This window comes from Cydia amplana, chromosome 12, assembly GCF_948474715.1.
Source record: "Cydia amplana chromosome 12, ilCydAmpl1.1, whole genome shotgun sequence".
Classification (NCBI taxonomy): Eukaryota; Metazoa; Arthropoda; class Insecta; order Lepidoptera; family Tortricidae; genus Cydia; species Cydia amplana.
The window spans coordinates 10,801,562-10,873,650 of record NC_086080.1 but is presented as its reverse complement, the minus strand read 5'-3'; the positions used below and the strand labels follow the sequence as shown (position 1 = coordinate 10,873,650).

The 72,089-nt window shown below is 38.1% G+C and overlaps 4 protein-coding genes and 1 non-coding gene across 7 annotated transcripts; 3 read left to right on the top strand and 2 right to left on the bottom strand.

Moving 5' to 3' along the window:
* Positions 1-27,779: 27,779 nt before the first annotated feature.
* Positions 27,780-29,502, bottom strand: LOC134652738 (uncharacterized). The gene is made up of 2 exons (XM_063507899.1): positions 28,305-29,502; positions 27,780-27,808 (listed from the first exon to the last, which is right to left on the bottom strand). The coding sequence occupies exons 1-2, from the start codon at positions 29,500-29,502 to the stop codon at positions 27,780-27,782; spliced, it is 1,227 nt and encodes a 408-aa protein (XP_063363969.1).
* A 6,037-nt stretch (positions 29,503-35,539) lies between these two features.
* Trnaq-cug (transfer RNA glutamine (anticodon CUG)) lies at positions 35,540-35,611 on the top strand. Its single transcript has one exon. It is a non-coding gene; the product is annotated as a tRNA-Gln (tRNA).
* Positions 35,612-36,537: 926 nt separating this feature from the next.
* LOC134652604 (intraflagellar transport protein 22 homolog) lies at positions 36,538-38,509 on the top strand. The gene is made up of 4 exons (XM_063507767.1): positions 36,538-36,692; positions 36,868-37,043; positions 37,411-37,613; positions 38,386-38,509. The coding sequence occupies exons 1-4, from the start codon at positions 36,648-36,650 to the stop codon at positions 38,505-38,507; spliced, it is 546 nt and encodes a 181-aa protein (XP_063363837.1). The 5' UTR covers positions 36,538-36,647; the 3' UTR covers positions 38,508-38,509.
* Positions 38,510-39,265: 756 nt separating this feature from the next.
* Positions 39,266-46,982, bottom strand: LOC134652943 (protein suppressor of sable). Of its 3 annotated transcripts, none has more exons than XM_063508180.1 (2): positions 46,841-46,982; positions 39,266-43,474 (listed from the first exon to the last, which is right to left on the bottom strand). In XM_063508180.1, exon 2 carries the CDS (start codon positions 43,459-43,461, stop codon positions 39,976-39,978), a length of 3,486 nt encoding a protein of 1,161 aa, XP_063364250.1. In that variant the 5' UTR covers positions 43,462-43,474; positions 46,841-46,982; the 3' UTR covers positions 39,266-39,975. The 3 variants fall into 3 exon arrangements, with proteins under 3 accessions (XP_063364250.1, XP_063364251.1, XP_063364249.1); XM_063508181.1 differs by lacking the exon at positions 46,841-46,982 and adding an exon at positions 46,563-46,815; XM_063508179.1 differs by lacking the exon at positions 46,841-46,982 and adding an exon at positions 45,871-46,171.
* A 670-nt stretch (positions 46,983-47,652) lies between these two features.
* LOC134652942 (ubiquitin conjugation factor E4 A) lies at positions 47,653-68,692 on the top strand. Its single transcript, XM_063508178.1, has 16 exons — positions 47,653-48,488; positions 48,709-48,840; positions 48,922-49,085; positions 49,568-49,747; positions 50,345-50,497; positions 51,652-51,820; positions 52,735-52,870; positions 53,611-53,805; positions 55,757-55,927; positions 57,189-57,312; positions 58,525-58,670; positions 59,885-60,034; positions 61,904-62,147; positions 65,397-65,559; positions 67,347-67,551; positions 68,483-68,692. Exons 1-16 carry the CDS (start codon positions 47,855-47,857, stop codon positions 68,631-68,633), a joined length of 3,117 nt encoding a protein of 1,038 aa, XP_063364248.1. The 5' UTR covers positions 47,653-47,854; the 3' UTR covers positions 68,634-68,692.
* Positions 68,693-72,089: the final 3,397 nt, after the last annotated feature.

Sequence of the window (72,089 nt, the reverse complement as noted above, 5' to 3'; positions counted from 1 at the left end):
AGCACACATCGGTAACTCGTGGCACTTAGGTAGCACTTGACAGTTTCTAACAGACTAGTGATGTGACAATGTTCTTCATATACGAGTCGAGAAAAAGAAACCACAAAAAAAAGGAATTAATTAAACTAATATTCTAAGTGCTACCTAAATGCCACGAGTTACCGATGTGTATTCATAACCACGGAATAATAAGCTTTTATTAACCTACATAATTGTGTCATCGTAGTTCATGGTTAGTTAATTATCACAACGTGTAATATTCATAACCACGGAATAATAAGCCTTTATTAATTGGTTAATCTAGGTACTCTTTACATCTTCTGTCGGCTTATCAAGCTAGCTGATGATGTCAATATTTCACAGGCCTAATCTAGTATTATTCTGGTCTACCAAGTCCACTATGGAGTGTGCTTGTTGTGTCTAGTCCAATCTATGGTCTGTGAGTATCCTGCACGCTCCCACACATCGCGACTGACCGATCCGGTGCCTATTATTTAATAACTGGCTTATGCGAGGAAATTACACTTCCATGTATTACGGACAAGACAGTCGGGAATTATTATCAGGTTCTGATGAGATCTTACATCGAAATAGACACAGCAATCAGGTAAGTTGACATCGCGTTCGTTCACCTTGACTCTCATGTTTTATTTGCAATGGCAGACTCCAACCAACATCTTAGGTACTGTAGACGTTAAAGTTGGCACGATAGAAAAAAAACACGTAAATATTTTCACAGTAATTGAGATGAAACCAGCGTTACGGTCACATCTTCCGTCGCAATTAAGTACTTATCGCGCGGCAAGCCATATCATTGTTTCCTTCTAATTTCCTAGCTTCATACCCCCTGTTAACTGACAATCCGTAAACCTTATAACACCTTAATTTCCTGCAGGGTCAGAAACTTTTTTAGACACAGTTTTTATTATAAGTTAAGATTACGCGACTTTCCTGAGGACATCACAAAATGTTTGAGCCTAATTTTCTTGCCGGACACCTATATAGACATATTCCAACCTTCTACTTCTTAAAAGGTGTATGATTATAAACTCTCAGTAAAATGTACTCAAATCGTTAACTTTCGTATTGACCACAGAAAAAACGCCAGTTTTGCCGAACGTTTTTGACCCAGCAATGACCAGTTAACAGTGCTCCTGTTAGTACAAAGAAAGATTGGAGGCAATTAGATACACACGCAGACATATATTGTCAGAAAATGACCGGTTTACAAAACCACAATGGAGAAGTAGCCTCATACTGATTAGGTTATTTATTTTAGACGCACAGAGACAATTTCATAACTTAACTGCAACATTGTAACTCATCTATCAACTGGCTTTCCATTCATTTTTATTTTTAACCTCATCCAAAGGCAAGTTTTTTATGTAAATTTTTAGGGTTCCGTTTTCAACAAGAAAAGGATATAATCTGTGCATCCGCGACTTGGCTTAGCTCAGGGACCCTTGACAATAAAAAGCTGTCATTTTGTATGGTTATACCATAAGCGACAAAGAGGTAAAATGTAATCCCGAAAATGAAGTGTAGAAATTATTTACTCTTTTTATTGAAAATCGAGTCTCCTGTAAATTTTGGAGCTATAAAAATCATGGCTATAATATTTATAACAAAGGTAAGCGGAAAACTATTACAAGTATAAAATTATGGAAAGTAAGCCACAAGAACCCTCTACTGAACATGGCCTGACATGTTTTTTTAGGTAATTTGCCAGGAACAAGCCGCAGAAGTCTTTCGTTCCATGTTTTCTGACCGTTAACCCTTCTGATCCTGACGGGCACGTCACTAACTGCAAATAACGCGGTCGTATCTGTCTCGCGGATTGCTTTTTACGTGCCCCGAGGACATTAACGCCACTTGCCCGGCAAATTGCTCCTCTACTGGGCTATTACCATGTTTATGCCGAGTCTGAGTCGTCAGAGATGAGATAGGACTTCAAAAAAGGAGTATGTAACATATGCGCAAAAGTAGAAAATGCAAGCACGATTTTTGCTAAATCAAAAGTTATGCCCATTTTAAAGGAGAGTATCCACCAGAATACATCTACCAATAGATAGCCTCTAAATATTACTATATTTAGACTTCTCTCATCTTTGGTGATTTTGTCTTTAATTCTGGAAAGCAAATAAGCCATATTTGGTCCGGCTTGTTCATCGCTGTATATGTATATTAAACGCCATGTCAGGTTAGGCACCCGAAAACTTTAATTAAGTAGGTAAGTAATTTTATCGGTGGTAAGTTTGCGTGAATTGACTTTCATTTATCGAAAATGCTTTAAAACACTTAATTAGTAATGCATTTCTTAATGCTATTGCATATTATAATTATTTTAAATAGGCACAGAAGATTTTATCCAAAAGATCCGGGTTATAAGAGTCAATTAGATTTCACTTTGCATACATTTGACTCTAAAGTGCGAGATTCACCTCGAAAACATATAACATTTGCATGTAACCGCAAATTGTTTACTTATCTTAATGCAGGCTGGGTAATAGTTGAGTCCTGCACAGATTTAAAATTAAAATCACATATACCTACACCAGACCTGCTAGTATCTAGCGCGACTTCAAGTATGGAATGAACTCGCGCGCGAGAACGCAACTTTGCTAGACCACCAAGGAATCAGTCGATCGGAATTAAAATTTTTGGTAAGTAGGTAGCCAGAACACAAGCTAAAACATAAATAAGACAGGTACCTAGTAGAATAGTCTACTACCTATAGAGGTTGGTAGATATTTATAAGGGTACCTGGGGATATAGAGTTTCGACGCAACCTGCCCTGATTCATTTACAACGACAGATAGCATCGCCTAGTTTATTGGACATTGTGTGCGTACGCGCCGATCTCAGATACCTTATCGACGCTCCGGCCGCAATCAATTATTGCTACCCACCCGCAATTCAATGGTGCCATTTTATTGCATTTGTCTACGATTGTTTGGAAGTGCTGACGAAAGGCAACTATAATTAATTACGTGCGCGCAGTGGCAGTTTGGTTAATTTGAGGGTTCTGTAGAGAATTCATTTTTTTTTTAATTTTGTGAGCTATATTTACATTTAAAGTAGATTCTACTACTCAGTACATTTCTCTTGGAGAGACAAAAATAACTGTATTATACTTTTTAGGTCGTAGGTAAGTTTTAGTACCTATACCACAAATTGTGTCATTTTTTTTAAATAATATTAATATCTAGAGAGGAAAGAGAGGAGGAAGCGCTGGTGGCCTAGCGGTAAGAGCGTGAGACTTGCAATCCGGAGGTCGCGGGTTCGAACCCCGGCTCGTACCAATGAGTTTTTCGGAACTTATGTACGAAATATCATTTGATATTTACCAGTCGCTTTTCGGTGATGGAAAACATCGCGAGGAAACCGGACCTACGGACCAATACGGGCCTAGTTTACCCTCGGGGTTAGAAGGTCAGATGGCAGTCGCTTTCGTAAAAACTAGTACCCACGCCAATTACTGGGATTAGTTGCCAAGCGGACCCCAGGCTTCCATGAGCTGTGGAAAAATGCCGGGACAACGCGAGATGATGATGGAATATCCAGAGAGGAAAATAAGGACTACGTTTGTATGAAAAGGTGATTTCGCCTCCACTTTCGTCTATTTTTTTAAGCATCACAGAGATTCGGAGAAAACCTTACAAAGCTAATTTGAATAATCGACACATTATTATATCCCGTTAAATTTCAATGAGCACGGTTCATTTATAATGGACGTTACCGGTAGTCATGGATAGCGCATTGTCCAAAGGGCAGATAGCATCAACCACTTTGTGCGATGCACCGATCTTCGATAAGACCCTGTATTCCAGCTAACTAACCAAGCATTAGTCTCTGGTTGAACAGAATAAGTGTAACCCTTGAATACACATAATAGTAACAAATCTGGAGGTCAAGTTTATACTGGTATGTCTGAAAGTTTGGTCGACAAGCTATAGAATAGCAGCAAAGGCGGCGTTGCGACGACGGGCCCATTACAATTACGATATATGCATATTTAAGTGGCGTCATTTCTTGCATTATAATATTCATAAAAGACGTAGCGTAAAGGTAGGTATTAGCGTTTCACTCTAGACTCCAATTTCAAACATCGAGTCGAATATTTGGCACAAAGGTAAGCATTACTTTGTAAGTTGTATTTACACGACAAATAATATGTATCTTTACCTGTTTAGGGGAAACTGGGGAGGGTTGATCACCCCTTTTGTTTTTAGCATATACATTTTCTTAACTATTTGTAGTATTGAAAAACTTTATAGACCATACGACTCAGAATTTATCTCTTCATTACTAGTTTGAATTAGAACAGATTTGTGCAATAAATTAGATCATTATTTAATGAAAACCCATACTGTTGACTTTTACCATGTGTCCCCTATGTAAGGGAGACTTGTTTACCCCTGGTCGGGAGCCTTGATCCTAGGGGGATCAAGTGACCCTGGTTCTTGGGACACATGGTAAACATATTTTTACCATGTCTCCCCATACCAGATTCTCATTGATTATATAACTCGGATCGCTATTAGCAATGCATCTATAATTTGTAAAATACACAGCAAACATATATATATATATATATATATATATTGCATCTTCCATGCTTTGAAGTTGTATTTCCGGTAATCAGATGTCTAAGCCGAAAGGATCAAGTCTTCCAGATTTGGGGACACTTGGTAAAAAGATTTTAAGTGGCAATGTCATATTTCGAGGGTAGTATCTACATTAATTTATTCACTTTATCTACAGAAAAATAATATATGAAGATATCAAACATATATTAATCCATAATCTTATACTTTTAAAAAACATTGTAATTGTATTATCCATAAAACAACATAAAATAGGGAATCAATTTTTGTACCAAAAAAAACAAAAATCTAAGTTATTAACATAAAATTTCTTGTAACAAGCTAATTTTTTTAAAGTTCTTATGAAGGTATTTTTAGCGTCAGATACCTACAGCAATTTTAATTTTTTTACCCATCACTGGTCGTTATTGTTTACTATAATAAATAAGTTTAGAAATTTGCTGCTCACGTTTCGAGGACGGTGTTTGAGCTGCATAATCCTAAAACAGATATGGCAACCCTAGCCTATCATATCGGCGATATTATAAAAACAAATATCGCCGGTTGAAAACCAAATATCATTATAAGTGTTTTTTGTCGACCGAGTAACATCCCCTGTGTGTAAAACGTTTAACTTGATAAAAAAGACCAAGTACGGGTAGTTAGTAAAATATTGATGTCAACTTCAGTCAGTCTTTTCAAAGGACACGGGGATAATTCCGTTTTCGGAGTCGGTTGTATAATTAAAAACTGAATTATACGCCATTAAATTCCGTTTTAATAAACAATAATGAGTCAAAAACCTTGAAAGTTTAAATCAGTGTTTCTCTGGTCGTACTTTCGCGGCATGATTTACTAAAGAAAAGAAAATATTTATGATAGCTCTATGAATCATTTTGTAAGTAAATTTATTACAATGTATACTTGATCGCTTTGGGGGTGACATGATCCCGGAATCATATCTCCCCTGAAGAAAAAGACAAAGTCTCCCCATACATAGTAAGATTATAATACGTGCCGTACTCGAAACATGTGTTCGCGTATATCTATGTAATCCAAGTTAATCATCACTTCAATAAACAACAAATAAAATAACCACACTCACTAACATCATTTCCATCTCATATTATAAAATAAATCCAGTTAAAGCTTACCGAAAATTGAATATAGTACGCAGAAAATCTTTCACCATCTGCCATTTTTGAACCACTGACTTTTCCGATACAGTGCCATGACAGAACATGAAGTTAGGAACGAATGAATGAGTGTTACCAGCGCAAAAAATTGTATCTCGTTTGGTTTGATTAAAAATGAAGTTTACCAAGTGTCCCCTAGGGATCGACCCTCCCCACCCTCACCTACCTAGAACTGTTGTATTTTTAAGTCCCATTAATTCCAATTAATTACCTTTTACTTGAGGTAACCAAAATTACTTGATGATGCTTGACAAAATTTGTTTATTTTATTTTTCAGTTTGTAACTTATAGGTAGGTATATGTTTATTGTAAATGTATTATTGTATTAGACATATTTTTAAGTATCGTTCGCCGGATAGATACATCATAGATGCTGCATGTACAACCCTATCATCTGTACTAAACGTATTTACACGTATGGTGACGAAAAAATGATTGATTGATTGATTGATGGAGTTGGTAATAAGTTCCTAATCGGTTTGTTGTTTATAGATACCTACTGACTCTCCTAAGTCTACACTACAACCAGCCTGTTAACCATTAATGAGACGTAGACCCATCAACCACAAGTATAAGCAAGCGTAATTATAATTAAAATACGTCGGGAACCCCATTACCACGACGTCGCGAGTCGCGACGTTGACGAGCAATACTCGGTCCGGGGTACCTACGTCAGAGCAGTTATTCCGATTTCTTCCTAAATATAGATGAGTCGAACTGGTCGAACACGGTTTTCTATTTGGCACTTACAGGAAGTTTTTGTTCACCTGTGGGGTGAATATGTAGATCATACTAAACATTTCTTTGAAGTGAAAACTTCTTTAGCGGCGCTGGACACTTTGTGAGGAAAAAATGATAAACTCGAGACAGCGTAAGGCGATCACGTGACCGTAACGTAACTAACGTAAGGTGGCCACTCATAATTTAGATGACATTTAAATCAATAAAGAAAAACTTAATGTTATTTGACATTTATGTTGCGGACTCCTTTTCAAAACCTATACTTACCTTTTTACACACTCTTTACCTATGTTCAAATAATTTGACGTTGTCATGGCAGTATGTAACTAAACATGTCAATGAAAAAGTGTGGTCTTATTTGAAAATGATAATAATATACAGGGTGCCCAGTAATTAATGGATAACCTTCTAACCACCGACTGGGCACCTTAGACTGGTCCAGAAAATGCACTTATAGGTCTAGTAAAAGTTTCGTGGTTTTCGAGATAATCGCACTTTTCTAAATTTGAAGTATGGTGCTAGCTATTAAAAAAGACAGAAAAGTTCGATTATCTCGAAAACCACGAAACTTTTACTAGACCTATAAGTGCATTTTCTGGACCAGCCTAAGGTGCCCTGTTGGTGGTTAGATGGTTATCCATTAATTACTGGGCACCCTGTATAATAAATAAATAGAATACCTCCGCTAAACGTATGTATCGTGTTACCGGGCGTCGGTAACATAGTGAGGTGAGTTTTCACTTCTATCGGCACTCCCGGAGTGCAACCGTTGTTTTTTTTTACTATGGGCCCGAATCCGAAATCACGGAAAAAAATCTGTTGGTCCATAAATCATTGACATATATGATTCGTCGAAATTTGGGTTGGCTCCATAGTAAAAGTTAATCAGTATGACCAACATACTAATCCGTCAGAGTATGGTCAGACATAACAAATACAATCTGTATATACAGGGTGGCCCATTTAGATCGGTCAGTATGGGAAAATCTGAAACTATAAGACATACGACGATATCTTCTTAGGAACCATGTCATCGATTTTAGTAATAAAAAAAAACTGCATTTAAAACATTTAAAAAAAATGTACATAACATGTATTGAAAAAAATGGTGGTCATTTCGAAAACTTACTAAAATAAATTAAAGGATATGAAAACAATGCATTTTTTTCATTTTAGACATCATGTTTCATAGTAACATTTACTGCTTAAGACCTACACAATCGATATCTAAATAGAATTTGCTTCCTCTTTTCTTATGCGCACTGCCAAGGAATGGAATTCCTTGCCGGCGTCTATATTTCCGAGCACATATCTTCAAATCAAGGGTGAACAGGCACCTTCTGGGCAGGCTCGCTCCATCGTAGGCCACGTCTTCGCCGGCTAGTCTGTGGCCATGAGTAAGCCCATTATTATAAAAAAAAAATAGTTTTATTTTTCAAAATGTCCGGGTTCGATTCCCGAGCTGAGTGCACATTTTTTTTAATGTATGAATGCAGTTTTTCTTGTTACTAAAATCGATGACATGGTTCCTAAGAAGAGATCGTCGTATATGTCTTATAGTTTCAGATTTTCCCATACTGACCGATCTAAATAGGCCACCCTGTATATTCCAAGGTTTGAAGTTCACGCTACGCTTTGATCATATGAGATATGAATGACGAGCATAACCGAAGAGCACACTTATACTGGTTAGCCAAAGTGCAAATCGCTTGCGTTCCTTAAGCTTTATGAATACAGGCCAGGCTTCACCTGGCTGACCCCATCTAGCTTATGATTAATACGCCGAAGACTTCATTGCTGTTCTGCACTTTGAAATGTAGGAAGTGAGATGCCTGATAAAAAGTTGATGAACGCTCGGAAGAGGCTTGTTGGACTTTAATAACATCTATAAAGTTTTCATTGACAGCTATCGCCTATCACCTTCGACCTTTTCTTACTTTCTATTTATAAATACTGGTTGATTCAGGAGTCAGGAGACGTGAGCAGGATCAACCTTACACATTCAGTAGATGATAAGCTACTGTTCCGTATTGTATTGTATTGTAGTACGGGCGATTTTCCGCAACTCGACGTCCTGCGCCTATTTTGCGTGATAGGGGCTAGTCCTGCCAGCCCAGCTCCTCGAGGAATCCTATCAAACCTTTGATGTTGAGTAGGACCTCGGGGAGATCTCTCGGGGATCCGAGATGTTTTGCCCTGTATGGGGCCACTCCGCTGCATTCCAGCACCACGTGAGAGGCTGTTTCTTCCTTCTCCATGCATCCACGGCATAGGGGACTGTCTGTGACACCTGTTATAAAAAGATGTTTGTTAAAAAGTCCATGACCTGTTATGACACTGGTTACCATACTCAGACGGACTTTTCCTAGTTGAAGGAGTGCCCTTGTGAGCTTACCGTTGATGCTAGGCATGGCTTGTTTGGCCTGTCTGCATCCAGTCTGGTTTAGCCAGTGTTCTGTGTGTAGTTTCCCTGTGCGTGCCAGCAGCATTGAGCGTACCTTGCTAAACGGTATCGGGAGAGTCGGTTCCGGGCCAATCGCCCCCGCACCCGATCCTTGTCTGGCAAGCTCGTCCGCAGCATCGTTACCTCGGGATCCACTGTGTCCCTTGATCCATTGTAAGGTGATCTTGTTGTTCTGACATACCTCCATTAGTCGTTCGTGGCATTCGTGTATGAGTTTGGATGTAACTATATGGCTTTTTAGGGCCATTAAGACTGCTCTACTGTCGGAGAGTATGCGGATGGAGGATCCTACTACCTTCCTTGCAGTGATGGCAGCCGCCGCGTTTATGATACCCATGCACTCAGCTTGGAATACCGAGCTATGGGATCCTAGCGGAGTGGTGATTGACATGTTCAGGTCTTCTGAAAAGGTTCCAGAGCCCGATCCGCTGTCTGTTTTGGACCCATCAGTGAAGATTCTCAGCTCCCGGGGATTGAGTCCTTCGTAGTTGTCGTCCTCATATAATTGTATTTTGTACCTTTTGTCGAAGATGGCTTGTTTGTGAATTCGATCCGTGCCTGCCGTGAGCACTGGAAATTCGTTGTATACCTTTTCCAGGCATGTTGTGTGAAGAGCTCCTGTGATGTTAGACCATATATTGAGGGTTCGCAACCTTACCGCTGAGAGACTGGCCTCTTGTTGTATGTGTAGGTGCAGCGGTGGAAGGTTTAGCATGACCTCCATGGCTGCAGTCGGAGTGGACCTCGTGCAGCCAGTGGTGGCCGCGCATGCGAGCCTCTGGAGTCTTTGTAGCTTGTCACGTACGTTGCCTAGGTTTGTTCTTGGCCACCAAACCAAAGCACCGTAGCAGAGTAGGGGGCGGATTATAGTCTTATAGAGCCAAAGGGTAATTTTCGGGTTGAGTCCCCACCTCTTACCAATCATCCTTCTGCACTGCCAAAAGACTACTCCCGCCTTGTCTATGCGTCTGTTGATGTGATTGTTCCAGTTGAGTTTACTGTCGAGAGTTAGCCCTAAGTACTTAACTTCATCGGTCAGCTGTAGCTCAGTCTGGAAGAGTGTTGGTCTGGTAAAGTTGCCGAGTGCCCTTTTATTGGTGAACATTACCATTTCTGTTTTGGTGGGGTTAACTGATAGGTCAATAGTGTTCTGTTCCGTATAATAGTGAGATTTTTTAGCGTTGAAAAGAGTTTCAAATTATTCACGACGTGGATAGTCAGAGTCACCCTACTTTTTTGCTATTAAGTAAATAATATGCTAGGTAGATACCTACGTGAATAATTTTACGATAATTCGATAGTCGAACTTAGTTCATTAAGGTTTCTCATCGTTATATGAAACGTACGTACATGCTTGACACTGTCATTAACTACGTTACAGGCAGGCTATGAACTACTTGAATAATACTGTCAAACACTAGCAAATTTATACCTACATTTACCTACAAGTCCGGTCAAACTAATAAACAAAGCTAATGCAGACTATGACTGCCGCATTTGTTGCCACATCGTTAAATAAATCCTCGACTTTACTCTTTTTAACAACTATGTAACTGCAAGATGGATTCGAGCCTTCGGGGCCTACACACTAGACCGACCGATGGCGCGGGCGGTAACTACTTATTACAAATAGATCATCAATCAATTCAGAAGTGCTAGCAATTATTCAGTAATAAGGTGCCTACTTGGAGTCCATTAGCACCGTATGATAGGCTCCGTAACGAGCTTGAGCTGTTGCCGGTCACGAAAAAAAATGGATTTAATGTAATTTCGGTACATAACGGATATTGTGAACGACCTTATTAATTGTTGCTTATAGTGTCTTCTTACACAAATCTTTGATGAATGATTCTATTACCACCGCCCCTCAACTCTTCGCGTAATCCGGACAGCTCGCTGGCCAGTGCCTGTTTCATACAAGAAAATATAAGAGTCATACTTATACCTAGATGTAGACTTTAAAAAATACACGTACTTACACTGAACTGACAATCTGCCTCGCCGAGATTAATAATAATCCCATATTTTCCATTATCGTGGAGCCTTATCTGCACACGACAAGGGCCGGCGCGGGCGCAGCGAGATTCCTGCAAACATAATTAATATTTGAGTTCGCGGCCTACGCTTGCGCCAAATGCTAAGTCATGCTTGTTATTTGTACAGCCTCCCACAGTGTTCATGCTCTAAGAGTACTTATGTAAAAGTACTATAGAGGTAGGGTTAGTATAATTTACAAAAAAAAACTTAAATAGAGCTTTTTCTAAAAAGTTATACAGTGTGGGTTCGAATTGACCGACGTATTTTAATCATACAATTTAGTTCCTATTTAGAATAAAAAAAGTTATTAACGTTATGCTTTGGACTAAACTTATACTTTAAGAGCTAACAAATATTATTATTTTTCAAAATGAACAAGTCAAACATTTTAGTTCAAGAACCTAATACAGTTTGAGCCCATTCTGTATAGCTAAAATAACGATAAACCTGATAGTAAACACAACATGTATCGTATAAATTTCAAAAAAAAACTAAGGCAATTCACATTTCACATGCAGAGCATTTTTTTCATTCCCTGCGTATAGATCTGCGGGAATGCCTGTACATTTTACAAGAGCGACGCGACTTTTCAAAGAGACATGTAGTAAATTATACGTAAATGACATTCGCTGGACAATGAGTGGCACGGGCTGCTGGACTCGCAACGCAAACCAAGCTCATCGCCTGTGCCAAACCAGTATAACTGAGAACTCCGATTACAAGTATTTTTTGCAACTTTGAGGTCAATCCAATAGAAACCGAAACAGGGATTTGAGAATTAAGCCGGCATGCGCAGGATTACGCGCAGATAAATGTATGATAAAAGGAACATTTTGTATCGGTCTAAGCCACGCCAGCAGTAAATCATACTACAGCACAATGGGACAATCACTCTTGAAAGTCGTAGTGGGTTTTACATTACAGAGGTAAAAGACATATTTTAATAAAACTAGATCTGTTGATTCGATTTATATTGTAGTGACCGACGCGTGGGGCTATTTTAAATACCTATCAGAATAATACCATTGAAAGTATTATTCGGATAAAAACAATTCTTAAGAAATAAGAATAGACATATGTCGTGCGATATATATATATCGCACACATATCCTAAATTTCTAATCAAGTGCTATCGGTAATTCGGTTCGAAACATGGTTGTTGGATAACTCTTGGATTATATAATTCGATTGTTTGCTTTAATATCGAGGAATGAAAAAACTAATCACATCGCATTGTGAATTACTTAAAGAGACCACAACACGTTGTTAGCTGTTTCTCGCTCGCTCATTAAATGCTCATTGCTCATGCTTATCGTCCCTCGAAAGCCTAGCAAATATGTAGCACGTACTTAACGCACTTTTGTTGCACTATAAATGTAATGCTATTAGACATCTCCTGCAAATAGCGACACACCAGTCCGATTGTTTATAGAGCAGCCCAAGATACATAAAATCTACATAAACGTAAGAACCTCAGCGAGAACTTTAACACATCGTCCACATCGAAGTTGTTTTCTTGGAATCGGAGATCGTCAGGAACAAAACTTATTGACTGATAAAATTAAAAAAAACGTTGACATGCAAAGCAGAGCATCATAACACATTAAAGCTAAAATGTCGATATGCAATTATTTAAAGCTACTTTGTACGTAACGACGTCCTTAAAGTATTTGCTATAGAATTTACTTTCAAATTGTTCAACAGATGCCGTCCATTCCAAACATAAAGAGCCTGAATTATGTGACATTTGTGTAAGTATAACTCAGATTTCATGCAGATAGTTGTTAAGATAAAGCACTTAAAGGTCAAAGGACTGGAGCATTTATATTAAATGGCAAAAACACGGGTGAGTGACGCAAGGCGCTCGGGCGGGTGACAGCCGCGGCGGGCTCTGCGCCCGCGCTCCTGCCACCTAATTCACAAAAGACTTGGTTTTATTGTGATTTTTTTCCAGATTTACTTGATCTCAAGATTTAGAAAGTAGATACTTTAGGAACGTAACGTATATTTCTCCCATACCGTCCACAGGAGCTAGTTTCTTCTAGTGAGCCTTAGACAAGGAGATGCTCGTTCTACTTGTTTAAGAGCAGGCAATCCCAAGAACTCTTAAGAACGCCATTATTTATTATACTTAGACGCTACTTGATGCCCAGTTTTTTGAGGAGAGTGCGGTAATTATTTGGAAAAACTTTGTACAACTGGGGATACCCAGTACCTTTTTGTCACCAGCCCCGCATTTCTAGCGTATCTACGTGATCATTACAGGCATATAGACGACCGGTCTGGCCTAGTGGGTAGTGACCCTGCCTGTGAAGCCGCGGTCCTGGGTTCGAATCCCAGTAAGGGCATTTATTTGTGTGATGAGCACAGATATTTGTTCCCGAGTCATGGTTGTTTTCTAATATTATATATATCGTTGTCTGAGTACCCACAACACAAGCTTTCTTGAGCTTACCGTGGGGCTTAGTCAATTTGTGTAATAATGTCCTATAATATTTATTTATTTATTTATTTATTTATTTATTATTATTATATCTCAAGTTTTGCGTAAGTCCTCACCTGTGCGGCATACTTATAACAAATAAAAAAGTTAGAGTCAGAGTTAACTTACAGTGGTTCGACTGAGACATAGCACTCCGCACCATTGTGATAAACAACCCAACATTACGCAGAAATCTACTAATTTCAACCCACTCAGTGTACCGTACATAATAATGGCATAATTTGTGCACTTCTAGTTACTCCCGAGGTCCGCTATAATGCCTGCGTCGTGGTAATTCCGCATAATTTCATATTTCGCATAATTTATTATATCATTTTTATGGTATGTTATGTTAACTAGCTTATTAGGAATTATGCAAATTGTTACTAAACAATTTTCTTGGTTAGGTAGTACTTATAAGTATAAGTACCTACCTACAATTCAGGGCAATAAACATTCATTTGTATAGCTTTAGTCCGCGCGACACTTACTCTTCTTAGGTACCCTACCTTTTCCTATATCCTCTTAAAAGTATGATTTTTCACCACACCAACTAGTAAAGGCTCTCTTGATTGTTCCAAAACCGATAGCAAAGTTGCATTTTATTCGCATGTGAGGCAAAGTAATCAAGTGCAAATTTTGAGTTGTTTTCTTATGTTTGCTGGTTGAATTGACTTTTAATTGATGATTTTGAATATTTAATAACATTAATTTGGATTTGATTTGGTTTGTTTTTGTTTGATAACTTACAGTTAATATTTTCTTCGGATTGGTGTGGTGAAAAATTTAGTGTTTCATTCGGGGGCAAGTTTTGTTTAACCCTCGTGCTTTGAAACCCTCGCATCGCTCAAGATTCAATTTTACGAACCACTCGCTACACTCGTGGTTCAATTTTGGAATCTTTCGCTTGCTCGGGTATCAATATTAGCACGAGCGGTTAAACAACAACTTTTCCCCCTTGTGAAACAAATAACTATTGTACAAATAAATGAAATGAGTAAAACTACACGTGCCAAGTACTTACCTATAATCCAAATCGGATCAGTCTATCCTCACTTACTTAGCCACAATATTTTTATTGAAATTCCATTCTAGAGCTTCTCTTATGCCTAGGGCTAGAATTAGATCTTACTCGGGTCACCGGCACAAAGGACTCCGTAATGGCCATTGTGATTCCTAGTTTTAGTTTCCTTAGATTAACGTTAATTTACGGCAAAAGCACGCTTTTCGTGATCCGCGGTCGCTGGCACACAAGTCCTAGTGCGGTGGGAAACCAAGCCTTGAAGACTTTTGAGCCTCAAGGCTCGCTAGCTTATTTAAACTTTTAAGATTTTCGGCATCGATGAGGACTCATTCTGTTCAAAAGCCCTACCTTGAGAACTTGAGCTCTTTATGAACTTTTTGACAACAAACTTTAAATTTTAAACAGTTCTATGTTCTAACATGTAAATTATAGAACATAGAACTGTTTAAAAAAATTCGGAATAGTTTTGCCAACGGTCGTTATGTGTCTCGTTATGTTTTCAGTAGATTGTTTTCACTAGACGGGGTCATAATTAAGTGTAAACTAAAAAAAACTTCTTGGTTAATGATTACCTATACGGATAAATTCTATGTTTGGATTAATTTATCGCCCTTATTGTACTCACTCACTTACTCACTGTATACTTCAACTTTAATATTTTGCGTTGCCGATTGATTGGGGGACAATTCCAACGAGGTCGTATTTGCACTTTTATCGCTGCATATAATCGTCTGATCTTGCAATAAATCTTTTATTGTGCAATAAAGTTGAAATAAAATCTGATATCTTGTCCAATTCCTTAAGAATATCTACATTTGTACTTACGGCCCGTGTAACTATTAAACCGGCGAGATATAAATGCGATACAATCTTCTAGGTGGTCTAAGCGTTACAAACCCCACAGCTTGTAATTTTCTAAAAAAAAGTTTTAAAAGTCGAATTAATAAGATCATGGCAATCACAAGCGAATAGTCCAACAGTCATACTTACAAAGTTTCACATAGCAACAATTTGGTTTCCGCAAAATAAAACTCGGATTCTTTTAATAAAATAAAATAAAATAATGATTTATATTAGTACCTTATTACTAGATATTATGCTATTTATGCTCTTTAAATTTTTCTGTCGGTCCTGTGATTCCTGAGAACAGATTCTAGTGTCTCTTTGATGATGATGTAACGTAACTATATTATCATCGCGTTTCGATGCGCCTACTATTTAAATTTAGCAATTATTTAAATAATTGTAATTTGTAGTTTTGTAAGAAGACTGACAAGTGACAACAGTGACAACCCACTGGACAACTCATTGTTGTAGAGGTTGCTAATTTTTTTTAAACATTAAATAGTTATTTTCGTATAAAACCTGTCACCCAGATGATACTCATAATTCCAAAAAGAAAAATTTAACTTGTCTGACCGCACTCATAATTATATGTATAAAAGTCACAAAAAGCATTTTTATGCTTATTCTTATTTAATGGCGTTCTCTAGTGTTAAAGTATCTTTTTCTTCCTCTAAGACCTTACTAGCTGGTGTTCTTATAAGAGTGCCTAAAATACTAATTGGGTAATATATTATACCTAGTAAAAAGCGCCATTTACTACAATAATGAGGCACTCGGGTATGATGATACACAGTGGTTTTTTTTTTGTAGAACAATCCGCTACACAATCGTTTGATTAAATTAAGTAATCACTTTCCACCCTGACAACTATTACTTGATGTGTTGATTGATTGTCTCATTCTTCAACCATCAACACACTTATAAATGTACTTAATTGACATGTTTGACAGCTACATAGTGGCTAACATACATCGCCGGTATTCAAATCAACTTGGTCCGTGGGTTTCGATGGAGCCCTACAGACCCCCCAGACTTGGAACCGATTGGAGTATACCTAGGTAAACAATCAATCGTCTTATTTCGAAATTCGAATGGCATATTAGGTAGGTTTAATTTGAATCATTCTTCAAAATCGAATTATTCATATCATTCTTTTGGCGATTTTTATTTGTACGAATTTGGACCAAGTAATATTTCACTTTCGAGTCATATATTACACTTTCGAATGATAACTTTAGAGTAATAACGTAAAAAACATGAATACGTATTTGTATCATGTCTGTAGTAACTAAATTATCGGAAATTCCTAATATTCGCAAATGATTCGGAACTACTCGAATACACCTCAGTAGCAACAGTTCCTTCGACATGCAATCAAAACACACCAATTGTTAGCACTTATCCAGTTTTCAATCCGATTGTCACGATTTTTTTTTTTAATCCGGTACCTAATTATTAGAAGGTAATCTACAATAAAGTAATTAGATTTTATGAGACAATTCACGTTCCCATCATGGACATCATTAAACTATTCCTGCCTCGCACAGCTAAACTATGGAATGATCTGTCGCCTGCGGTAGGTATTTCCGGACCGATACGACCTTCAAGACAAGAGCGTATTCCCATCTTAAAGGTCGGCAACGCACTTACAACCCCTCTGGTGTTGCAGGTGTCCATGGGCGGCGGTAATCGCTTACCATCTGGCAATTCGTCTGCTCGTTTGCCTCCTATATACAAAACCGGCCAAGTGCAAGTCGGACTCGCGTTCCAAGGATTCCGTACATTAAGTCCAACTCACGCTTGCCTGCACATTTCTAATAGGTTTTCTATAGGTAAAGAACTATTTTGTGTATTTTTTTCAAAAATGTAGAACCAGTAGTTTCGGAAATAAAGGAGGGAGGAATGGTCGGACAGACAGATAGACAGACAGACGCATGAGTGATCATATAAGGGTTCCGTTTTTTCCTTTTGAGGTACGGAACCCTAAAAAGATACACCTTGCTAGATGATACCTTAACTCTATCACTACATCTATAATAAGACCTTTATAAGCCAACGTTCGCTGCCATCCTCACATAATAACGCCGCTCCGAGAGCCTTGTAACTGTAATTACAGCCATATAAAAGTGAAGCCAGGAATTTTCCTTTACAGCGATTCTAACTGTACTCGTATGTTTATATTAGGTCCACTGATACAGTTACTCGAAGATCAATTATGAGACCAATAATGCGACCTCGCGTAGGTTATTAAAACGTTGTTTTAAGTTGTATACCTGTACCTAATGGTTGATTGCTGTGATATAATATACCTATACATATAATTATAATTAACTAATTATAATTATATGTATAGGTATATTATATGTTTTTATGTAAGTTAATTAACTTACATAAAAACATATTGACTTGCATATACGTATCATTAATTGAATAATTATTCTTTTTCTTCTAATTGTAAATAATTTTTGAGTCTGGCGATATACAATTAATACAAATAAATCTATTCTATTCTATTCTGTTCTATAAATTAAAAAAAAACGGACCATATTTGATGTACTCTAAAATATGCAAATCAAACTCGGTAGATAGGAATATTAAGATTTTTCTCTTTCGTTATTTGAGTATTTCAGCCTACTTACAGTACTTACCTAGTTCTAAAGATAATTAATTTGTTAGGTAGGTACACACTTACGAGTACACAGTTTCTACTTAAGATACCTAAGATAAGAATCTTTCAACTTCTCAAGCACTCTTATGGTCAGATTTTCTAAATTACCTATACAATTTCTTCAATTTCGGATTAAACGAATTTATAATAAGTTGATTACAGCGTAAAGTACAGTCAGCTGCAATACCTAAGCTCCACTTGCATAGGAGTTTTTCCGCACATCTCTGCATGGCTGTACACTTATCGCCCTTTATACTAATTAAAACGGTCTGAGAGATTGCTATAACCATAAAAATATTAGCCATACAGCAACATTTATTAATCGCACGGAAATCTCATGAGATACCGCAATTAAATAAGTTTACTTTATGATAGGACTTCCCGCTGTCTAACGATCCTGTACAGTTAACACTAAAAAATAATGCTTATATTTCACCTTATTACAAGAACATAAAGCTCTAAAGTAAAAATGTATTTTTGACGTTGACTGTACAGGACTGTGCTGCAGTCAATGCACTATTGAAATTTATCGTATCCCGCAAATCTACCGCCTCCCAGGCTAGGTTCGTCGACCTAGGACCCGCGTCAGGTCTAGGTCCTAGGCTGGTTCAGTATGGCTAAAAGTTGCGAACCCGGATGCCACAGTATGCTAAATATCAAACAGGTCTGCTATTGTAATGTGGCATGTCGCAATCGCGATGTATGCCTATGCTTTAGCATATGACCTTTGGCACTAGTTTTGTATGCGTAGTAACGCGAGCTATAATACATATACAGGTGTACATATTTTAAAATTTTACGTACATGTTTATGGCAAATAAAACTTTTTGGCAACCAAACATGCTGTATATATTATAATATGTCGGACTTTCGTCTGAAAACGTGACAAATAAAATAAATATACATCTGGGTTTTTTGTAAGAACGATTTATCATTATCATTAGGGAGCCTAATATAAAAATATTCACATAATCTAAAAATAGATTAACCCAATATTTTGTTATTTATTAAAGAACTACTTACCTAAGTATGTAGGTACCTATTATTTTACTTTTTATTTACTTTTCTGTAATATAATATAATTCCTTAAGTTTTATATTTATTAGGATAATATTTACCTATTGTGTCTTGTACAATAATGAGTTTAAACAAACAAGTATGTATAATTATAATTGTTGTTGTTATAAGTATTATTGCTGTTAGTATTATTGCTGTCGCCCACTTTTTGTTAAACATAAAATAATGACCGTTATTTCATTATACATTTTCTTGGTTAGCATATTTATTTTCAAAAACAAATCCAATTACCAGTGTAAATTCAATAACAGATTGCATGCCTTAAGAAATAACAACGATATTATATTACCAAAATCAAATAATTATATACATTTTAAAAGAAGTATTGAGTACAATGGAATCAAAATTTATATTTTTTTAAGTAGTGACATAAAACAGTGCAATAATTTAAATGAATTCACAAAAAGGCTAAAATGTTATTTACTAAACAGACCTTATTACTCCGTGCAGGAATATTTCGAGAAATTGTATGACTAATAATAATGTTTTATTTAAATTTGTAATTTTGTATAATAATAATTTTCTTAGCTTCCGAATTATCGAATTATTAGTTATAGAAAATTAATGTTATCGTAAACTTAGGCTAAATGTATTACTTAGTGTAAGTTTTGCATGCCAAGTGAGGCAGAACATGCATTCATGTAACCCATTTACTGACATGACAAATTGTACCATCTGTGTAATGTTCTAGCAAAATAAATGATTGTGATTCTGATTCTGATTCTGAGTTTAAGTTTCGTGACGCATTGGTTTAGCTGTAAAGTCATGTAAACATGTTTATCAATAAAAATAAAAATAAAATAAAATAAAAATAACACGTTAGCAAGTTCTGCCATGGCTAATGGGGTTGCACGGTTGGGGTAATGCATAGTCCTACACAATATTTCACAATGCAGCAGGAATTAATGTACGGAGTCCGTAGATCAGGGATGTTGCGAATATCCGCATCCGCATCCGCAACCGCGGAACTTCCGCATTATTTTCAACATCCGCATCTGCATCCGCATCCGCATAAAATCGATGCGGATTTAATGCGGATGCGGATGTGGAACACGTCGGTACAGGAAAGTCTTAGCATCGGCGTAAGTGCTAAACTGCTAGGTAATTTCGTCATTAGCCAAAAAAACCTATTAGAAATTTGCAGTCAAGCGTGAGTGGGACAGTGGGACTTAATGTACGAAACCCTTGGACCGCGAGTCCGACTCGCACATGGCCGGTTTTTTGAAATAAAAATTACTAAAATGTAATATTTGACGTTTTTTATGTACCTATCTTGACATCCGCATCCGCAGATGTGAGCCTTTAAAAATCCGCATCCGCATCCGCATCCGCGGATGTCAAAAAATCGGCATCCGCAACATCCCTGGTACGGACTAAGCAGTACTGCATCATAGGCCTATCTACTGTGGTGCAACAACTAACCAAATATTAATAATTTAGTAAAAATGGGTAAGTAAAAGACGTACAGCCGGCCTAGCCAAGGTTACAATCGCTATCGCTTCGACAACGAAAAGTGTATATATTATTATGTGTGTGTGTTATTATTATTATGTGTGTGTGTGTGTGTGTGTGTGTGAATATTAGTGTGACAGTGACAGTTGCATTTCGATCGCTAGGAGCGTAAGCGATTGGCATCTTGGCTACGCGGCCAGTATAGATATCGCCCCGTTTTCCACAAATCATTGACAAGGATTTTTGTTAGAAAAAAAAATTAGACAAGATCTATTTCATCATGCCTTTTGGCACCCCGTGCCCAGAATTGGGACGAATTGGTACCTAAACATTCGGACATAATCAGTAGGTGAACTGACTTAGTTTTGAAGTAAGGTAAAAGTTCTAGTATTTGAAAATCAGATTCCAAAAGCTGACGGCCCGATTGATTGGATTGAGACGATGGCAACTATTGGGCAAGCTTAAGTAAGCACTGGGATATTTATGTTACCTACTCCCAAAAATACTCTGTATATTGTGACGAGTATACGCTACATGAAAACGTCAATTTATTCTATCATTAATGCACAATATTTCACAATGCAACATGCATTAATGTACGTACTGAGCATAATGACAGTAATTTCGAGTTGCACTGCATCACATGCCTCGCCCCTGTACTCCCATTGGTTGCCTGTACGAGCGAGACCACAGTTATCGGACAAACCAGTGTATCGTGAATATCGTGATATTGTGACTGTGACCAATAAACGATTTTTTAATTTTCATTGTCATAGGTACTGGGTGATTTTGGGGTCGTGATTATGAATGTCTAAAGTGTGTTAAGTTGGTCATACTAAATCAAATTTCCCCATGCGACTAACCACAAAATCGTGAAAAAAGTCTAAATCCTTGAGGGCTCGAAGTACCGTAAAACGGGGTGAGTAGGTTTCGCGGGGAGAGGTGGGTTATGAATGGGGAGATTGGGGAGAGAAGGTTTGAGAAAGGGGTGAGAAGGGATTTTAAGGCTATTGCTACAAAAATAATGTATTCCAATTTAAAATGGAGCTATAGTAATACGCATAATAAAAAAAATCGATCCAACAATCTTCCAAAATCACCTTTGTATGAAAACCCCTCTCACCCCAAATACGAGGCACTACGGGGTGAAGTGGGTTTTCCTCTTTATCATCAAAGTTATGAAATGGAACACTTATTATATACACCATTCAGTTTTCATATGTAAAAAAATGTTATCGAGGTTTGAATTTCAGTTTTGACCCTACTCACCCCATTTTACGGTAGTTAGACGAAATTTTCACGATTTTCATATCGTTCCCATAGAAAAACTTAAAACGTTTTTCGGAATCACGACCCCAAAATCAGTGCAAGAATTTTTTAGAACCTCCAGGGGAACCTTCTTAAAATGTAAGCTAGATCTCAACTATAATATAGGTTAAAGAAAACATTGATTGATTATTTATTTATTTTTGCAACGAGGGAAATAATCAAATTTTGCCACAGTTTGTATTTTTTTGAAGTGAAAACTTCTTTAGCGGCGCTGGGCACTTTTTGAGGTGGGGAAAAATTATCATTTTCAATCAATCAATATCTCGATTTTTTCAATCAATCAAATCAATAACTCGAGACAGCGTAAGGCGATCACGTGACCGTAAGGGGCGTAAGGTTTAGATGGCCACTCATCATTTAGATGGCATTTAAATCAATAAAGAAAAACTCAATGTTATTTGACATTTATGTTGCGGACTCCTTTTCAAGACTTTTTACCTATGTTCAAATAATTTGACGTTGTCATGGCAGTAAGTACCTATGTAAATAAACATGTCAATAAAAAAGTGTGATCTTATTTGAGAATGATAATAATATATAATAAATAAATAGAATACCGGCCTCCGCTAAACGTATGTATCGTGTTACCGGGCGTCGTCGGTAACATAGTGAGGTGAGTTTTCACTTCTATCGGTACTCCCGGAGTGCAACCGTTGTTGCTTGTTTTTGTAGTAACACTTGATTGTGGTCTCTAAATAAGATGTGAGAAGAATGCTGACTATACAGGGCGTCCCACGGCGATGCCACATGGAGGGAAAGTACCTTAAATATCATAGATAGCATATTTTGCTGAAAGAAGACTTCATTTTATTTTTAAAACTTAGTTAAATTGCATTCATACTTTTTTTTATAAATTTTATGGAAAAAAAATATCGCGTCATTGCAGGAAAAGTACCTTAATTGTTGTAAATGAACATCTTACTGAAAGAAGACATTATTTCAATTTAAAAAAATAAGTTGAATTGCATTTTAAATAATTTCATGTTTAAACCGGGAATCGAACCCGCTACACGAGAAAAAAAAATACCCTGTAGCTTTGTCATATCCATCGAAAGGCTTCAATGTGAGAATTACTTTTTTGCTAAATAACGAAATAAAAATAAAGGCCATGCATTTTAATATTTTTAATACAAAATTAAATCAATTTATCAAATGCTAGGTACTTTAAAATGAAAGATTAGTTGCATGCCCATACGGGAATGTCATTATTCTAATCAAAATTTCACATCAAATGAAAAAAATAATGGTCTTCCTTTTGTTTCCAACACTATGTTATTTGGCAAAAAAATAATTCTCACATTGAAGCCTTTCGATCGGTATGACAAAGCTACAAGGTATTTTTTTTTCTCGTGTAGCGGGTTCGATTCCCGGTTTAACCATGAAATTATTTAAAATGCAATTCAACTTGTTTTTTTAAATCGAAATAATGTCTTCTTTCAGTAAGATGTTCATTTACAATAATTAAGGTACTTTTCCTCCAATGACGCGATAATTTTTTTTCCATACATTTTTTTTTTCAAAAAAAAATAAAAAAGTATGAATGCAACTTTACTAAGTTTTAAAAATAAAATGAAGTCTTCTTTCAGCAAAATATGCTATCTATGATATTTAAGGTACTTTCCCTCCATGTGGCATCGCCGTGGGACGCCCTGTATATATATATTATGTTTCCAAAGCGCAGAACCTAATAAGTTTTCTCTCAGAATTTTAAATCAAGGGTATTAAATAACTACTTACTATAAAAATGGCATGACGCTGGCGGGGCACCTACCCACTATCTACCGCATTAGCTCTTTTTTATATTGCCCCACACGTGCCTACACTAAAAGTTTAAGCTGCAATATAAAACTGACGGCTTTCTCACGTCACGTCAGAACTCAACACTGAACACGAAGACACTTAAGAGATTTCCATAAACACGACATTAAAGGTACTAGCCCGCACTCCTTATAATGACCAACTCTATCTTGATTCTTTGTATTTAATAGCGTGACATAACATTTTAATAGTACAGCACTCATTCCACATGCACGAGTATAAGGTAACATAAAAATAACATAAATTTAAATTAGTTATGCAGTAACAAAAACATGCTAAAGTAATTTAAGTTCACATAAATTTCTCCGTTTACAAAGAAAAGACTAAGGCCGACCTAGCCGCGCTTTCTTCGCAAGATTTGACGCCTCCACATAGCTGAACAGAGACAAGGTAATAATTTAGTCTGTCAATCTGCATACTAAGTCGAGCTCGTCGCCATTGTTGTAGTCTCATATCATTTATATTTATACTCGTATTTGTGTGAGCCTACTAAAGTACAGTCAAGTGTAAAAATATGGGTGCACAGATCACACTCAAAAATATATAGCTGTTATGTCAGCGAATTAAGAACTACGGGACATATTTTTGAGTAAGTTATATGCACCCATATTTTGAAATCTTTAAGTAATTAGGTACTATAATTTTGCAAACACATGTAGTACCAGTACCTACTCTTCATAGGGTTTTTTCTACTAATCTTGTCGTAGCTTCTTCTATTATTCACACGTCTCTGTAGCGAAGCAAGCCGCTGCTTATATTTTAGTCTTATTTCAATTAAGTTTCTCGTGCAGCCGTGCACGGCCATAGTGAAATGCACTCATCGACGATCTAACACGCCGTTGCAATTTATTTAAGGGCTTTGCCATTCCAAATCTCATTGTACTTGTAACTTGTAAGTTACTATTGTGTAAGTTTTAATGTGAACCCATTTTATACTTACACTCAGACATGTTTTATGTTATGAGTTATAAATGCATATAACAATTCATCTGATTTACTGTTGAGTGTAGCTAATAAACATTAATGCTAAGTTGAATTGAAAGCTTTCTTTTAAAATCTGCATTAGCTTAATGCATTTTGTATGACAAGTCACACAAGCATGACGCAAGTCTTGACAATGTGTCAATGTATTAATACAATGTAGAACAGCGTTGTTAACCGTACGATTCGTAAAATAAAGAAACATGATGCATGCATGCATGATGAGATTCATGGAACACCCTGATGGAACAACCTCATGCAACAATTTGCAAAGTGCGATTCGGAAATGTTTAAGTTAGGGTCAGAAAAAAATCTAGATAGCGTGATGCGAGATTTTTACTAGGTAATACTCGGAATAAAAATTGTCAAGTAAATAAAAACTGTACGAGTTAGCTGACTTAGTAAACTTAGTTGTCCTAGTTCAGGGGTCAGCAACCGCGGCTCTCGAGCCGCATTTGGACTATTTGGAGTTACGATTGCAGCTCTTAAATACGCCCTAGAAATTCACTCTTAAACTTCCACCGAAAACAACAGTTGCGGCTTTTGGAAATCCTCAAACTGGTGATGTTTACTGTTAATACTGTTATTGGCTATTCTTTTCAAAAGTCTGTCAACCCTTGCCCGTTGGATATAAGATGATACCTAGGTTGCTCGAATGATACCTACACAGAAATGCTAAGTTTGATAGATCTAGTTGAACAAATCAAACAAAACTGTTCATCCATAATAGGTGGTTTATTGAGGTTGGTTAAACAAAAATATAACAGAATACTTATACAATCTAAGAAAAATCTTAACACCGCGATGTACAAGATAGTGCGGAGGGAACAGCGCCATCTAGCGGGATATTGGTACACTAACTTTGCTATACAAGTTGTACATTCCGCCCACCATGGAACGTAGTACGTTCCTTAATTATAGGAAATACCGCCCACCGTGACGGGAGTTTTATTAAAACAATATAAAGATAACAGAATAAGGGAGTAAAGCTAAATTATTATATTACACGATATAGTTTTTTTTTTTTTTATATATATAGGAAGAATACTCTTAACTAGAGTAAAAGGGATACATCGAAATAACACGACTTAAAACTAAAAGCCTTGGTCCATCATTGAACCAAAAAAATAAGTTTGAACTTAAAACTAACACCATATTGTCCACTTGGGACGAAACTTAATGATAGGAAATTCCAATTTTTAATTTAATATGCAGCTTAATTACTAACTGGCAGAACACACAATTTGGAAGTTGGACGTTTTATTAATGACCCCTTTGAACGTAAAGTAACAACGCGAGTTATGTTATCCGCACCAGGGTGTTTGTTGACAATCCTACCAAGCAACCAACGACTTGGAGGCAAATCGTCTTCCTTGATAAGGACAACATCTCCAATGTTGGGTTCCGGAGTTTGTTGAGACCATTTATAACGATGCAAAAACCTTGTGAGGTATTCATGTGACCATTTTCGCCAGAAATCCTGGACCATGCGTTGCGTAAACTGCCACCTGCGCAAACTGCTAACATTAGTGTTCAAGTAATTATAATCTGGCACTGTAACCAGTGGTTCTCCAACTAAGAAATGTCCAGGTGTCAAGACATTGATATTATCTGGATCATTGTTTAAACGGGTTAGCGGTCTAGAATTTAAACAAGCTTCAATCTGAGCTAGCACTGTAGACATTTCTTCATACGTCAGCGTGGATTCACCTATGACCCTTTTTAGGTGGTACTTTGCTGATTTGATACCTGCTTCCCACAAGCCGCCGAAATTGGGAGCATGTGGCGGAATAAAATGCCATGTGGTGCCTTCTGTTGCCAAAGCTTCTGCAATTTCTGAGAACATATTCTTATTCTCCGATTGGAGCAATAATTTAAGTTCTCTGGAGGCACCCTGAAAATTTGTTCCATTGTCACTCCAAATTTCTCGGCAGGGTCCACGTCTAGCTACCAAACGTTTAAAAGCCTGAATGAATCCTTCAGTTGTGAGGCTGCTTACTACTTCAATATGGACGGCTCGAGTAGACATGCAAATAAAGAGACATATATATCCTTTAAAAGATCTGTGTCCACGCCCTCCAGACGTTCGGAGGTGAATCGGGCCGGCATAATCGACACCACAAAATTTGAACGGACGTGCTGGGGAAACCCTTGCTGCTGGTAACTGTCCCATTAATTGCGATTGAGATCGACGTGCTGTAGAATGTCTGATACAAGTCACACACCTTCGAAAGCAGTCATTTACTAAGTCTTTGGATCTTAAAATCCAATACCTTGAATTGATGTAATTTTGCATAATTTGTGGTGCACCATGTAAAGTCTTTATGTGAGCGTCCATTACTATAAGACGTGATAATGTAGCGATTTTGGGCAGTAATATTGGATGCTTTCTATCGTTGCTTATGTGAGTGGTATTTGTTAATCGCCCTCCAACTCTCATAATTTCCTGGTCATCTAAAAATGGGTTCAGAGACTTTAAATTGGAACCTCGTGGCATTTGTGTTTCTTTGTTTTTTAACTTCTGAATTTCTTCTTCAAAATATTCCTTTTGGCATTGCCGTATGCAAACGTTGAGGGATTCCTGTAGTTCTTTAGTGGTTAAATATTTTGAGTGATATCTGTCAGTGACAGGCCTTCTTGAATTTAAGAAACGTCTGCAATAAGCAATAACTCGGATCATTCGTGATAGTGACGAAAACCTATCCCAAATTGTACCATCACTTGTGACATGCAAGACCTTTGCTGCTTCAAGATCTGTGATTCTGTTTTTTGGTTTGTCATATTTGATTGGTTCTTTTTGAAGGTACTCTGGTCCATTAAACCACATTGAAGTAGTTGTAAGCTCGGATGGACGCAAACCTCGTGAGGCATAATCTGCAGGGTTAAGCTTGGATGGAACGTGGGACCATTGGTTAGCGTCTAATGTAGTTAATATTTCGGACACCCTGTTTGCGACGAATGTTTTCCACTTATTTGGGTGGCTGTTAAGCCAGGCTAGGACGACTGTAGAATCCGTCCACGCATGAATGTCGCCCTTGTTGACATTCAGATGCTCCGAAGTTTCCATTAAAAGTCTAGTTAGAAGAACAGCCCCACAAAGTTCCAGCCTGGGTATGGACACTTGTTTAATAGGCGCAACTTTTGTTTTTGCTGACACTAGAGTAACCGTGACTTTATCTGTTTCGTCTACTACTCGGGCATACACCACAGCAGCAAATGCGATTTTGGATGCATCGCTAAACCCATGGAGTTCTATTTTCTTGCTAGTTTTCTTTGATCCGATCCATCTTGGAACATGAACCTGTGTGAGCATTGTCAGTTCTTCACGATAAGTACACCATTCATTTATTATGTTGCTGGGAACTTCCTCATCCCATGTTATTCCTGTCAGCCACAACTTCTGGATCATAACTTTTGCTAAAATAACACTAGGAGCTACCCAACCCAATGGGTCAAATAGTCTCGAAATATCTGAAATTATATTTCTTTTTGTTATTGGTATTTTTATAGGTGGAAGTGACACGGCGTAGTGAAATTCATCACTTTCTCGATTCCAGGTAAGTCCCAAAATTTTGATTATTTCATCCTGTTTAATTTCAATACCACTCCCCACGTCCTTTTTCTCTCTTTTAATCATCTCCAATAAGTTATTGCTGCTAGTAGTCCATTTCTGTAACGTAAATCCAGCTTTCCCTAATAATTCGTTCATTTCCCTGTAAATTTCAATCCCTTCCTCTTCCGTTTCGCAACCTGTCATGAGGTCGTCCATATAGAACTCTTTGCGTACTCTTTCAGTGGCTAGAAGGTAATTTTCTCCTTCATCTAGAGCTATTTGTTGTAAAGCCTTGACTGCCAAATATGGTGCACTAGCAGTACCAAACGTTACTCTGAGTAGTCTATAATCTTGCAGCTCTAAATCAGGACTATCTCTCCATAATAACCTTTGAAAATTGGCATCTTCTTCCGTAACCTTGACTTGTCTGTACATCTTTACGATATCTGATACTAGCGATATGGGATACATTCTCCAGCGAAGTACTAAATGTCGTAAATCTGGTTGTAATTTCGGTCCAATCATAAGATTATCGTTTAATGACACTCCATTCTTTCCCTTGCAGGAAGCATCAAAAACAACCCTAACCTTCGTTGTGTCCCTCTCCTTTTTTACCACAGCGTGGTGGGGTAAGTATACCGCGTCTATTTTATTTTTCTCCTTTTCAGGCACTTTCTCCATATGTCCTAATTTTACATATTCATCTATTACATTTTTATATTGTGATAGAAGTTCCGGGTTTTTATTTAATCTCTTTTCTAGTGCATAAAATCTATTTTCTGCCACATCTCTAGACTGGCCATATTTGCAGCCAGGGTCGTCGTCAGAAAACGGGAGTTTCACAACATATCTTCCCTTATCATCTCTAGTAGTAGAAGCTGCAAATATTTCTTCGCACCTTTTCTCTTCTTCTGTCCACAGGTCGTGACGTTTGACCATCGACACATCAGACTCCAATTCCCAGAATTTCTTAAGCAGATCATCTTCAACAAGGTAAGTATGGAACACAGAGACATTGGATACATTCTGGTTTGATCCAGTCTGTCCCGCTATAATCCAACCTAAAGAAGTTGCTTGGGCTACAAGGGTTTTTTCTTTGTTTTTCCTTATTTCCCCCGAAACAATCTGGCTATAAACGACTGCACCTAACAAGACGTCAATTTTGTTAGGCGTGTGATAATCTGGATCAGCCAGTTGTAATCCTGTGACGTCTATTGAGCCCAAATCTACTACTTTCTTGGCTGGCATAATATTGGTAATGGTACCCAGTACATATGCCTTTACTGAAAGCCTTTCTTCAGGATGTATTAATGATTGCAAATTTAGTGTCACTCTCGACCTTGGTGTTGCATTCTTTTGTCCTCCCAGACCAAAAATATTACTGCGGATTGGTATACGTTTCAGTCCTAGATATTGAGCTGTTGCCTCCGTGATAAATGAAGCTTGAGAACATGGATCTATCATTGCTCGCACAGGATAATATTCATTGTTCTTCGACTGGGCTCCAACAACTGCCGTGGCTAACAGTACTTGACCACTATCACCCGAAGCAAAACAAGTCGTAATATTTGTTGGCTCAGAGTCAGATAATTCTTCCGTCTCTTCGGAGTTCTCTTCCACGGTACCAACGTTGGTTGTACCTTCAACCACTTCTTCGGCAGAAACACTGGCACCAGGACCACTTTTGGGATGAAGTAATGAGTGGTGGCGACGTTTACACACTCTACATGGTGTGGGATTCTGGCATACCTTCGCTGAATGGAATCCGCCCAAACAGTTAAAACATAAACCCTTGGTTTGGACAAACTCGCGTCGTGAGTCTACGTCTTGTTTTATAAATTGTTTACAGAATATTATTTTGTGAGATTCTGAACAAAACGGGCATTGACTGCTTTGAACTACATGCAAAGCGCGTGCTTTATGAGGGGTGTAATTATGATTAACAGTTTTCTTGGTTTCTATAAACTCTAAAGCTCTAAATCGATTTGTTATAAAATCCTTGAATTGTTCAAAGGTAGGTAAGGTCTCCTCTGTGGTTTGCATTGATGCAGTTAATTCCCATTGCTTTCTTGTTTCTGGGTCTAACTTGAGAGTGAGTAAATGTATAACTATGGCGTCCCAAGCATTGACGTCAATACCTATATTTTTTAGAGCATGTAGACAGTCTGAACTAGTATCAATTAATTCCTTTAAAAAGTTTGCTGACTCACAAGTTGCGTTTTTTTGAGATAAGAAACGTTTTAAAATTGTTTGGCACATAAATCTTTTATTGTTATATCTTTGTTTTAAGCATTCCCAACATTTGTTATAATTGGAATTAGATATCGGAATTTGACGAAGCAATTGTTCCGCCTCTCCAGACAAATACCCTTTTAAGTAGTGCATTTTTTGTACATTGTCTATGGACTCATTATTGTGAATAAGGGACTCAAATAAATCACGGAAAGTAGTCCATTCGGTATATTTGCCCGAAAAGGTCGGAATAACAATTTTTGGTAATTTAACTGAGTTGTTTTTAATCGCAGCGGATGATGTACCCGGGATTTGTATGGATTCTTCTTGACTATTGTTAGTGACCAAAGCTTCAGCAGCTGATTTTAATTCAGTCTTAAACTCTACATACAATTCCTGAGTTATATCATACATATCGCTCTGAACATATGTTGAAGACTTTATTTCTTTGTGATGATTTTCCATTAATCTTTTGTGACCCAACAAAAATTCCGTCCATAATTCATCCAAAGTTTCTATCCTAACTTCTATATACTTAATCGTTATACGCTCTTTCGGAGATTTTTTATAATTCGTTCGAGCTTTATTTATGCGTTTATTTATATCTTCTTGGCCTGCAATCAAGGCTTCCATGTTGTTAACTATGTATATTTCTAGTCAAATAAATCTAGAAGACTAAGCAACTAACGTAATAACACTAGTTTCTATAAGTTAACAAATTTTACAAGTGTTTATAGGACATAATTTTTCTGAGTCTATAGAATAAATTTTTAAAATTTTACAAGTCTATAGAATAAGTTTTTATAATTTTACAAGTGTTTACAGGATGGAAATTTTCTAAGTCTATAGAATGAACTTTTAAAATTTTACAAGTCTATAGAATAAGTTTTTAAAATTTTACAAGTGTTTTTAAGATATAATTTCTACTAGAAATCGGGCATAGGTTCCCCGTCTGAACTAATTTTCTTAAACTAAATTATTCTAAGTTAATAAGCTAATGCACTTAAAGTTCAGATTGACTTGATTCTTGATTTGATGATGAATTTTAAAGTTTTCCAATTCTCAGACGCAAAGTTCAAATTTGTACAACACCTTTTTGCTGCTACTATTATTTTACCACTATGAAAACACTGAACCTTACTACACTGAATTTAAGGTTGTTATTTCTTTAACAATTGTAAAAGTACTCACAGTTCGTCCATTGATTTCGTCACCTGGCTATTCCATTCACTTTGCACCATACCCTTCCGTGACGTCACGGATGTAGATTGCTCACTGGCTGTTGTAGGCTTCCTTCCAAGGCGCCCTCTGTCGGCAGCCTTTGGATGCAGTAGTACGCTCGTCGCTCGCTCCTCACGTACTTGCTGAAATCGCCCCGAACAGCAATCCACTGCCCATAGGTGCGCTAAACAATTCGTCCAAATCTGACGAATTGTTTATTTTTATTCACGCAAAAAGTTTCCACTACTATTCCTGCCGGAATCCGGCTACACGAAGGACCATGAACAAATCAAACAAAACTGTTCATCCATAATAGGTGGTTTATTGAGGTTGGTTAAACAAAAATATAACAGAATACTTATACAATCTAAGAAAAATCTTAACACCGCGATGTACAAGATAGTGCGGAGGGAACAGCGCCATCTAGCGGGATATTGGTACACTAACTTTGCTATACAAGTTGTACACTAGTCTGTAACTATCTATGAATGACAGCATTTTCCTGTATACGCACCGCACCGGTCTCCCGACTAGCCTCATAAATAAATATTTGTCAAAGATTAGACGCATTTAGAAGTCCAGTCTGGACCAGTCGGACTGTTAGGACGGTTAACGTAACGACGCGCTGGAACATTTCCGGGACAACTATAACTCGACTGGCAACTTATCGCTGTTCGCTCATATAACGCAATAATTATAATAATTATTTGTTTATTTCAATAATTCTCACTTTAGGTGGGTATACTAACTTTTTATTTGCAAAGTTAAGCTAGGTACCGAAAGAAAAACACAGCATTAAAAACAACCTATGTACATTTTATTTTTATTTTTACTTCGATTTCAGAGCTCTTTTTATTAGAAAATAATCGTCGCTATAGTTTTTTCTTTCATACTGTTACCATTTTTCATAGATTATATGCATGACGGCAACTGTAGGTAAAACTAAAAATACTGGACTTGAATTTTTTTAACGACTTTGCAGGTAGGTATATGGTAAATATTATTTGGCTGCTAATAATGTCCGATGTAATGTGGTAAGCCGCAGGCTTCAGCCCGTTAGCGATGAAAGCTTAGGCATAGTAAACACGTAGCGGGACATTAATGATGGAGCACCGCTACAGGATTACGCTAACTTGTAGGCTTTATCACAGTCACAGCGTACTTACTTACAACGGTATTAAGTGCCATAGACGCTAAATCCTTTATGCCATTTCCCACAATTTTAAACATTGTCAAAAAACGAAACTACAGGAAAATTATATCTAACCACTGAACCTGCTCACAAATTTCACAGAAATCGGTTGAGAATTGCGACCTGTAGGGGAGAACACCCGGACATATGTACGAAAGCAAAATACCAGAGTTAAACGGAGTCCTTCGCTAGCTTCGGTCAATTAATTATCAGAGTAAACAGAGATTTGCTCAGAAATATCTCGTTAAAACTGTTATTTTTGTTCAACTGTATACTGTAGGTAACATATTACACAAATGTCCGCATAAGGATTAAGATTAGATAATATTATTATCAATATTATCATGTGGGTAGAACGAGGATGGACCTAAACAAACTGTGGTAAACCGCAAGGTCGCTTGCCGTTAGTTTACTTTGTAAGTCGGTTTTACATCTAGTTACATATATACTTAATTAAAAACGCTATAACTTTACAGTAAACATGAAATAAACATAAACGCTTTGTTTTTGTTTAAGAGGCCGGTATCGATTTTAGTCGCAAAAATGTAAAATTGATAGATATAGTCAATGAAATTATGCACCTTTTGTTACGTAATAGAAATAACAAGTACTGGTATCTATTAGCACGTCTTCTTATCTTGCATTTGTACAGATAATTTTTTTGAAAACTGACTCACTAAATTAGTAATGATTTTTTTTCTGATGGACGTTTAGGTAAACGCGCGTAAAGCACTGATTTAGTCGATCTTATTTGTAAATTTCGTAAAGTTTGGACTGCTAAAAATGGTAATTTTGTATTACACATATCCTCCAACATGCATAGACTACATTTTTGTTATATGATATTGAACAAGAGTAAATGAAAGTTAGACGAAATTACTTCAAAACAAGTGAACATTTTTCGTGAAAATCGACTTAATTTCAACGTAATTTTGATACTTAAACAATCTACAACATTTCCTGAAACTGTTCTTATACATCATTTTTTATAATTTATAACTATAATTTTTTGATGAAATTTAAAAACTGCCCCTTCTCGTCATATATTGCCGGTGACGCACGCTCGGGACCTTATTATTAAAAGGCAAGATGAGAAGACGTGTTAATAGAAACCAATACTTGTTATTTAGATATTACGCAACAAAAGGAGTACAATTTCAACGACTAAATTTTACATTTTGGCTCTAAAATCGTTAACAGAGCCTTATACATAACAGCAACCGTCAACTGCCTAATAGAGTTCGCTCGTACAGTATTAAGCCCTAGCTACACGGTCGCCGACAAGCCCCCAGACCGCGTGGCCTTGGTCCGTCCCGGACCGTGTAGACAGTTGTTTCCAACAAAATTAGACCAAAACTGACCAAGGGCAGACCAAGGTCAGACGGTTAGAAGGCTTGTTGGCGACCGTGTAGCAAGGGCTTTACGCTGCTTCACACTAACGTAGTCCCTATTTTCCTCTCTGGAAATTGACATTTTGGAAAATGATTTTACACATTTGATGTTTATTGGAGAGCCCCATCGTTTGACTTCTTTTCGTTTTATAACTATTATATAAAAGTTAGGAGTGGAAAGCCAATTCGATACAAATGCTTAGGTAATTGGTAACCTTGGTTACATAAGGACTTCGAAATCGACTTTGTATGACACAATAAGGCCAGCTAAAACTAAAAGTGACCGATACACTTAACAGTCAGCAGTTGCTAAGCGGGCGAGGTGTTCAAAATTACCTTGACACGCTCTTATTCTCTCAACAATAAAGTCGCGTCAAGATCATTTTGAACACCTGGCCCGCTTACCAAGTTCTGCTGCTGGCTGTACCTAATTATTTTTACTACCTACTAGCAAGTTCAATGAGTTACTGCTTAATTCATTATTACATAATCAAAAAGCTACTGCTACTTCATGGTTAGAACGTGGTTAGAACCTTGAATAAAGAGCCCGGGCAAGGCTTATGGATTTTTTGTTGGTTTACGGCTCGCAGCTTAGTGGAGTAGTTAGAAACAGTTAAGTACTACCTCCAGGCACGACAGAACCGTTGCGCACTTCCTTTTCTAGACAAGTTTTTAGGAAGACTAGTGTCGGAAGCCTAGCGGCGGCGCGACTTTATCGATACTAGGTATAGGTGAACCAGGGTCTATTGAGGGTGCGCCATGTTGCGGAATTTCACTGGAACTAATTTTTTCATACTACACTGAATTGTCACCCTATACATGAGAATAACAGCGCCCTCTTGACAATTATCATATATTACTGGTCAGGCTATATATAAAGCGCGAGAAATATTTATATCGTATATCGTGCTATACAAAATATGAACATTTTCAACAATGTCATAATGAAGAATAGGTATATTCCGTCTATGCTGCACAACTTTAACAGAACAAAGTGTGGCGATGCCCGTAGGCTACGATGTTCACACGCCTGTTTGCCACCGTCGTGGTATTAAAAAAACATGTTTGATATCATATTTTGACTTTGACGCGACAGTGTGGGAGTGTAATAATAAACGTTATATTTTCACGGAAAGACATTTATGGTGACACCTCCATACTTTGTTAGTCGTATCGTGTAAATAATCAGTCGAAAATACCAGTGAACGGATCATACAAACTAATGCAATATTTCGAGCCTGTGCTCAACGGTTCCATGGTGTAATGGTTAGCACTCTGGACTCTGAATCCAGCGATCCGAGTTCAAATCTCGGTGGAACCTATCTTTTTGGATTTTTTCTTTTTTGAATTTTATTGTAAACCTACATAAAGTGTATAATATGTTATTTCGTTATTTTAATCCTTATGGACTTTTTGTTAATCTTTACTGTATGTTCAGTATAAAATATGTTTTTATGTATTTTTGTATAGTATTTACAAGTAGTTTTTTCAACATTTACCGAAACCCACTCCGTGGTCTGTGAGGATATACACATATTAGGTATTTGTAGTTTCTACCAGGGACAAGTAAATATTATGTCACAGAGACGATAATAGATAATGTAGGTACATGTAATGCCAAATACATTTGATGGATATAATTATTTCATAATTGTAGTAGTCTATTTTTTTATACAGTAGACTAAAATTACACATGATGTTCATACTATGAAATGTCATTTTAGTCTACCGAATAAAAAAATAGACTTTAGGTGTGTTATACGTTAGCTTTGTGCGCATTTATCGGCTGTTATCTATTAATAACTTTGAAACATAAAATAGGACTCATTATTATACATTTTTATTTGAGGGCGCCATCTAGTGATTTTTTTTTCTTTACCTTCTCACTTCAAGATCACTAGGCGGCGCCCTTAAACAAGAATAATTTTATACTTACGTACAAATTCAAATTTAATAGTAATGTATCCCTATTGGCCATAAGCCGCGGTTTACCGCGTTTTAAATTTCACAATTTTAGCAAGCTAAGTATTTATCAAAGAGTATTGATTGTAAATAAGTATTTATTTTCATACCTTTATCTAGTACTTGCTAGTACCAACTAGTACCTACTTACCTTTGTACTTACGTAAATAAGTACCTACTCTATTTATCTTTGTATAGAATAAATACTATTTATTATACGTCAGTGCACAAGTAGGTACTTACCTAAAAATAGGTTGCTAAGCAATTAATAGTGTATACCACAACAAAACGGCATTGTCAGTTGTTTGCATGTTATTTGTGGTTCACCTACAATAATAAGCACTTGTTAATATTTTAAGATACATCTGTGTTTACAAGTCGACATTAAGAATAAAATGCACCTCACCAAAATAAAAATTTTACTAATAGGACCATCCGGCGTAAGTTTATTACGGTATTAAACTGTTGGTGAAAGTCGTTACCTACCTAAGTATTTAGAATATTAGATGGTCTTAGTACACTACTCCCAGTCCCATGTCATGTACCTATAATCCATAGAGTTATGTATAATCGTTAGGGGTAAGTACGATCTAACTCTGTTTTTTTGCTTTGCAGAGTGGCAAAACTTCAATAGCTAATTTCATATCCGAATCAATGAATATTGAAGAAGCAGGTCCACCAAAGCCAACTCAAGGTGTTCGCATTGTGGAATTTGAACTGTCGAACATTAATGTCAATGATAAGGTTTATAACAATGACATAGAGTTATGGGACTGCAGTGGAGATCATAGGTAAGTAACTTAATAAAATATTTACCTACAGACCTACAGTTAAGTAGGTACCTACTTAATTTAAGTGACCAAACAACATAAGTATACCTACCATTACTAGTAAAATTTTGTTTTTTTATGTACTTAGTTTAATGACTTTAAAAACCTATGTTATATCAGCTGGTTTGGAGGTCTAAGTTCATGCTAAATTGTTTTATTCGATTTGGTAACTAAATTTACTTAAATTGTACGTAAGTAAATTAGTAAATATGCCTTTTTGTATAAAAGAGTGTAATGTAAAAGATTCATTTAGAATAGACTTCCAGTGGGTAACAAAATTAAAATGTACCTATAGTTCATGCTTTCGGTGTTCTTATCTTAACTTTAGATTTGAATCATGCTGGCCGGCACTTCGTGTGGGGGTGCAAGGAGTCATCCTGGTATGTTCGCCAAGCACTGCAAACGCTGCTACCAGAGAAATGGAACTTCTGTACAACTACTTCGTTTCGCAGCCTAAGCTTACCACTAAGCAATGCGTCCTGTTTTATAATTGTACAGATGAACAAGACGACTTGGAATCTTTAAACCTATGTAAGTTTTTTTTTATTGATGAAGGAATAAGGTTTATCCTTTGTAGATTTCGTGATAAGTAACGAACATATCTCTTACTCCTGTTGAAATTGGTGTTAACATTTTAAGAACTTTAAAAGAGCGTTTATAGTAGTTTGTGTTACAAGGGATCGAAATGATATATTTCCGTCAAGGCCGTACATTGAATCCTGAATGAAGCGATGGATTATACAATAAAATCCCGAACGTAGTGAGGGATTCTAAAGTAGAATCCTGAGCGTAATGAGGGATCAAGTGTTAACGCCCAAGACGAAATAATTTTGATACCGTGTGACACATATACTGCTTTTCACATCAACTATGAGGAAAATAAAAAAATCTTAGTGTTGACACAATCTGATGCTTAAACAGATTATTTAAGCAAAAAAAATAATGTGCAAAAAAAATTGAAAAATAGTGTGCTAGAACAGAAAAGTGTTATTTTGATGCCTCCTAGTAGGGAGGAAAAGTGCCACTTTGATCCCTCCTAGCAGGGAAGAAAAAGCTCTTTTCCGAATAGGTGTGAAAAAAAATTTGCGCCGTAAATAATCTAGGTACCTACCTATCACAATTCACAATAAACATTATATTGTGATACCTAGAATATTATAATTGAATGCATGGTCCTATAGAGTAGGTATATCCTTCATAGCTCTACGAGTATTAGGATTTACCCTATGTATGTTATCAATGAATCTAAAAAAAAGTAGACAATTTTTGGTTATGGCTAATTTATTCGTCATTCTATTTGCAGCTCCCACTTTCTCGAAGGTATCTCAAGTCGCAATAAACCTCAAGACTGGAGGTAATCGTTTAAAAATAGATTTTTCAAACTTTGTCGTCTCAATTTTACAATCAATAAACAGATCTAATTAGAATTGTTGGTTTCAGTGCTTAATTTTACTTACCCGAATTCAGTTATGTACTTAGTAGGTATCTCACTGTGTATCGTCTGTACGTTTTATATTTTTTACCTGATGATGTGCGAAGACAACGCCTTAGCATTTCATACAATATACTGTAGAGCTTCAAACACACCATTGTAGCATAAGTCCACTGAAAATCATCCATTCATGTCATTTAAATGCTCAATTAGCATATCTGCAAAAAAACTTTCGGCGTATTTATAGATTTTTTTTTGCATTAGAAAAATACTATGCGATTTTGACGTGTCTTTTATTGAAAAACGATTTTTTAAAATCAGTAACTATTACTTATGAAAGCAAAAGAATGTAAATAATCGTATATGATTCATAATTGTTACATATTTGCCGTGACTTATTTTTCAATAAAAAAACACGTCAAGATTGTTTACCTTTCTCTAATGCTAAAAAAAACGAGCTATAATAACGAATAACTTTTTTTTCCCGATGTAGAATTATTGCGTGTTTTATGCCTAGGTATAATTATTGAATTGTAATAAAAACATTTTTGGGACTCCATTTTGTAACCATACAAATAATCTGTATAAGAGTTACACAACGGAAGACAACATTCAAGTTTGTTTTAAGAAAAACGCAATATTTCAGCATTCTGAAAAGAAGGTAGGTAGGTACCTTAGTTGTTAATGTGCCATAATTCAGTTACAATTTGTAACAATATTCAAGTATTAAGGTGACAAAAGGAATACTCTCTCAAATATAAACAATTTATTTTGAGTAGGCTCGTTCTTTCCCATCACTACACTTAATTTACAAAATCCGGCAAATTCTACCTATAGAGTAAAATTGTATTGTTTAAGTTTATGTAAAACACATTTAATTATTGCTTTTTGTTTGTCATACTTTTGAAAATCTTCATTTAACCAAACAACAGAAATAGTAAAATTAATGACGGCGACAAGAAACAACACTGATTTCAAATATAAAATCTAAGATGGTTTTAACAGAATCGTAACAAATATAAGCACGTTGAACCATTCATTATAAAGAATACAGACTTAACTTCATGGAATTATTCACTCGGAACAGAAACAAAACAATTCACACCCTAATATTCTACCACTCAGTCTTAAACAATTTGGCTCTTAAGCAATGAGTACCTACTTGCTACGATAAGAAACCATAATTAAATGATTATTAAGACATAATTACATTAATGATATTACTGTTCTCTAGAACCTGCCCTACTACATACATGTATTCAAATATTTACAACTCCTACAAAAACCTTTAAGGACGAATGACCTAACTTGCGATCATAAAAATATAAAAATAAACTGTACAATTAGTCTGTCTATATTCACCGTAATCACAATTTAGATTTTGCGGAAGGGTGGGTTACTTATAGTAAAAATAATTTAATTGCCATAGTAACGTTACTGTTAATGACTTGTTTATTATACTTAATGTTTCCAACTACCCCTATCGTTGTAATTCTTACGATCTCTATGCCCTCGTCCCGAGCCACCACGATTCCATCGATCATTACCACGTCCTCTGTGCCCTCCTCTATTTGGGAACCTCTGGTAATTTTGTTCCCCGTCGTAGTTGTAATCATTACCAGGTCCTGGTCCATTGAACCCCATGTTTCCAAAGTTATTGTTAAAATGATGTGGAATATTTGGAGCTATACCTAAAAGACCAGGCGCAGGGCCAGGGCCCCCACGCGGGTCCGAAAAAGGCTGATTGAAATTTTGCATGTGACCAACATTCATACTATTCAAACCCCCACCCATATTCATTGGCGGAAGATTCATTAAATTCATACTAGGATCGGTGGCACTCCCCGATATGTTAGTGTTCATACCAAATGGATTTGAATTCTGATAATTTAATGGAGTCTTGAGTAGAGCTTCTTTAGGTTTAGGTAAATACGAAAACTCGCCATTTTCACCTAAAGTTATACCCAAATTAGTGAAGATACTACATAGCATATTATTATTTTGTACTATACTAAGATCAAATGTTTTACCACTTGTTTTATCTTGCTGGAATTGTTTCACCATTTGTGTAACAGGAGCCAAATGTTGATTGACAAATATTTTTTGAGTGGAACTCAAATCTTTATACCAATTAGAATTTTGTAATATCGTTTGCATGTCAAGAGTATTAGGCTTTTGTTCTAGGGAAACGCTGTCGCTAGTTTCTTTAGGTTTTCTTCTAGGATCAGTCCTTGGACCCGTTGCGACCGGTAGAGCTTTAACAGATTTCTCACTATCACTGTTAGATTCGTCCAAAGATAATCTAAACACTTTCCTTAACCTAGGATCTAATAATGCTTGCGACTTAGCAGTACTGTTTCTAATATCTGTGTAATCTGGCCTGGGAATGTCTATAGGCACTAGTTTATACGTTATATGCGGATGACTATTGATTGAGCCATCTATTTCGGACGCAGGGGTATAATTAGGTATTGCTTTAAAAGGTAATCCCAAGCGAAAGTCTATGTCTCCGCTCGTTCCCTGTCGTAAATCCGTATCTCCGAAAGCAGGAAGATTAAAGTCAGTCTGTCTCAAATCAACATCTGACCTACGCCGTCCATCAGTTGGCTCACCATCTACGCATTCATAAATTGACACTCGTGGTATTTTTTTCGCGGGCTTTACTACATCATTTGGTTTATCCGGAGAGCGCCGAGATCTAGGGTCTCTAGACTTTGGAGAACTAATGGCTTCGATATTAGGTTCCACTTTATTTTCTTGTAAGTTATTCCGCATAGTATTCAGTAATTTAGTTACGTCTTCACTTATATCAATTTTAGAAAGGTCTCCGATTTTACTTAAAACAGCTGACGGTTCTATAACACGTGGTGCTGGTGCCTGTGGTGAAAGTGATGTTTGAGGTGACGATACCGGAGACTTCTTTTTAGGACCTTTTTCCTCGTCGCTAGAGTACCACTTTTCATCTATTAATAAATTATTATCCTCGTCGTCCGTAGTTGATAGGCGATGTCTTTTTTCAGGGTACTTAAATATTGGTTCCGGCTGAAGAAACCTTATGTCTACATCGCGCTCTTTTGAAATTGTACTTTTTTCAAAATGAGTATTCCTTGAACTGTCATCGGTAAATGGAAGCACCCTATGATCTACATCCTTAGATTCGTTCGCGATCACAGACTTGTCGTTATCATAAGTTTCATTTGAAACGTCGACGTTTTCTTTGTCCTTAAATTTTAAGGCATCTTTTGTGTACTGATCTATATCAATCATATCTTTATTTGGTTTTAAATCAGCTTTTATTTCCATTTTATTAGTTAAACTGTCTTCATTTGTCGGCATCGGAACAGATGGTTGAAACCTCATGTCAACGTCTTTCCCGGGTAAGTCTGGTACAGGTAAATTACTATGCGGTGGAGCGACAGGGGGGACTCTTAGGTCCAGGTCCTTATTACTTGACACAGCCCCCAAAAATGATGAGGATTGTTGCTCTGTATTTGCATTTATGAGCCCTAGTTTTTGAATACTCATTGTGTTTAACTGTATTTCTGTTATTTGTTTAAGTGAAATTCCAATACTGTTTAAATGCATAACAGTTAGTTGCCCTAATTGGTCTAAAGTTTCAACACCCATTTTAGTCAGGTCGGATATTTGTCTGGGTGTTAAAACTCCCGTCAAATTTTTAATACTGAGGACATTTGTACCAACATTTGTACCCACATTTGCATTACTATTAGGTGAAACATTATTAAAATTTTGGTTTGACTTATCGTTTTGCCACCTAGATTGGCGCACCTTGGGCGAAATCTTACTTTGGTTGTATTGGGACGAGTCTGGCGTATTTTGCATGTTTGGTATATTAATTTCGAATAGAGATGGAATATTTTTTTCTTGGCCGTCATTATTTTCTGAAAACTGTTGTATAAGTTTTGCCTGGGTTTGCTGCATCATTTTAAGAGCACCTTCTCTGTTAAGTCTGGGAAAATCGCCCAGTATTTCTTTAGGGGCTGATTCAATATGTTTCAAAAGAATATTTTTCAAATTTTCGTTTAAAGGTTTTCCGTGTGCAAATTTACATTCATCTTTATAAATACATGGAAGACCGGTATGGTAATATTTGCAGGGAAAATCAGCATGCATGTAAAGACACTTGTCTCTTTTGGCGCAACAATCCATAAGATAAAATTTGCATAGCTCCATTTTACGAGGAGGTAGTGCGTCATGTGAAAATATACAGTCGTCACCCTTGTGACATTTACCTTGCATAAAGTATACACAGACACCGTCAGGGTCTTGCATGGGATGTGCACCTCTTCTTCTATCGTTTTTATTATTCTTATTTCGATCTCTCTGAGGCGGCCTCCTTCTTTGCTGGGGATGTTGAAGATTTCTTTCTTCGTGGCTACTGTCAGAAGCATAAGAATCTCTATCGTCATCACCATACGCACCCATATCAGATTCTCTATTAACTGGAGAAGCTCCTCTGACACACATCATCTCACTTTCGTCCATTTCATCGGAATATACTTGTTTTTTACGTTTTTTATTAGGTCCGTCTATGCCATCGTATTTTTTTCTTTTCTTGCGTTTTTTTCTATCCTCTCCTTCCTCAAAGGGCATTTCTTCTTCATCTTCATTTTTATTCAAAGCTTTTCTAATAGCTTTTTCAACATCGCCCGCAAAATCTTCTTCGTTTGTAACAGGGTATTTACGATTTTTCTTGTTTTTATCTTTAAATTTTTGTTCGCCTTTGCGAGATTTCTTCTTTTTCTTACCTTGTTTTGGGTAATACGAGTCTTGTGGTTCAAATTTGTTTTCCGATTGTTTGTTATCATCTAATTGGGCGGGTAAGTCTTCCTTTTTTTCTTCATTTGTAGCCTCAGGAACATCTTCGGCGTCGCTCTCAATCTCCCCATCTTCCAAGTCATCTATATTCGCTGCATTGTCAGCCATTGTAATGAGGTCTCTGAAATTGAGAATAAACAATGATTAAAAACGACACTTGCAATTTTGGGTGGACTTCTATGATTATTCTTAACTTCCCGAGATCCCGCGCACTGATAAAAGCCCAAGGCCCGGATTCTAAAATAAAAACCCTTCAATGCCGCCAGCCTTCTTGGCACCCTGCCACAAGGCACTGAGTTGGAGACAGTCTTTTATTTATAACTTTAGTTTTTGTTAGGTATTGTAGTTAGTTGTAGTTTTTAATTTTAGTTTTTAATTCTTTAGTTTTTAATTCTTTAGATATATTACTTGTTTACTTATTTACAAATAAAATTTATAACTTCAATAACTAGGTATGGCTCAGTGTTCTAGTACCAGAACATGATTTCGTTCTCATGGTGGTTGATTTTTGTCTGTCTATGTGATAATAACTACTGCTTTTACCAGTGTACGTAAGAAAGATATAATGGTTTAAAACGTCAAAAGGTCGAAACGTTGCTAATTAAATTGACCTCATACAATGGAGTAAAAGTAACTACCTATCAATCATCAATTCATCACTATGCTACAATACTTATTTCCAATATTTTCATCACTATAGCTATATCATAAGTATGATAACACGATAATGTGCAAACTTTTTTCCTTAATTGTCAGAAAAGTAACTTAATCCATTGTGTAAAGATATTGAAATATGCAATTAATTTGGGTACAATCCATTTCGTTGCACCACATTTACACAGTGGCATCCATTAAGACTGGGTCGACCGTCCAGTGGCGCCCTCATAAGGGGAATTGTGTTTTCTAATAAACCAATTAACTTCTGTACAAATCAGAATATTCATATTGTTTTCCTACTGATTCCCCAACTTGTGGTTTTTGTCACATAGATTTGATTTCCTCACTTTTTTCTTTATCAACTAAACGGCATGCCGCTAAGGTGATAAAGTCAAAAGTAAGTACAAATTATAAATAGATCAAAAATTGGGGAATCAGTAGGACAACAATATTAATATGCTAATTTATAACACAATAGGGTATTATACTGTATTTAAAATAAATTATTTCACACCATGCATGAAATAAAGCACCAGATAATTATTAGAAAAACATAGATAGCAGTTATTTTTAAACACAAGTTCTATTTAATAAATCGGATACAAATACAAAAAGTAGGCGAGTTGACCGTGACGTCACGATGTAATGTTTCATATAAATTCCATATTAGCAAATCGTTTTGACAGTTCTAAAAAAGAAACTGATTTGACTAGTAGTAAAATACCCTATTCCCCTAATGAGGGCGCCACTGGACGGTCGACCCAGTTGTAAACTAATTAGGGTTCAAGTTTTGCTAAAATAAATACGTATTAATATAGGTAATAAAACAAATAAATATAATATAAAATATACTTAAAACAAATAATTTGGAAACGAATTGCCAATTATTTACTGTAGGAACTAAGTTGAGAATCCAATTAAACAGGTATTTCGAGCAATTGATTTAACCCTAAGTTTACGTTTTAAGACTTCAAAAAGGGGGTTCTACCATAACTACATTACATTACATACGTGCATATTTACAAGAACTTAATTGACCTTCGTCACGAGTGTAACATAATTATGATATTTACTAATTTAAACCGTAGTGAAATGTCCTCAAATGTTGGCTAAAGAATTACATTTATAATTTTTGAACAAATCCCAGCAGATGGCCAGTTAATATTTGAGTCATCTAAATTTGATTGAACGATCATTAAAATATACACTTTCTAATCAAACTTATCAAAACTAGTAAGCTTTTTATCATTTTATCGATTAAGTGATAATTCATAGCAAGGATTTAAACAATTTGAACCTTATGTAAATAAACCATTCGGTATTTTATATCTCGTTTTCAACCGAACAAGGTACCTTTATAATATATTTATAACCTACATTGTTTATTATATAAATTGTAATTTGAAAAACAATGTAAATTGGTAATTATTAAGCATTACGGTCCACGATGGACACTTTTAAAGAAAATAGAACACAACACGTCATTGAATAAGATTGCAAAACTTGGCAGCAAGCAGGTTGAGCAGCCATATTTGTTCTTATAACCCGACCAAATTAAGTGGTAATACATGAGAGTAGCGCGTGGGGAATATTGATTTTTTATGAGAAATACGTCACTGAAACTAAGATAAAATTATATAAATGGAATATACATTAAAATAATTATAGATAAGTAATAATCGTTTCCTGGCGTTGCACAAGCATTCACTAAAGCAATGGTATTTTCATTTAGGTGTACCTCTATTTTTCTTTGTGTAAGATAATTAAACATTAATACGGAAATACATTCGAAAACAATATTTTGAACCCTTTAGTATATCTATGTACTGAAATAACTATCCGTCGTCTTAAATACTATACCTAATATTCGCCGAGACAATAAGCATTGGAAATTTATCTCCAAAATTCACAATTTAGAAGTTGCGTAGTAAGAAATAACATTGAATGGCAGAAGTCAGTACTGTAACTGTTCATAGCCACTACTTTCAAGTAAATTAGTAGATAGAGCTGGGTGCGGAAAGCAGTGGGCGGCCGTTCACATTTCACAATGTCTTGCTATGCGGCGCGCTCTCACGACGGAATGAATGACGCCAGCCTTCTAGAACAGCGTGTCTATGTGTTGTCCTTATTCGAGGTCACAAAGCGTATAACGCTCACTCACACTTAGCCACAAGACATTCTACTGGCGTATAGCATTCTAACTACTCAGATATCTAGGTACTTAGGCTACCATCATAATCTGGCCGTATAATACCTACCACCTAATTTAATAATAACAAAGTTTTTTGGTAAAAATGAATATGTTGAAACTAGATATACTTAATTAATATAGGCTGCATTATATCGCGGCCTTTTAGTACAATAGAGAAAGTAGTGAATCTTGGAATAAACTAAAATGCAAACAAAAACCGACACCACTCAAGCTTTGAATATGATGCATCAGAACAAATTAAATGCATTTAAGCACTTGAGATGTTCATTAATATAACAAATATAAATTTCATGCACTTAAAATTAAAAATGGAGTCTTACATTATACCGTACAAACCTACCATGAAAAGGTATCGCTGTAATTATGCCATTAGTTATTGCGACCTTCGTCCGCCATTTTGGCAGATGTCGGGTGGCAATATGTAATTGATATGCGCATTTGAAGGGACTTGTATTTTTAAGATTTATCACTGTTAAATTTATACTAATTGGTGTGTAAAATGAATGTTGCGCGTGTATTTGGCAAAATCTTAGCTGCAAAAGCACTATGTATTTTTAGAGGGGACACGCATTCATTATGGCCTAAGTAAATAATATTAGTAAGTGTTACCAATCTTACATTAATGAACGATTCACTATGTGCAACTACTATACGCCTTGTAAAATGGAATTATTTCATAGCATTGCTGCATAAAGACGTAACGATCGGGTACGCAATAATGATTTCGGACGACGACTGCAGGCGTATAATGGAAGCGTTGTGGCAAATATTTAGTTCCACATTTGTGCACTTTTCCTGTTATAGCGCTAATGTCGACCAACTTGGATCATCTGACGGAACTAATATGATGACGTAGCATCCTAATAAGTCCATATTTTGATTAAACTTACGTTTTTAGTAGATATATTGTTGTTTTTTAAACAAAAATAATATAATCATTACTATTTATCATATAATGTCTGACATTCAAACAATACTATTTTAAAGGAATCAAACTTTACTATATTTGTCGACTGTTGCCAGTAAAAACGTAAAACGAAGTGTTGACATTACCTTGTTCCAGAAATTTTTAGCAATAATATGTTATTATAAAAAAAATAGTTTGTCAAAGGTCTGTTTGATTTCAAACATAGACAGAGAGAATCATACTATCTTTGTCTTACACTAGTACCAGCACCCAAAAGAAAAGGATGAGTATAGTTTTTTTTGTTCCTATTTACTGACAAGATTTGGTTGACCCAGTATATATGATTATTATTTTTTTAGTCATATTTTAATATTAATTTATTTAAGTTACCTAACATTATTTACAAGTATTTAAATATAAAATAAAATTCGTATAAAATTAAAAATAATGTACCCGTACGCTTCTGATCTTTTAGTTAATATTTTGACAATTTCAAAACAGAACAATGAAATGTCATATTTATCAATTTGTGTGATAGTGAATTTTTGTCATAGTTTCAAATGCAAATTTTGATTAATCATTTTATCAGTATATTAAGAAAAGTATACATGCTAGCAATTGTGCTCGACGGTCATAATATTAGTCTATCTGAAATGAAATAAGATTAGTGTACATTTTGATTCACGATTTATTACTTACATTTTTTTGTCTGCAAGATTTTAATAATGTCCGAGCCAAATAACCCATTTGCTGGTTTGCTGGGAGTCTCAGAGACGAAGGCAACAAGTAATAATACAAATTATGTGAACTCTGACGCATCTCTACAAGAGAACCCCAAGAAATCACAAGAGGATGAGGATGCTGAAATAATTAACAACATTGTTGAAAATGTTTTTCACTTCACGATAAACTCAAATGCACTAAAGGGACCTCAAAACAACAGACAATTGATATTCTTAGAAGAACTAGCTGAAGCGATGAAACCTCGCATTCACATAGATTTGGAGGCATTGGAACAGGCACTATTTGAAAGACTACTTTTGCCTGACATTGAACTGTGTGTTATACCCAAAAATAATAAAGTATTTCAAGAACATGTGGTTCAGAAGCAGGTGTTTTCGTATTTGTTTAGCTCTATTCAGACCCTTCAGTGTTATGAGAACCATAGTTCTAATGTTGTGAAAAATGGGGTGCAAAAGATGCGTGAGCTAATTTTCAGAAATGCTGTAACAGCTCTTAAGCAACCAGCCCTGTTTGAGGGACAAGACTTCACTACGCAACTTGTAGAGTTATTGAAACATGTTGATCCTCAAAGTCATGCATTCTTTATTGACATTGTAAAGGCCTTTGTTTTTGATGGTAAGTTTGTAGAACATCAGTTGAATAGTGTTTATTATTTTTAATGTTTGGACTGAACCATTATGATTATTAGTGCAGTACCTAATACCTATTGACATAAGTGAATATAAATTCAATTCAATTTATTTATTTGCTTGAACATACACAGTATATACCCGATATAACCAAACCAACTATATATCCGATATAACCAAATTAATCTGTAATATCATGACCGTAGGTGAACATGGGGTTCAGGAACAGTTGCGAGACACAATGGTGCCAGTTCTACAAATGCTACATGCTGAAGTAAACAAGTCCAATATAATCAACCTTCCTATCTACATCCTGCCATCTATAAATATTTTTGCCAGTAAGTGTTTGTGTTTTTAATATGTCATGCCCTATCAATGCATACTAATATACTTGTAATCATTCTTTTTGTTTATTGCAGGTCATCCAAACCTGTCACAAATTTTAATGGAAACATGTGAACCAAAAAATAAAACTAATGGAAGGTTTTACCAAGACTCGGTAATAGGGGCACTTCTGAGCCTATCAGTTCTACCACGAACATCATCCTCCTTCCATCAGTTCTTTGATAACCCAATGGATCAGGTATTAACTTGGAACCTGTTGATTTAAAGGCTTTTATTTAGTTTTATTTGCCTCAGGAGTGCTGCGACAGTACACTCATGTAAGATAGACTACCCATCTTTTGATTTCAGAGGTATGGGTACTTTATTACCCAATTAGAGAGGTATGGGTACTCTATTTCGTGGTCAAGATACTGTAGCGGCACTTCTATGCTAGACAAACAGTTTAGGAATCTCAAATGCAGGAAATTGTAATTGACAACATATTCTAATGCCAAAAATCTAATTATGGACATTAATTGTTTATTGATTAGTGTAGAATTCACTTATATTTTCAAAAGTACCTATTTCATTTAGATAAATGGTAATCAATCAAAGATACTTATAGGCAACAACAACAACACTTGTAATAGTTGCAATGTTGTTAAAAACGAATAAATAGCATATATTCCACTTTTAAGTGACTTATTTGAATGAAAAAGCAATATTGTGTCTATGTTACAGTCTGCAATATCATTGATGGAGACATCTATTTGGAATGCGTCTTCACATCTCACTAACAATCTGCACAAGATATTCCTGACGCTGCTCAAGGGGGGTCCGCAGATGAGGAACCGCTTATTGTCATGGATTGGAAACTGTTTAAAGATGAATGTTGCTAAAGGCAAGCTGTGGAATGTTCAGGTAAATTTTGTGATATTAATTTTATTTTTATATTGAAATACATATGGATTAGTCTTTTAGTTCAATTAGAAAATTGTGTCTAACCCAGAACCAGGGACCTTTACTGGTATGACTAAAAATCAAAATATTGCCGCTATACTTACTCAACCTCGTATCTGCAACATTCATTTGATGACAAAAGCACCCGTATTCCGAATGAAAGAAAAGCGACATTTCCATCAAATGATTGTTGCAGAAATGCAGATATGAGGTTGAGTAAGTATAGCGACGATATCTCATCAGCATCAGCATAGCATTTACAATATTTCTTTGATATTATAGAATAGTATTTAAGTTAGCATACTGATTGATAACATTAGCTAAATTAAGTGCTAGAATGTACATAAACAACCGTGATACCGAAATTGAATACTGGTTTAATTGTATGAAAGATATACCGTATTCGTCCCTGCCCAGAACCAACCAAGGAATAAAAAACTAGCAAATGCCATTCAAAACAAAAATACAACTTAGAGGGAGGTGCACTGTTTAGGGGACAGATTTACGTCGGAAATTTCCAAATAGTTTTTGTAAATACTTTTTCTAATGGTTTTTCAGGCTGGTGAAGTGAGTGCAGCAACACTGAGCTGTGTCTCGGATGGCTTCATGTTGAACCTCGGAGCAGTACTTCTCCAGCTGTGCCAGCCATTCTGCACCACTGCTGATGACCCCAAATCACTCAAAATTGACCCCACTTATGGTGCTGTACCTGTGAGTTGTGGCATTTCTCATCTCAGAAATTCCTGAGTGCTATCTAAGTTTTGCAACCTTTCATACTTACAAGACAGGAAGCCAAGTTTATAGGAAACAGTACCTCGTTAGTTCTGGGCGTAAAAGAAATCTATGAGGAGATCATATGAAGATATATATTGTCTAGAGACTCTAGAGAATAAGCGCTGATAACAAATTTAGACTATTCAGCAGCAATGTCAAAAATAATGTGACGGCATCACGCACGCGAACAAAAGCTGTATGTAGGTAATAGGCTACATGACTAATTTTTTTTATGGTATCAATCGATCGGGTTTGTTTCTAGGATCAAATGTCTATATGGGACCCATTGCATTAAAGTAACACAAAAGTCAGAAATTGTAGTCAAAGGCCGACAGCCGACAGTCGCACTTCACTCGCGAAACGCCCTATACAAAACGGCCAAGGGCCGTGACGTCATCGCCCATCTTGTAGTATGGACAAAACAAGAAAATTGCGTTTTTGTCGGTGAAATATTGCGTTTATGTATATAGTTGCTATACAATATTTTATTGCATAAAATGTAAGGAATCGAATGGTACCCTTACTTTTATCGTTTTTGGAAGTTAAAATCAAACTTAAATTTTGAAATTTTCAGGTGCTGTATTTTTGTAATTTTTCAATATTTTATTTTAATATCCACATTATTGTGATAAATTGCTCGTTTGCTATCTATTTTACTAGATTTTGTTATAAAATTCAACATGTGTCATCATCCCTATTCAAACGTAGTAGAAGTTATGGATCCATAGTAGTGTTTAGAAACTTTAGAATAGTTTAGAACATCGTTATTATGCTTTAAGATCTTCATTGTCAACTGCTGCAAGTTGTAAGAATATTTTAACATGCACTCAAGAGAGTCAAGAGCATGTAAAACAAATTACCTACTTTGTATAGAAATTTCCATAGAAAGTTTTTCAGAGTTTTCCATGAGCAATGAAGTTGACAGATCTAGTACAGTACGCTACAGTGTACAGTAGTGTAAAATGATAAAAACCTACTCTTAACCTCTTAATGACAAAATTTAGTTCAAATCATTTTGAATTCTTTGACTACTTACTTATTTCTGTTGCTGACTATACTTTATTAACATTTTTTCTTGTCCTATTCCCCAGCCTGAAGAATGTGAAGCCAAATCAGTACATCTAGATTGCCTACACAGCGAGACGAGTCTGCTGCCATCTAGGGAAGACGAAAACAACCAGTCGTTGAAGAGGCCCACAGCTGAAACCTACAATTTTGTTACTGAGTGCTTTTTTATGACGCAGAAATGTATTGATTTGGGTAAGTTAAGGAAAATTTATTTTCCTAAAATATCCCAACGGGATCATTTGAGCCATGAATATTAATTTATATAAACTCTATTTATCTTCGTTCTCTCTCTCTTTCTCTCCCGGTTGCCTCATATTTGTTGTAAATGGCGCAATTTTTCTTGAAAGCTGCATATAGAGATCAAGAGGTGTCTTAATTTTACGCTGAGAAAGTCGAACACCAAGCCTTATTTAAAACAGTTCCGTTATGTGTATAGTTGTATACATATATACTCACCGACTATACAAAGCATAAACTGTTGAAGCTAGAAGCTTGAAATTTAAAACTGAAATGCTTCATATTATGTAAAGCTACTAAGAAATTTGATTTTTTGAAATCAGTCCCAAGAAAGCTGAAAATTATATTGAAAGTTTCTTGCGAATACTACGCGTATGAAACCGTGAGGCGTGGCTCACTCTGCGATTTCGTCGCGTCGCTACAAGTACCTACAAGTACACGCGGCCCACTCCAATTTTGGTGTCTAGCCATAGTAGGTACCGCGCACCGCATCGGAACGGACGCCTGCTCGCTTGCGCCACCTAGCGGTCATATCTGTCATAATAGACGCGTTTTGTTAGTGAATCTTCTGTACCTAGTACTATTATTAATTCTGTGATAAAGACTAAGGTATAATATTGACGACCGGTCTGGCCTAGTGGGTAGTGGTAAAGGTAAGGGCATTTATTTGTGTGATAAACACTAATATTTGTTCCGGAGTCATGGATGTTTTCTATGTATATAAGTATGTATTTATCTATATAAGTATGTATATCGTCGCCTAGTACCCATAGTACAAGCTTTGCTTAGTTTGGGGCTAGGTTGTTCTGTGTAAGACGTCCTCCAATATTTATTTATTTATTTATTTTATTTATTTATTTTGTTTTCAGGAGTCCGAGTGTGCGCAGAGAAGCTGTACCGCTGCGGGCAGGATCTGGGGCGCGCGCAGCGAGCGCTGGCCGACGTGGGCGGCGCGCACCACCTGCTCGAGCCCATGCGGCAGAGGACACACCATCTCATGACCAAGTACAGCCTGCAATAATATGTTACACGACGAAGACCGCAAAAATATCTGACACTATCTTATTTGTAGGGCCATAAGAGCCTATGTTTTTCCGGCGTTCGAAGATTAACTTATTTTTGGCGGTGACTGTACCCTCCAGTCATTTGTTACAAGTGTAAAAATTATGCAATTCCATATGAGTGGAGATAAGAAATAAAAAAAACCGGCCAAGTGCGAGTCGGACTCGCGCACGGAGGGTTCCGCACCATCAACAAAAAAATAGAGCAAAACAAGCAAAAAAACGGTCACCCATCCAAGTACTGACCCCGCCCGACGTTGCTTAACTTCGGTTAAAAATCACGTTTGTTGTATGGGAGCCCCACTTAAATCTTTATTTTATTCTGTTTTTAGTATTTGTTGTTATAGCGGCAACAGAAATACATCATCTGTGAAAATTTCAACTGTCTAGCTATCACGGTTCGTGAGATACAGCCTGGTGACAGATGGACGGACGGACGGACGGACGGACGGACAGCGGAGTCTTAGTAATAGGGTCCCGTTTTTACCCTTTGGGTACGGAACCCTAAAAACGACACGAATTAAGATTGCCTTTGTACGACATCGCCTTGCCTTCTCTTTTTTTCTACCCTAATGGTAGTCGGTTATCCTAGACTGAACGTGTGCATTTCCATTTAATTTTGATCATTTCCATTTAATTTTGATCAATTTCATTTTAAATTACTTTTAACTTTTTTTTATTTAGATTCGTGAGCCTTCGTTGCGCGCTACTGGAGAGTGAAATGCTGAGCAATCTAAACCGACTGCAAGCGACCACTTGCACTTGGCTGGTGCAAGTAGCCATCCGGCCCGATCCCGCCACGCCACAGGCAAACTACGCGCCTACAACTATTGTACCTGTGGAGATGCCTATCCGAACACCGCCGCCTGATACCTTACGGTATGTACCAAACAGCAAACGTCACCATCAGATATATCGGAGCGGCCAAGGTGCCCACAAATATCTGAACACGCCTCTATTATCAAAGCGTTAGAGTGCGTGTTCAGATTTTGTGAACACCTTGGCCGCTCCGATATATCCGATGGCGACTGTACACTCGGTGCGCTGACATAAGTATACAGCTAGTATTGCGACTTCGGTGCTAAAGTTGGGTCACTTACCGTACAACTCACTTTTTGATGCCCGTCATTCTCTTACAAAACTATAACTAACAATATATACCATTGATTGACATTTCACTCCAATAAATGGGTCCTGCCTCATAAAACTCTCGCACGCTCCCTTGAACGTTGTAGGCTTTGCCATCTTACCCTCGTAAGACCCACCATATAAAGATTAAAAAATTTAATTTGAACCTTATTCTTTAAGTAAATTAGAACGAATTTAGTTTGTTTTAAAAAGTAATAAAACAAAAGAAATGCTACTTTACTTGGTTCATGAAAGGTTCAAATTAGATTGCACGAATATGTACATTATAATGTAGTCTCAGGAAGTTAACGCCTAATTCAGAAAATTACACTTAACAAGTTAACAATCACACATCACGCTATCTCCTACAGTTTATCTTCCTGCATGCTCCCTCTACAAAGGAAATATAAACCCTATACAGTGAAACCTGGTTAATTGACACCTGGATAAATGCAAAACCTCAATAATTGCAACCAAAGGTCAGGTCCCGGTCCCTTGACAAAAGGCCTCTATAATTGGAATGTAAAAAGCATACTATGTTTTTGATTTAATCAAAACTATTTCACCTACTACACTCTGTGATAGATAGCCAATAAATAAATTGACTTCCGGATGAAGATTTAAAATAAAATTATCATTGCTATTAAAATATTGTTTCTGCTCTCTACAAGTCTACATTCTTTCAATTACAGAGGTAATAAGTAAGACTTGTTTCAATAATAGAGGTAATGAGAAGAGCTAAAATAACGGATATTTTTAGCACAGTGTCAATTATAGAGGTCTTAGTTGCAATGTGGTCAATTACAGAGGCAAAATTCCGAAAAGCAATTAAATCTAAATTGCAATTATAGAGGTTCCAAAATTTCAATTAAACTGCCTTCTACAATAGGCTACATGACTAATTTTTTTTATGGTATCAATCGATCGGGTTTGTTTTTAGGATCAAATGTCTATATGGGACCCATTGCATTAAAGTAACACAAAAGTCAGAAATTGTAGTCAAAGTCCGACAGTCGCACTTCACTCGCGAAACGCCCTATACAAAACGGCCAGAGGCCGTGACGTCATCGCCCTTCTTTTAGTATGGACAAAACAAGAAAATTGCGTTTTTGTCGGTGAAATATTGCGTTTATGTATATAGTTGCTATACAATATTTTTTTGTATGAGATGTAAGGAATCGAATGGTACCCTTACTTTTATCGTTTTTGGAAGTTAAAAAAAACTTAAATTTTGAAACTTTCAGGTCCTGTAATTTTGTAATTTTTCAATATTTTATTTTAATATCCACATTATTGTGATAAATTGCTCGTTTGCTATCTATTTTACTAGATTTTGTTATAAAATTCGACATCAGTCATCATCCCTATTCAAGGGATTTTTTTAAAACCCAAGTGACTATAAGAAAATAAAGTACTCATTAATGTAGTGTAAAAGTGCAAGTTGCATAATATATAGACCAGAAACCCAGAATGTAAGCTTGTAAATCTTCTTTCAATTGTTATTTGCACCTCCATAAAAGAAATTTGTCAGAACGCAACCTCTATTAATGAGAACCTCTATAATTGACACAACGATTTTTTGAACCTCGTTAATTGGCACGACCTGCTTAATTGAAAAACCTGGTTAATTGACAGAAAAATGCCGGTCCCTTGAGATTACAATTATCCAGGTTTCACTGTATTAATTTCGAAATATCTACAGGTGCATCCCAGAATTTGTGCTGGAGAACATAGTGGTGCTAATAACAATGGCGCGGCGCACAGTGGGCGCCATCACAGAGGAAGCGGACATAGCGGGGCTATTACAGCCCGCGCTCACGCTCGTGCTCACGTTCATGGGCGACTCCGGGCGCACCTACAACCCTCATCTGAGGTAAGTAACAAGGATCGTGTAAATATCTACAGGTGCATCCCAGAATTTGTGCTGGAGAACATAGTGGTGCTAATAACAATGGCGCGGCGCACAGTGGGCGCCATCACAGAGGAAGCGGATATAGCGGGGTTATTACAGCCCGCGCTCACGCTCGTGCTCACGTTCATGGGCGACTCCGGGCGCACCTACAACCCTCATCTGAGGTAAGTAACAAGGATCGTTTAAATATATACAGGTGCATCCCAGAATTTGTGCTGGAGAACATAGTGGTGAACCGGAAATAATGGCTATGGCTAAACAAATGCCTGGCCATGCCGCCTCCTCCCGGTACGGGAAGAAAAGGCCGGCCCAGGAAGCGATGGCTTGATGTCGTTAAGGAGGACATGCGTGCCAACGGACTCACCACCAGGGACGCCGAAGATCGGGCAAAGTGGACACGAAGGAGTCGGAAGGCGGACCCCAGGTCCTCGCGCCCCGCGCCCCGGCACAGCTGGGATTAACGCCAGGATGATGATGATGATGAATGGCTATGGCGTAGCCTGAGTTTGGCCAATATTGCGAAAGCGGTATAAGCGAAGGTAAACGACGTAGTAGGGTAACCCTTCGGTACAGAGTTTCAGCTTCAGGGCTAGTAGTGCTTTTTAGGGTTCCGTAGCCAAATGGCAAAAAACGGAACCCTTATAGATTCGTCATGTCTGTCTGTCTGTCCATCTGTCCGTCTGTCCGTCTGTCTGTCCGTCCGTATGTCACAGCCACTTTTCTCCGAAACTATAAGAACTATACTGTTGAAACTTGGTAAGTAGATGTATTCTGTGAACCGCATTAAGATTTTCACACAAAAATAGAAAAAAAAACAATAAATTTTTGGGGTTCCCCATACTTCGAACCTCAAAAACTCAAAAAATTTTTTTTCATCAAACCCATACGTGTGGGGTATCTATGGATAAGTCTTCAAAAATGATATTAAGGTTTCTAATATCATTTTTTTCTAAACTGAATAGTTTGCGCGAGAGACACTTCCAAAGTGGTAAAATGTGTGTCCCCCCCCCCTGTAACTTCTAAAATAAGAGAATGATAATACTAAAAAAAATATATGATGTACATTACCATGTAAACTTCCACCGAAAATTGGTTTGAACGAGATCTAGTAAGTAGTTTTTTTTTATACGTCATAAATCGCCTAAATACGGAACCCTTCATGGGCGAGTCCGACTCGCACTTGGCCGCTTTTTTAATTTGACTCCTATTTATTGTGTTTCAGGGCCCGTCTGGCAGAATGCCTGGAGGCGATGTTGCCAAACCACCCCGACGATCAGCAGCCATTAAACAGTCTCGCGTCCTTCTACCGTGAGCAGTTGTTTAAGGAACACCCACACAGGTTACAGGTTAGTTCATGGTAACTTTGAGATGATGGAATAATCTGAAAATGTATGTTTACCCTTTATACTCATACTCATTTATTTGTAAAGTCATTTTACACGTCAAGAAAGAAAAATGTAAATATATATGTATATAATAGTAACATTAAGAAGAATCAGTAAATAATATTAGTATGGTTAAAACAAATTAGGTAATTATTACGGTTAAAAGTCAACATTACAGTGGGTAATGAATGCTCATAATAAGGCATAAGGGTGTCAGAAATCATGCAAAATTGAACCCTGTCACTTTGAAACAAAGTTCAAAATCATATGGGAAATTTATTCCCCCTGCCTTATAAATTTGCGGCTTTGAGACACCAGCTCACCACTCCGGCCAGCTTCTCTAACAACTGAACTACCGAGGCAGTTCCAAAATCTAATCGTACTTAGAATTAATAAATAAATAAATAAATAAATAAATATTATAGGGACATTCTTACACAAATTGACTAAGCCCCACGGTAAGCTCAAGAAGGCTTGTGTTGTGGGTACTCAGACAACGATATATATAATATATATAAATACTTATATACATAGAAAACAACCATGACTCAGGAACAAATATCTGTATCATCATACAAATAAATGCCCTTACCAGGATTCGAACCCGGGACCATCGGCTTCACAGGCAGGGTCACTACCCACTAGGCCAGACCGGTCGCCAATTATCAGTCAAATTACGGTAGCTAACATCAAAAAAAATTGATGACATTGTGATGACATTTAATTTTATTTATTTATTTCATACAATCAGCACTAATAGCTGAACCTTACGTGCTAATTTTACATTTAACATGTGAACGCTGAGAGTCTAATATATATTCAATTATAAAAGCGATCAAACCCTTTCAACATCCAACATCAACATCAACATGTGTTGATGTCGATCAAACCCTTTAACCGCCAAAGACGTCAACTGATGCGCGCGGCTACAACCTAATATCAACCTTCGTGCATTCCGACAAGGTTCACGACCACGCTCCGCACATGATAGTCCTGGCGTTAAAAGAGTAAGGGTCGGTTGCACCAAACTGTTCGTATCGTTAAAGAGTTCGCTATATTTTTATGTATAGAAAGTTTCATAGTAAAGCGCCGGGGCGCGCCGGCTGACATTGATCAATCTGTCAAAGGTTGGTGCAACTGGCCCTTAATATGTTTTTTTTTAATCAATGTCAGTTGGTGCCCTGTCTACTGGACGTGTTCGTGGGCATCGAGATGACGGGCCAGAGCGTCGCGTTCGAGCAGAAGTTCAACTACCGCCGCCCCATGTACCTTGTGATGGACTTCCTGTGGACCATGGAGGAACATAGACATGTATTCACGTGAGTAAACACGTTCCGTGGAAAATATCACTACATATTTGTATAAAACAAAGTAAAGCGCTGGTGGCGTAGCGGTAAGAGCGTGCGACTTGCAATCCGGAGGTCGCGGGTTCGAACCCCGGCTCGTACCAATGAGTTTTTCGGAACTTATGTACGAAGTATCATTTGATATTTACCAGTCGCTTTTCGGTGAAGGAAAACATCGTGAGGAAACCGGACTAATCCCAATACGGGCCTAGTTTACCCTCTGGGTTGGAAGGTCAGATGGCAGTCGCTTTCGTAAAAACTAGTGCCCACGCCAATTACTGGGATTAGTTGCCAAGCGGACCCCAGGCTCCCATGAGCCGTGGCAAAATGCCGGGACAACGCGAGGAAGAAGAGATTAGTATAAAACAAAGTCGCTTCCCGCTGTCTGTCTGTCCCTATGTATAGGTACTTAGATCTTTAAAACTGCGCAACGGATTTTGATGCGGTTTTTTTTAATAGAGTAATTCAAGAGAAAGGTTTATGTATAATTTGTTAACCCGTGCGAAGCCGGGGCGGGTCGCTAGTATATGATAATTCGTAGAGAAGAGTGCTCGTTAAACAATCTTGTAGATTAAAAATAAAAATATGTTACTGAATTTAAAATACATCCCGCCGTTTCGAAAGCTTTGCGGCTTTCGTTGTCAACAGGTGACTGAGTTTTTTTTTTATATTTCCCACTGTAAAAAAATACAAAGTTTTAGTTTTATTTCATGATAACCGAAGACATTATTAATGTTGTAGATTAATTTAGGATTTTTATTCATATGTTATAGTTAGAATGAAGTTGAATGTCATTAAATGAAATCAATAATAGTACTTGAACTCGTTTAGGCACAAGTCACAGTGTTTTATGCACAGCTACAAAACAAGGATTCCTCAAATACCAGGCTCGTAATTACCAAAAAAAGCGTAGCCGGGTATGGAGAACGTTTTTCTGCGTGGGAGCACTTATTTCTGATTTTAGTACGTAGTGTTATATATTTATGTGAAAACACAGATCAGCCACATGTATGTACTTACAGTCAGCAGTAGAAGTTGCTAAGCGGCCGAGGTGTTCAAAATTACCTTGTCACGCTCTTATTCTCTTAACAATAAAGTCGCGTCAAGATCATTTTGAACACCTGGCCCGCTTAGCAACTTCTGCTGCTGACTGTATCATAATAAAACATATGCGAATCGTTTCACAGTCGACTGGCCAAAGAGGCTGAAGCCAACATGGAAGCGGTCCACCCGCCCATATTCCTGCGGTTCGTGAACCTGCTCATTAACGACGCTATCTACTTGCTGGACGAGGCACTCGGTAACATGGCGCAGATTCGGACCATGCAAACTGCACAGTATGTACATATATTTATAATATGTATATCTATTAAATATAAGAAAGCGATTTATCAAGACCTACGTCTGGAGTATAGCGTTATACGGAAGCGAGACGTGGACATTAACCCAGCGTGATAGGGACAGATTGAACGCTTTTGAAATGTGGACATGGAGAAGAATGGAAGGTATAAGCTGGAAAGAGAGGAAAACAAATACGGAAGTATTGGATTTGGTAGGGGAAAAGAGATTGCTGAAAACGATTGAGAACAGAAGGGGAAGCATGTTGGGGCACCTGATACGGCACGATACTTACATTAAGACTATAATTGAAGGAAGAATAGAAAAAAGCGGCCAAGTGCGAGTCGGACTCGCCCATGAAGGGTTCCGTATTTAGGCGATTTATGACGTATAAAAAAAAACTACTTACTAGATCTCGTTCAAACCAATTTTCGGTGGCAGTTTACATGGTAATGTACATCATATATTTTTTTTAGTTTTATCATTCTCTTATTTTAGAAGTTACAGGGGGGGGGGGGGGACACACATTTTACCACTTTAGAAGTGTCTCTCGCGCAAACTATTCAGTTTAGAAAAAAATGATATTAGAAACCTCAATATCATTTTTGAAGACCTATCCATAGATACCCCACACGTATGGGTTTGATGAAAAAAAAATTTTGAGTTTCAGTTCGAAGTATGGGAACCCCAAAAATTTATTGTTTTTTTTCTATTTTTGTGTGAAAACCTTAATGCGGTTCACAGAATACATCTACTTACCAAGTTTCAACAGTATAGTTCTTATAGTTTCGGAGAAAAGAGGCTGTGACATACGGACGGACAGACAGACGGACAGACAGACAGACAGACAGACATGACGAATCTATAAGGGTTCCGTTTTTTGCCATTTGGCTACGGAACCCTAAAAAGAGAGGCAGAGGAAGGCCGCGACGTGTGTTTTTAGACCAAGCCAAAGAGAAGATCAACGTAGTGACGTATCAGGAGCTCAAAACAGTGGCAGAGAGAAGAACGGAATGGCGATTACTCCACCGACAAGAGCCAGGCTCTTAAAATTGTGATGATGATGATCTATTATATACAGGGTGGATTTTCTTTTTGGGTCAGTGAGGGCAGCTACCAGATCCGGTGCTGCTACGAGAAAACGGTCTTAGAAGACCTTCCCTCGATTTCAAATTGATGATGATTGGCCTTTACAGATTTTGGAAAAAATCATACAGGGTGCGAGAAAAAGGTCGTTTTTAACAAACTTTTTTTTTGATGCCAATCGATCCCATTCCTATTAAGGATCCAAAAAACCAAACCAAACCAAAAAAAATTTTCCGGCTAGAAAAGCCACAAATCGAGGAAAACTTTTCCCATACAATTTGTATGAAAATTAAAACATTTATTTTTCACATGCTATTTTAGTATGCCAATCGATTCCATTCCTATCCAGTATCAATATCCACCCTGTATATTCCTCCAATTTTTGTATTGCAAAAGTAGTGTTTATATCAAGTTAAAAATGTTATGAGGCTATTTTTAGGGTTCCGTACCTCAAAAGGAAAAATCGGAACCCTTATAGGATCACTCGTGCGTCTATCTGTTTTTTTGTCTTAACCTATAGATGACAGGAATACCTATTAGAAATGTGCAGTCAAGTGTGAGTCGGGCTTAATGTACGGAACCCTTGGAACGCGAGTCCGACTCGCACTTGGCCGGTTTTTTAAGGAAACAGATTCCTGCTATACCTAAAGTTTGTAAACAAGTATACCTACTGTGTCGCTACCGCTAGCGTCACATATGTACTTTAAAAACAAATCTATCTATAGCTTCCTATTACACAATGTATTATACTACTTAACCCGTTTAACACACAATTATTACAGAGAATCAGGCGCCTGGGCTAACCTAACTCCGCACGAGCGCGAGCAGAACTTCGGGAACCTCTCCCACATCGGCATGTTGGCTCGCTTCGACAACATACTCGGCCGCGACACCATCCGCACCCTAGTGCGGCTGACCGCTCACGCCCCCTATGTGTTCTGCCACCCCACGCTGGTCGAGCGGATCGCATCTATGCTCAACTATTTCCTGTTACATTTGGTTGGGCCTAATAAGAAGAATTTAAAGGTGCGTATGACTTCTTAGAATGTATTAAAACTAATATTTTGTAAAGACATTGATAGATGCTTTTAGTTCATTTCGTTCCGTCCGCTTTGATCAGCGATCTGTAAGTACTGAAGTGATTAGAACTTCGGGAACCTCTCCCACATCGGCATGCTGGCTCGCTTCGACAACATACTCGGCCGCGACACCATCCGCACCCTAGTGCGGCTGACCGCTCACGCCCCCTATGTGTTCTGCCACCCCACGCTGGTCGAGCGGATCGCATCTATGCTCAACTATTTCCTGTTACATTTGGTTGGGCCTAATAAGAAGAATTTAAAGGTGCGTATGACTTCTTAGAATGTATTAAAACTAATATTTTGTAAAGACATTGATAGATGCTTTTAGTTCATTTCGTTCCGTCCGCTTTGATCAGCGATCTGTAAGTACTGAAGTGATTAGAACTTCGGGAACCTCTCCCACATCGGCATGCTGGCTCGCTTCGACAACATACTCGGCCGCGACACCATCCGCACCCTAGTGCGGCTGACCGCTCACGCCCCCTATGTGTTCTGCCACCCCACGCTGGTCGAGCGGATCGCATCTATGCTCAACTATTTCCTGTTACATTTGGTTGGGCCTAATAAGAAGAATTTAAAGGTGCGTATGACTTCTTAGAATGTATTAAAACTAATATTTTGTAAAGACATTGATAGATGCTTTTAGTTCATTTCGTTCCGTCCGCTTTGATCAGCGATCTGTAAGTACTGAAGTGATTAGAACTTCGGGAACCTCTCCCACATCGGCATGTTGGCTCGCTTCGACAACATACTCGGCCGCGACACCATCCGCACCCTAGTGCGGCTGACCGCTCACGCCCCCTATGTGTTCTGCCACCCTACGCTGGTCGAGCGGATCGCATCTATGCTCAACTATTTCCTGTTACATTTGGTTGGGCCTAATAAGAAGAATTTAAAGGTGCGTATGACTTCTTAGAATGTATTAAAACTAATATTTTGTAAAGACATTGATAGATGCTTTTAGTTCATTTCGTTCCGTCCGCTTTGATCAGCGATCTGTAAGTACTGAAGTGATTAGAATTTCGGGAACCTCTCCCACATCGGCATGCTGGCTCGCTTCGACAACATACTCGGCCGCGACACCATCCGCACCCTAGTGCGGCTGACCGCTCACGCCCCCTATGTGTTCTGCCACCCCACGCTGGTCGAGCGGATCGCATCTATGCTCAACTATTTCCTGTTACATTTGGTTGGGCCTAATAAGAAGAATTTAAAGGTGCGTATGACTTCTTAGAATGTATTAAAACTAATATTTTGTAAAGACATTGATAGATGCTTTTAGTTCATTTCGTTCCGTCCGCTTTGATCAGCGATCTGTAAGTACTGAAGTGATTAGAACTTCGGGAACCTCTCCCACATCGGCATGTTGGCTCGCTTCGACAACATACTCGGCCGCGACACCATCCGCACCCTAGTGCGGCTGACCGCTCACGCCCCCTATGTGTTCTGCCACCCTACGCTGGTCGAGCGGATCGCATCTATGCTCAACTATTTCCTGTTACATTTGGTTGGGCCTAATAAGAAGAATTTAAAGGTGCGTATGACTTCTTAGAATGTATTAAAACTAATATTTTGTAAAGACATTGATAGATGCTTTTAGTTCATTTCGTTCCGTCCGCTTTGATCAGCGATCTGTAAGTACTGAAGTGATTAGAATTTCGGGAACCTCTCCCACATCGGCATGCTGGCTCGCTTCGACAACATACTCGGCCGCGACACCATCCGCACCCTAGTGCGGCTGACCGCTCACGCCCCCTATGTGTTCTGCCACCCCACGCTGGTCGAGCGGATCGCATCTATGCTCAACTATTTCCTGTTACATTTGGTTGGGCCTAATAAGAAGAATTTAAAGGTGCGTATGACTTCTTAGAATGTATTAAAACTAATATTTTGTAAAGACATTGATAGATGCTTTTAGTTCATTTCGTTCCGTCCGCTTTGATCAGCGATCTGTAAGTACTGAAGTGATTAGAACTTCGGGAACCTCTCCCACATCGGCATGCTGGCTCGCTTCGACAACATACTCGGCCGCGACACCATCCGCACCCTAGTGCGGCTGACCGCTCACGCCCCCTATGTGTTCTGCCACCCCACGCTGGTCGAGCGGATCGCATCTATGCTCAACTATTTCCTGTTACATTTGGTTGGGCCTAATAAGAAGAATTTAAAGGTGCGTATGACTTCTTAGAATGTATTAAAACTAATATTTTGTAAAGACATTGATAGATGCTTTTAGTTCATTTCGTTCCGTCCGCTTTGATCAGCGATCTGTAAGTACTGAAGTGATTAGAACTTCGGGAACCTCTCCCACATCGGCATGTTGGCTCGCTTCGACAACATACTCGGCCGCGACACCATCCGCACCCTAGTGCGGCTGACCGCTCACGCCCCCTATGTGTTCTGCCACCCTACGCTGGTCGAGCGGATCGCATCTATGCTCAACTATTTCCTGTTACATTTGGTTGGGCCTAATAAGAAGAATTTAAAGGTGCGTATGACTTCTTAGAATGTATTAAAACTATTGACCCTTTATAAGGCATAAGGGTGTCAGAAATTAAGCAAAATTTTAACCCTAGCACTTTGAAATAAAGTTAAGAATCAGGTGGGAAATATATTCCCTCTTCCTTATAAAGGCAAAAGATTTTGTAAAGACATTGAGATACGACATAATGGAACAATTTTTCTTTTTTACCATCATATGCAATATCATGATCGACGAATAAAGAATTTGTATTTATATTTGATTCTTTTAGCTCAACATTCTCGCCGAGACATATTCGTACCCCTGTGCGACTCACTGTCCACAGTGCCCACGTTCTGTATGTATTCTGCCACCCTACGCTGGTCGAACGAATTGCTTCTAAACTCAATTATTTCCTGCTCACTTTGTGGAGACTTTCTATATATATGTCACCGTAAGATTGTGAACCCGTTAGTTTATAATTTAACGTAGGTTAGGTTAGGTTAGATTATAATCTCCCTACCGTCAGTTTATAATGTAACTAGCGAGATTATAATCTGACGAGTGTTTACAATTTTACGGTGACATATACATCAAGATCAAATCTTTTGAAAGTTTTATCATTCCCACGGACTCTATCTGGACGTATCTGGACGGTTTCTACTGGCCGTCCCGCATTTTTTTTTACAATATGTCGTTTTTTAATTTCATCAAATAAACTGTTGTTTCCAGGTAAAAGACATGAAAGAGTTCGAGTTCGACCCCGCGACAACGGTGCTGGACATCTGCCGCATGTACGTGGAGCTGGGCAGCAGCCAGCGGTTCTGCGCCGCGGTGTCGGACGACGGCCGCTCCTACTCGCCGCAGCTGTTCACGCTCGCCGAGGCCGTGCTGGGTGAGTGGCCAGTAAACCTGAAAGAGTTCGAGTTCGACCCCGCTACGACAGTGCTGGACATCTGCCGCATGTACGTGGAGCTGGGCAGCAGCCAGCGGTTCTGCGCCGCGGTGTCGGACGACGGCCGCTCCTACTCGCCGCAGCTGTTCACGCTCGCCGAGGCCGTGCTGGGTGAGTGGCCAGTAAACCTGAAAGAGTTCGAGTTCGACCCCGCTACGACAGTGCTGGACATCTGCCGCATGTACGTGGAGCTGGGCAGCAGCCAGCGGTTCTGCGCCGCGGTGTCGGACGACGGCCGCTCCTACTCGCCGCAGCTGTTCACGCTCGCCGAGGCCGTGCTGGGTGAGTGGCCAGTAAACCTGAAAGAGTTCGAGTTCGACCCCGCTACGACAGTGCTGGACATCTGCCGCATGTACGTGGAGCTGGGCAGCAGCCAGCGGTTCTGCGCCGCGGTGTCGGACGACGGCCGCTCCTACTCGCCGCAGCTGTTCACGCTCGCCGAGGCCGTGCTGGGTGAGTGGCCAGTAAACCTGAAAGAGTTCGAGTTCGACCCCGCTACAACGGTGCTGGACATCTGCCGCATGTACGTGGAGCTGGGCAGCAGCCAGCGGTTCTGCGCCGCGGTGTCGGACGACGGCCGCTCCTACTCGCCGCAGCTGTTCACGCTCGCCGAGGCCGTGCTGGGTGAGTGGCCAGTAAACCTGAAAGAGTTCGGGTTCGACCCCGCGACAACGGTGCTGGACATCTGCCGCATGTACGTGGAGCTGGGCAGCAGCCAGCGGTTCTGCGCCGCGGTGTCGGACGACGGCCGCTCCTACTCGCCGCAGCTGTTCACGCTCGCCGAGGCCGTGCTGGGTGAGTGGCCAGTAAACCTGAAAGAGTTCGAGTTCGACCCCGCGACAACGGTGCTGGACATCTGCCGCATGTACGTGGAGCTGGGCAGCAGCCAGCGGTTCTGCGCCGCGGTGTCGGACGACGGCCGCTCCTACTCGCCGCAGCTGTTCACGCTCGCCGAGGCCGTGCTGGGTGAGTGGCCAGTAAACCTGAAAGAGTTCGAGTTCGACCCCGCGACAACGGTGCTGGACATCTGCCGCATGTACGTGGAGCTGGGCAGCAGCCAGCGGTTCTGCGCCGCGGTGTCGGACGACGGCCGCTCCTACTCGCCGCAGCTGTTCACGCTCGCCGAGGCCGTGCTGGGTGAGTGGCCAGTAAACCTGAAAGAGTTCGAGTTCGACCCCGCTACAACGGTGCTGGACATCTGCCGCATGTACGTGGAGCTGGGCAGCAGCCAGCGGTTCTGCGCCGCGGTGTCGGACGACGGCCGCTCCTACTCGCCGCAGCTGTTCACGCTCGCCGAGGCCGTGCTGGGTGAGTGGCCAGTAAACCTGAAGGCTTTTATCCCAAAGAGATCTGTCGAACAAAAGTTAGGGTAACTTTTATTTTTTAACAAGCAGAAATATCTGCGAACGATGCTATTAAGTTTAAAATAAATTTAAAAGTGGAAAAATTACTGTCTTGGGTGAGACTTGAACTCACGGCCTCTGGACCCCAAGCCTCACCCAAGACAGTAATTTTTCCACTTTTAAATTTATTCTAAGCTTAATAGCATCGTTCGCAGACGTTTCTGCTTGTTACAAAATAAAAGTTACCCTTTAATTGAAACCACTTTAAACTAACCTCCTTAAAAAAAGGTTTTCAGTTTCACCCGTAGGTTTGTCCGCAATTATCTCGCGTTTGGCTGTACCGATTTAGATGCGGTTTTAACACTTTTCTTTTCTACATTACAGTCCGTATCGGCGGCGGTTCCTTAATCGGATCTCTGCAAGAAGTGGCCCAGCGCGTAGCCACCCTGGCTGAACAGAGACAACGCGACGAGGAAATCCTCGCCAACGCGCCCGAGGAGTTCCTCGACCCGATCATGAGCACGCTCATGCTCGACCCCGTCACGTTGCCGTCCTCGCGCACCACCATAGACCGCACCACCATCGCCAGGTACCGACTGGTTTTTTTAATTAAAATTATTGGTCAAAAATTCGCGTAAATGGGCCATTTTACTTAAAGTTGTCCCCTACCTACACTTTTTAGGGTTCCGTACCCAAAGGGTAAAAACGGGACCCTATTACTAAGACTGCGCTGTCCGTCCGTCCGTCTGTCACCAGGCTGTATCTCATGAACCGCGATAGCTAGACAGTTGAAATTTTCACAGATGATGTATCTCTGTTGCCATTATAACAACAAATACTAAAAATAAAATAAATATTTAAGGGGGGCTCCCATACAACAAACGTGATTTTTGACCGAAGTTAAGCAACGTCGGGCGGGGTCAGTACTTGGATGGGTGACCGTTTTTTTGCTTGTTTTGCTCTATTTTTTGTTGATGGTGCGGAACCCTCCATGCGCGAGTCCGACTCACACTTGGCCGGTTTTTTTTCTACTCAGAATCACGAGCTCTTTCTATCCTAATAGGAGAAAAAAAGTGTCGCAAGGTTTTTATTTCCATTCCGTTACCATTTTTCATAGACTTTGTATGGCGGTCACGGAATGGGTAGAACGTAATTCTGAGTAGAAATAACATAAAACATCCCAAATTTGAAAAAAAAAGTGTAGGGGACAACTTTAAATAAAATGGCCCAAATACGACCTAAACTAAGCACTTGTCCACATAAATATTCGGCAAATCCTCTGTGCCAACCGTACCTTGTACGTATTCATTAAAAAAAATGGCGTGATTTGTCCATAGAGGCGTTCATCCATAGTCAGCATGATATTCTATTACGTGTCTGCGCAAAAAAAAACCTATTTTTTGCGCTTTTTTACCACTATACGTAAAGCTTACCTTGCTCCCTAATGCGATTCCACACCACCACTCATAATGCAGTAGCAGCAAATAATGTCTCTCTAATTAGCCACCATTATGTTTCAGACACTTGCTAAGTGACCAGTCGGATCCCTTCAACCGATCGCCGCTATCCATGGATCAAGTGAAATCTAACGTTGAACTAAAAGAGAAAATCCACGCGTGGATCGCCGAACAGAGGCAGAAAATTGCTCAACCCCGGACCAGCGACACATAGATTTTTACAATTTTGTATGTTAGTTGTTAGTCGACATACTAAACGTGCTAGTATCGTCATAGTTAAGATCGGTTTTCCTAGGATAGCGGTGCCGTCATATAGCGGCCGTCTCCATACTAAATAATACGGCTAAATATGGATGTCGTAGTATTTGTATGGAGACGGTCGCTATATGACGGCACCGCTATCGGAGGAAACCAAAGCTTTAGTCTTTAATAGCGTTGTGCCATTCTTGAGAACCTACTCTTTTTTGTATGGAGTTTCTATGCAAAATCGGCAGCATTATCGAGAGTGGTATAACAGTTTTTTTAGGTGCGTCCAGATCTGTCGAATGCGCCGCTCGACCCCATTCGGGAAAGGGTCAGTAATTACTTACATTTTGTAGTACATTAAGAAGAGCCGGTGCAGTGTGTGTCGAGAATGGCGCACTACCGGCGCATTTGCCAGATTTGGACGGACTAATTGGGGAGTCTGTAAGAAATGCAGTGGGGATCATACAATAACAATAATAACGTATTGACTAAACTTGTCTATCATCTGTTTTTACCGTTTATCAACTGCGGCAATTTAACAGGTCACTTTTTGACGATGGCACAGACAACTAAATTATTAGAAATGCAAAGTGAAAGCATTAAGCTTTATTGTGGGAATCTAAAGCGCGATAGTTAGCCACGTGTTAATTTGAACTTAGCATAAGCTATAAAATAAGTTTTATACTTGTAAGTTGGTTGTGTGTAAGATTTTCTTCACACCCCGTCCTCAATTACGGAGTATAAGGGTAAGCTTGTGACGGTGTCCTAATGACAATAGATAGCCACAGGGATGACACGCCATACATCAAAAATCATTTGCGTTTATATGTGTGCGCGGCACGTCTGTACACGCGTCATTGTGTATGTGTGGGTAAGTCCCTTTACTGAGAGTACGCCAGAAGTCCGCCAGTTTATGGGCAGATTCATGTCGCGGGGCGAGGTAATGCGAGTCGGGGCGGGGCGGTGCGTGGCCGTTCTGTATGATAATACAATTACTTATTCTGTGCCATAGCTGGATATCCACCGGGCGAACAATAGCACTAGTCTGCTTCAACATGCATAATAACCGTGTGTTACATTAGAAAACTAGTTCGTCCAAACGAGTGTTTTGTTACGAGAGAACATGGTACAATTGAATAGCTTCAAAACCCGCTGAAACGTTCTGTGGATATCAAACTATGTACGGTTAGGTACTAGTTGCCTAAGAGCATTCAGCGAGCATTAAGCAGTGGTGATTTAGCCGTGCAAGGCGCATCTGGGAGGCCCTTTTGTTTCAACGTGTGATAATCGTAAGGTGATAAAAAGGGTTGGCTCCCGCGAGGGTCCCTTAAGTGCGAGGCCGTGGGCGAGGGGCCGCTTTGATAACGCCTGTCTACGCTACTTTAAAGAGCCGATTGCACCAAATCGTTTGTCAACGTCACCGTACTCGTAGAGTTTGTTCGGAAAGAGAAGACTCGTGGAATGTATTGGGCCCCATGCATTCCACGACTCTTTTCTTTCCGCACAGACCAGTAATGTTTACACGTCTGCGTCACTGCGTGTTCACGTTCTGTGTGGTAGAAAAGTAATAAAATTGAGCGATACTTTAATGCGAGCAGTGCGCTTTACTAATGTCAGACATATACCTAAATAGACATTGCATGTACACCGATTTCTATAACAACTATATGCCATTTTATGGGTGACATTTGTAACGTTACAAGGGTAATACATTGTTGTGTAATAGACATACAGTGATATATAAAATAAGATGGTGTAAACTGACGTTTGCGCGTTTAAATTGTTTAGTACGGTTTGGGAATGATTAGAGATAAAATGGTATATTTAGAGATTTTAGAGCATATTCGTTACTTGTAGGTGATCTATTTAGATATATGTCTGTGGCTAAAACTGCCACGAACATCCAGAAGAAGCCATAAATAACTCTGAACGTTAGTTGTATATTAATGTGATGTTTACATGTCAAACCATCGTACATTAGCTTGTTTACATAAAATGACTGTGTTCGACCGACATTCCCCTGTATGATTTTCCATTCGTTCAAGTGAATGAAAGTAACAAAATTATAATGACGAGAATGGTGCAATTTTTATTTGGTCAAATATTTTGTGATAGCTATATAAGTTGTTAAATTTATTTGTATTTCAGAATGTATTTATCGATTTAATATATATTTATTATAAATTACTTAGTTAATAACTAATTAAGTTATCAAAATTAAAATGCACTGAATATTTATTTGTGATATATTATTTACTATTTCATGTATTAATTTGAATAGCTAGGTTTCTTTCTCTGCCCACTGTTTTTGTACCAATGTGTACTATCTGGGGGCACGGTAGTGCCCCCGCCAAGACGAGCAAAGCGAAGCGCAAGGGCACTACCTACCTTTTCTCGAAGCGCTTCGTCGTTTTTTTGAACCCTCTTAATTTGGGTTTGGATTATACCAGATAAACAAAACAATCGGGATATGATGTCAATAGTGGACTTATTAAGCATAAAAAATTTCAATTGCATAGCTCTTATACTTTGGATTTTATTAATATCTAAAAAACCCCGATTTCGTCACTGACTCATTCACTCACTGTTGATCATCAAAACCTCTAGGGTACTTCCCGAAGTCCTAGGAAGCTGAAATTTGGTATGTGAGATAGTATTAGTCCACAAACAACAAAATAATTCAAAAACTTGAAATTATTAGCCCCTAAGGGGGTGCAAAGGGGGGTGGAATTTTGTATGGGAAATCGATAACCGCGGAACCGATTTAGTTGAAATTTGGTATGTAGATAGTTATTGTTATGGGGAAGGATATAAAATAGTTTCAACCCCAAAATCACCCCGTAAGGGTGAAAAGGGGTGGAAAAAAGCGTTAGGGGAAAAAGGGGGTTGAAGTTTGTATAGGGAATCAGTAAAAAAGCAGATTGTATATAAAAGATACCCCCCAAGTACGTATTTCAGGATTTTTAATAGTAAATCATCCGCAATCCTTTAAATCGGAAGATTGTCATAAGCAACTTACAAAAAGATGTGAAATCCCACCAAAAACATTTTCATGTAAAATGTTGCCAAGACGAAACCATAAGGCTCGCACTGACAAAAAGTTATCAGATATCTTGTAGAGCCAAGCTTCTAACTCTACAGGCCCTACCTTCACAGACTCTACACCTTAGTCAAAATATGTGGCATGGCCGTTTCATTACAAGAACTATTTTATAATAAAAAATAATGAATAGTGAATAAATTTTTCACCTTACGCCCATGTCACGAAACGGCTAAGCCACATATTTTGACTAAGGTGTAGTCTGTGAAGGTAGGGCCTGTAGAGTTAGAAGCTTGGCTCTACAAGATATCTGATAACTTTTTGTCAGTGCGAGCCTTATGGTTTCGTCTTCGCAAGGCGCGCGCCACTGCTAAGCACACAACC

What these genes read in the sequence shown, in the direction of transcription:
- LOC134652738 (XM_063507899.1), bottom strand. Translation starts at nt 29,502, where the DNA reads ATGCCAGCCAAGAAAGTAGTAGATTTGGGCTCAATAGACGTCACAGGA. An exon ending in GAAAAAGGACGTGGGGAGTG is followed by an intron (nt 27,809 to 28,304) that starts GTATTGAAATTA and finishes GTCCATACCCAG; the next exon opens with GCTGGAACTTTGTGGGGCTG.
- LOC134652604 (XM_063507767.1), top strand. Translation starts at nt 36,648, where the DNA reads ATGCACCTCACCAAAATAAAAATTTTACTAATAGGACCATCCGGC. An exon ending in TACTAATAGGACCATCCGGC is followed by an intron (nt 36,693 to 36,867) that starts GTAAGTTTATTA and finishes TTTGCTTTGCAG; the next exon opens with AGTGGCAAAACTTCAATAGC. An exon ending in CTTGGAATCTTTAAACCTAT is followed by an intron (nt 37,614 to 38,385) that starts GTAAGTTTTTTT and finishes TTCTATTTGCAG; the next exon opens with CTCCCACTTTCTCGAAGGTA.
- LOC134652943 (XM_063508179.1), bottom strand. Translation starts at nt 45,896, where the DNA reads ATGCTTATTGTCTCGGCGAATATTAG. An exon ending in ATTGTCTCGGCGAATATTAG is followed by an intron (nt 43,475 to 45,870) that starts GTATAGTATTTA and finishes TCTCAATTTCAG; the next exon opens with AGACCTCATTACAATGGCTG.
- LOC134652942 (XM_063508178.1), top strand. Translation starts at nt 47,855, where the DNA reads ATGTCCGAGCCAAATAACCCATTTGCTGGTTTGCTGGGAGTCTCAGAG. An exon ending in ACACACCATCTCATGACCAA is followed by an intron (nt 52,871 to 53,610) that starts GTACAGCCTGCA and finishes TTTTTTATTTAG; the next exon opens with ATTCGTGAGCCTTCGTTGCG. An exon ending in GAACATAGACATGTATTCAC is followed by an intron (nt 58,671 to 59,884) that starts GTGAGTAAACAC and finishes ATCGTTTCACAG; the next exon opens with TCGACTGGCCAAAGAGGCTG.